Below are 68,366 nucleotides of genomic sequence, written 5' to 3' on the forward strand. Positions count from 1 at the left end.
GTGTGTATTGGGGCGTACACTTAGAATCAGTGGACTGTAACAGTTTTCTGGGTGTAGATGTGGACAAATGTCTCATGTGGAAACCACACTGACAGGATCTGTTCCAAAATAAGTACAAATATATTTGTAATGAAAAAAAAATTGCTGTACAGTGGACACAGAAACCTTGCTTAATATGTACTATGGACTTTCCTTCCCACACGTATTTTACTGTACCCCAACACGAGGTGATGCAGCAGATGTCCATGAATAAAAAAATCCTAAAGCTTCAAAAGAAAGCCATTACATGCACAGCTAAACTAATGCCTCGAGAATCCTGCAAAAACAAATTCGAGGACTTTAAAATATTAACTGTACCAAGTCTGTACATATATGAGAGAATACTTCTCCTAATGGTAAAGTGTACAGCACCTCTAAACAGAGAGACTACCACCTAGTATCAAGAGCATCAAGCAACTAAGCATGTTCAAAAGAAAACTCAAGGGACACCTCATCTCTGAATGCTGGTATAAGGTTAAACAGTATTTGTTGACAAATCAATAGGACAAATGTTATTTGGAATTAGTCTCGTGTAGTTCGTGAACGAACTAGTTCGGGAGAGCACTCCCACAGGCGAACTACACGAAACAGTTCACGGATAACCTCGCTCCTTAGTTCGTTTGCTCTTTTCCAAAGACCGACGGACAATAGCGAGAGAGCGAGAGCCCGCAGTAGGCTTTAAAAAAAGTCATGTGCTTAGAAATCAAAAAGCTTGTGAAGTTGCAATACAATGCCTCAAAAATAAAGGTGGCAGAGTGCAGTTACTTCAGAGGGTGAATCGGCATATTCTAGTGGCTGATCCTACTGCTAGCGACCCTTCGGCGTCTTTTTCTAGTAGCAGCAGTAATGAAAACAAAAAGACTATATGGGACGAGTATGACCAAGAAGTAAGAAAAAAATCACTAGAACAGATAACCAATTTGCTGCTGGTATTCGCAAACTCTATAAATACCTCAATGAAAAGTATTTAGATCGAAAAAAAGATTCGCTCGAGTGGTGCCACGAGCGTCTTCAGTTACATCCTCATGTATATGCATGTGTGTTAAAGAGATTTTGCATAATAGCAACATCAGTGCCCTACGAACGTGTTTTTTCTGTTACGGAAAAAATCCTTAATGAACAAAGAACATTTAACAAACAAAGTTTCCAAATTAATGTTTTTACATAATAATATGTAAAATTTTGTAATATTTCAGTTGAAAATTAGAAGACTGATTATTTAAAGAATGATAATGCAAAGCACAAAATGTATGCTTTAGAATACGATCTCATTCAGGGGTTATAGTTATTTTTTCTATGTCTAATTGTTTGGTAACAAATTCTGAGTGTTAGTGTTTCTTCTGTTAATGATAAAAGTATTATTGCTTGTGCCATATAGTACTTAACCTGTACCTAGAGCAGAAATATTTTTTGTTGGTTATTTCCAAAACTTTAAAAAAGTCGATTATTTATGACAGTGTATTTTTATTTTAAAAAAGCATTTAGCATATTCTGTAAGTAATATTCCTACACTAAACTAATAAATAAATAAATTTATTTTAAAATTAAAATACTACAAGTGCACTGTATGTAAAGTAAAGTAGTTTACTACCCCATTTTACCCATTTGTATAAATAACTGGTTTATTTGCCCTTTCAATGTCTAATTACTCGACATAAAACTGTAATAATACAGGCGTTGGCAACACCGGTCATTATTTAAAAGACTAGCATAACGAATAAAAGAGCGTGTGCAGTAGCGGTAGCAAAGCGAGCTAACTTTTTCCAGAAATCGAGATGGGAGCTAACGAACTAAAAGAGCGACCTAGTTCGCAACAGAACCGTGAACTAAACTGAACATTCCCAGTCGCGAACTGTTATGCGCAAAAATGTCTAATTTTCCTAAAAGAAGGGAAAAGAAAACTAAGTGTAGTGCTGAAAAAACAGAAGAAAACATGCAGACTAAGACGCAGAATTGCAATAATGTATAAATGTCCTAATTTTTCTATGCAGCGAGTTTAACATAGATGAACTAAAAGAGTCTTCAGTTCTTCTACACGTATTATTATTATTATTATTATTATTATTATTAGCAGTATGTCAGAAAACAACAACAATTAGATTGTAGACTTTCCCTATGTGTGCTAGACTGCTATGTAAATGAACACAGGCTATCATATATCACTAAACAAAAATATCATCAGTAAACATTACTACAGAATTATTTCATGTAACAAATGACAAATTTCCAAGAAATTTGTTTCTTTCTGTATAAATTTGCAACATAACACACCTAAAATCATTGTAAAACTGATCATCAGAAAAAATATAAAAAATGGGAGACCTAATCATTTCTGAGCGTGAAGTGATTATCATCATCATAGTTTTAGCAGTGGTGATGGCTTGCCTTTGTCTTCTCTTGCCACTAATACATGGAGTAAAATTTATTGTGGTAGTACAAAGTGTCCCAACTTCAATGTTTATGTTGGTGTAATGGGCAAATTGGAAGATGAAGGTAGCAACATGGCACAGCATAATTTGCTTTCTGTTTTTCGGTTATGATTTGATTGAACGTGTAACACTTCAAACTAACTTGCATGCCATCTAAAAAGCCACATGTGTAACCAAAAACAGTGTTTTTCTAGCAAATAATATTGTCGTGGGAATAAAATGCCCCCTTAGTTACTGTGACACTTGGTCTTGCTGTAAAGAGTTGAGGGACAACTGTACAAGTTCACTCATGCCCCTAAAAAGTTTTGGAGGGCTACTAACACACATCCATTTCAACAACAACAACAGCATGACGCCACGAAGAGAGTCTCCAAATTATGGTATACTTTTATAAAGTAAGAGCTACGTTTGACCACATCAAGGAGTTGACGAATGCAAGGCGACATTCAAAGGTAGTATTATTTATAAATAATACGTGCCCAAAAAACCCACCAGAAACGCATTTACAGTAAGGCTTCAGGCCGATGAATAGTTTTAGTGATTTTTAAGTGTACACTGCAAAAATAGATACAGTTGAGGATAATTTAGGGCAAAAAGCTGTACCTGACTTGTGCTAGGGTCTGGAAGGGGAAGGTTACCATACGATTTCTGACAACTGCCTTAAAAGTTTGCCACTAGTAGAAAACTAAAACAACATGGGATACACTGTTATGGTAGCTTCATGTGTGGCCACAGAGGTTTGGCACAAATGAACAACGATAAAGAACTCAGTAGAACGAAATCTAATCGGCCAGTAAGGAATGATGGAATATCCTGTATAACAATGGAAGGATAATTTTTTAACTACGATCAATTCTCCAGATGACGTTCCTGTCGTGAACAGAAACGAGACTGACGGCAGCATGAAGCAAATTTCTTATCCTGACACAGCTAACACATATCGTGCAAATACAGGATGCACTGAAAGCTGACACCGTTCTATACAACTGACAGAAAATCGTGAAGGCCGCGATTAAGATTTGTTTCTGTATTTTGTCCATTTATCAGTTGCGATATATACCGGTAGGAGATTACGACTAGGAATTTAGAGTTAATGTTTTAACTGGTTAAATACGTACTAGAAATGTGACAGGTTTACCACGTAATACACCACACCCCGACAGATTCAAACGACAGGAGCCGACAGAAAAGAAAATGTCAGAAGCGAGACACACACACACACACACACACACACACACACACACACACACACACACACACACACACACACACACACACACACACACACACTTAAAACACGATGTATACTTATGCTTGTCACCTGACAAGACCGGTTTCATTCTTTTCCATAATTAGTTATTTTGAGTCCATCCAGGCTGTGATGTATGTTTTTCTATTCACTGTGTATATCTCTAAGATTTGCCACAGTGGTTTCACACGAAGCCAACCTCCAATATTCATTCGAATGTGTAAGAATGTAATAAATTCAAATGTTTATTTCCTTACTCTGTATCTGATTTAATTTAATAAAATTCCACCTGAAATTCAGAAGTTTTATGTTACGTTCCATAAAATGATTACCAGATACGGCAAGGTAAGAGCACCGCTTGTCATTAACAGCCGCGTCTTCGCACTCGTGCGGCTGCAGACCGGTGCATCACAATTTGCCAGAGACTGTGACCACATACTGGACACTGAGGTTGCCGTCAGGCACCATCTCCTCCCTGAAGAGGTGCCGCAGGGGAAGGGGAAGGGGAGTGGGCGAAACTACTGCCAGCTGCAGACAACTGTGACCTCCCCCTCCTCAAGGAGGCTCGTCAAGACTAATCGGTCCTGGGTTCGACACCGGAGGACGTGGCAGACCGTGCGGTGCCGGCCTTACGGCACGCGTACTCTCGCCTGCCGGACACCGCCGTCGAGCCGATCTCCCGGGGCCTCCCCGGACGTCTGGAGAACGGAAGACTGACGAGACGGGGCGGCTAGCTGCCCACAGCCGACGGCACAAGTTTCGCAGTCGGTCGAAGAAAAGGAATCGAGTTTGCATAAAATTCACACTTTCGAAGTAACGGTTTGAGCCGACCCTCAAGTTTCCTTCCATCCGTAACGCAGTAATGATAAATCTCACACGGTCCACAATCGGCACCGTCAATACACGTGTATTTTCTCGACAGACACACTCCGTAAAGGATTTCTTCTTTGAAGGTATTTTGAAATTTTCATATCCTCGTGCAATATTTTTGAAGTCAGTCTCGTGATTTACAACCCATTGTGGCAGTGACTTAATGCCGAAAATGGATAGACACGTAGAGAGAGAGACTATCAGTTACACCGACAAAATCCGAACGTGAAGCATTGTGCTTCCTTCTAGAGACACATATTTCTAAACTGACTAACGTCGCCACTAGGTACATCTCTCGCATGCACTGTTTTTATGTTTGTACAGGGTGGCGCTGGGGAACGGGAAATTTTGAACGTTACAGTTGGCAGCACTGTAGCGCCGGCAGATGTTCGAAACTTTGCACAATTGATGTGAACGCATTGCCATTTAGTAATCGTGGAGAATTGGACTGGTGCGGAACGTGCAGTAGCTGTGAGGGCGTTTTACAAAAATGGTGATAGTGCGACTGCCACGCAGAGAACATTCGGACAGCATTACCAGTTCGGACGTCACGGACGCGTCCCATCTGCGCATGCGATTACAACGTGGGTGCACAATTTTGAAGAAACAGGATCTGCCTTGAAAAGAAACCTCCAGGTGGCATTCCGACGGTACATGCCCCAGAGAACATTGCAGCTGCTAGAGCTGCAATCGAGAGAAGTCCTCGCCGCTCCGTTCGACGGCACGCATCTTCGCTAGGGATTAAGCAATGAAGCTTACGGAGAATACTGCACGAATTAGACTTCCGTCCCTATAAGTTGCAGATTGCGCAACACTTACACGAACGAGACCCAGTGTCATATACGGAGTTTAGTAGCCAGATATTGGCTAAAATCGACGAGGATGCGAATTTCCTTGGTAACTTATGGATATCAGACGAAGCCCATTTCCACCTCAACGAATTCGTGAACAAACAGAATTTTCGTTATCGGGCACAGGACAATCTTTGTGAGTTTCAGCAGCGACCACTACATAGCGCCAAGGTCACAATACGGTGTGCTGTATCATGTCACGGGGGGGTGCGCTCGACAGTGAGCGAGAGTCGGAAAGGGAGCGAGCCTCCCCGGCAGCCGCAGTGGTGAGTTCGTTTCCTCCAATCCCTACGTCCGGGAAACGGGCAGGAAATGGTCCCCTCGTCTCGCCTTTAAGGAGAAGGGGAGCATCCTGTACTTCTTGCAGGGTATAACACACTACCAAAATTTCGAAGACTAGCCATTCCGTACCGGTGGTGGCCACGTCGGGGACTAGGCATCGAGTCGTGGCAGAGCACGCAATGCCTCCGAATTGGGTCACGGTCGATTCCACGTGGGACCTGTCAGTTCGAGTCGGGACGTAGACTGCGGCACCTCAGAGTTTTGACCAAGTGCCGTCCACAGAGGGACCGCACCTCAGCAGAGGACAGCACGGAACACCACAGTTGCAAATGTGGCGAGCATTTTAAGCGGCACTGTGGAATTACACGCTACTGCCCGTCTCGAGATCGACAGTCACGTGTCGAATGCAAATTTCTGAGGTTACACACCGAGCTTTCGGTCACTACTTTGTCAGTAATTGCGAGTTTACTAGGGGGCACAGTAACTGGAATTTTTATTTTGCATTTTATTGAACCCTACATTTACAGTATTTTAGTCCCCTTCAAAGTATCATCCGTGTGCAACGGTACACTTAGCCCGATGCTTTCGCCACTGCCGGAAATAGTTCTGGAACTCTCGTGGCTGGATACTGTTTGAAGCCGTCAGTGCGTTTTCTTTGACGTCGTCTACATCACCAATTCAGTTTCCTTTTGGACTTCGCTTCGTCCGTGAAAATAAAAAAAAAAAGTCAGACAGACAGATTGGGTGAGAGGGTGGACGAGGGACAAGCACCGTGTCACGTTTTGCCACAGACTGTCGGCCTGTCGGAGCTGTGACGGCTGGAGCATTGTCTCGCTGGAGCAACCAGTCCCCATTTTTCCCCAGTTCTGGCCATATTCACTGCACACACCTTCGTATCTTCCTAACACATCCTCATAAAAATATCGGCTCACAAACTGTCTGGAACAACACACTCCTTGTAAACAATTCCATTCATATCAAAAACACAGATAAACACTGTTTTCAAGTCGGACGGCACTCGACGTGCTATCTCGGGTCGTGGCGATGTTCGAGTTTTCCACTGGCTCCGCACTCGCTTTTACTCCTCGACTCCAGATTGTACCCGTAGTACCGACTCTCATCCGGCAGTTGGACAGTTTTGCATTTCACTCTTCAAGCCGTGGCAAACATTAACGTGGTTTTCTCGTCGGTCACCTGCGAGTGAGCGAGGAACAAATTTTGCAGACTCCGTCTCGTGTGCAAATCTTCAGTTAAGATTTACTGGACTGTGCTCCGTGACACGTTTCTTTCCTGAGAAATTTGGTCAATGGTCCTCTGAGAATTGCTCGTTTGATTGATTGTGGCAATTGTTTTTATCATTTCTTGATGTCTAAGTACAACCACAGTGTGGCACGTTTTCAGTTGATGTTTTGCGAGATCTGAAATAAGAGAACCACTCTTAGCCCTGCGATTTCTCCAAAGCATCGTCACTAAAGGCTTGCCGAAGCATCCCAATAGTCTCTGCTGCAGTTTTCCCCGACAGGAAACAAAATTTCATGCAGACTCTCTGCTCGTTGTAAACCGTGTCATTAAATGCCAAGGGAAGCGAACAGAAACACTAACAACAGAGCACAACAAACAAACCACTGAACTCCAATTGATGCCAGCTTACTGAGCCACGTGGAATACCCATAACCAACACCAGCTAGTACCACAACACGTAACAACAAAGCGTGCACATCCAACTGCAGCATTCCAGGTATTTTTTGATCCCACCTCAAAGTTTCAGTTTTCACTGTGGTTTATCAGTGTGTAAATTCACAGGTGAGCCAGTAACACTGCTATACACTCAGTCATTAAACAGAATTTCAACACCAACAGACTTGTTAACAGTTTTGACAGTCAATTTTTGTACGTGAAGTTAATAGATGGTTTTAGTGAATAAATTTACATGTTGAAATGAAAATTTGTTTTACTCAGATATCTTCAATCACATTAAATAATATGCAAATCCCCGCTTAAGGAGATCCACAGTTAAATTTTAAATTCCGCACATTAAAATTACAGGATATGCCTCAAATATGTGGCCTGCTAAAAATTAGTTTCCTGGGTTAGCAAAGGTAACCCTGAACAGGGGATTTTGCAGGGTGATTCCCAAATCAGATGTAATGTGGAACACCACCCTCTGGCATTACACTTTCAATTCTGAAAATGTTGTCAAGTAATTCTGTGTAGCCTCAAAATCTCCTTCCCCATACTGGACCAAGTTGTCAAGTCTTACACGCTGCTCACGCAACTGGGTTTTTAGCACGTAATTGGCACGGTTATAAAGATTTTCAGATTTTACACTGCGGCAACACATTTCCGTGGAAAATAATACCGCAAAGGAGCAAGGCGTCGAGAAGCAGATTCAAAATGCACAGAGAACGGAGACGCGGCCAAAGTCCTCGAGGTCTCTGCCAGGGGAACAGACTCGAACAACCGGCGCGATCGCGGCTACACTCCACCGCACTGTACTGCGGAATTCTGCCGCAGTCGGGGGCCGACGTCAACATGCAGAACAAGTGGCAGCAGGGCGGCCTCCACATAGCGGCGGGATACAGCAGACAGGGTGCCGCGAAGCTCCTGCCGGTCCCCAGAGATGTGAGGGACAGCGAGAGGCAGGCAGTTCTGCAGACCGCTGCGGTGCGTGGTGAAGCGGCCGCGGTGGGATTGACACTGCGGGTGGGTGTGGTCGAGTCCGCGGCTGCCGGTGACTGCTGCTGCTGCTGCTGCTGCTGCTGCTGAAGACCTCTCAAGCTCGCCATAGCCTACAACAGGAAGGTAGTAATCGACACTCAGAGGTGGATTCGTGCCATGTAAAGCAGGCCTGTGATACGATGCTGTAAGTAAAACAAATAGAAGACTGGTATGGCACACATCAAGTGCCACCAAATTACTGAAATATGTATCCACTCCTCTTCCCCCCCCTTCCACAACCACCCTTTCTCCTCCTCATACTGTCTTCCTTCCACACGCGAGACTTCCTAAACTACTGCCTTTGACTTTGTTCAAAAATCTCTCGGACTTTCCGAACAGAAGTTTGTGTTCACACCTCTCGAATATCAGCCATGAACAGTTTAACCTTTAGGTGTTTTCGGTGGTGTGCACAGACTGATCTGTTGCATAGCACGAGGTCTGGGTTAGGTAGTAGAGTGATAATCTGACTGTAAAGTTAACGAAGCCAACGAACGTGAATGGGGGAAATAGTGGGTGGTAACAGGAGTGATCTGTAGCATAACCTAACTTTACTTTTACACACACACACACACACACACACACACACACACACACACACCATATTAAATGCACGTTCATCATAAAAACTGAAACTGCAAAGTAAATTCAGGAGAGCTGTATCTTAACAGACACGTCCGACACGTATTCCAATACGTACTAGGTGTACAACTTTGCTTCTGCCATTTACCGATAGGTGGCGACAGTGGAAATTAGCGGTTGAAAGAAACAGATCGCAGATGTCAGACAGTTGGCTCGGACCTCTGTCAACATAACCTCGTACAAACATTAGCCCATTTGCGTCTGCATCATAAAGTTGTTCTCGATTGAAAATGTCAGTTTACGAGCCTAATTCTAGTCATTTGCGGGAGGTGTTACTGTTTAATTTCAATATGAAGAAAACTGCAGGTTAGTCTCATCGAACGCTCTCTATTACGTACGGTATTAGTGAAAGAACGTGTCATAAGTGATTTTACCTTCGCAGACCGGCATAGCGGTGGAAGAGAGAATGTTTTCGAAGATGCAGAATTGGAGACATTGCCGAGTGAACACTCCCATCAAACTCGGGAAGAATTCGCACAATTAGTGGGAGTGACAAAGCGAGCCATTTCAAAACATCTCAAGGCTATGGGCACGATTCAGAAAGAAGAAACTTGGGGTCCCGTGGCAGCTGAAACCGAAAGACACTGAATGGCGTTTGTGAACAGTTGCTTCAGAGAGAAAAAACAAAAGGGATTTCTGCATCGCATTGTGACCGGGGACAAACCGAATACTCACAGCTCCACGATCGTGCTCTGCATTTGGTGGGACCAGCTCGGTGTCATCTACTATGAGGTTTTAAAACCATGTTGAACAATCACAAGTGCTCGTTATCGAACACAATATGTTCGAGCAGAGCGTTCAAAGACAAACGGCCACAATACAGTGGGAGGTACGATAAAGTGATTTTGCAGTATGACAACACTCGAACCCACATTGCAAAAGGGTCAAAACGTACTTTGAAACGTTCAAATGGTTACGTCCTACCCCACCCGCTGTATTCTCCAGACATTGCTCCCTCTGACTATCACCTGTTTAGATCAATGGCGCACGGCCTGCCTGACCGACACTTCCGATCTCACGAAGAAGTCACAAATTGGATCAATTCGTGGATCACTTCAAAAGATGAACCATTTTTCCGACGCAGGATTCGTACACTGCCCGAAAGATGGGAGAAAGTAGTGGCCAGCGATGGAAAATACTTTGAATGATACGTGTGTAACCAATTTGTTTCATTAAAGCCTCAAATGTCGGGGGGAAAAAAAACGGCAGAAGCAAAGTTGTACACCTTTTATTACTCACATATGTTGCACATAAATTACAAAAAATCCATCAGGGTACCAATTGAGTTTGTTGCTGTATACAGCGACCTGGAATTTGGCCTCGAGGAAATCTACAGATCACAATGGACAAATGAATGAAATAACGAACGAAAAGAAAAGGGATCCATTCTCACCGTGTCGACCGGCAAGGAAGCGTCCAGCGATTCTTCCATTGCGGCAACAAATAGGCTGACGATTAATGTTCACAGGCGTCAACTTCTCCCATTTGGTTTGTGCTGCAGGGAACTGTTCATAAACAGATATTTGAATCATTAACCCCTTAACAGCAAATTGAACATTTTAACACAGATTCATTTCACATTAATTATCATTCACACACAGATTCATACTAATTTACATAGCTGTCTTAACTATGAACTGTCAGTAAACATGTAATTATCACATTTTTTTGTTTTCTGTTTTTATTTAGCACAAACTGGACATGCTTCTAAGATATAAAATATCGTCAAGCAAAGTACACGGACAGCATTTTCTACACATCTACATCCACTGTGTCGCACTAACGGCAGTTCTACAACACTGAATACATTCTAGTAATATGTATTTAAATCCACACACAGTCCAATCGCATACATATGATAATGAGGCAGCTACACAAGGGATAAGCAAAAGTCAATAATTTACAGTGCCACACTACATTCAACCATTCTCTGCTCAGCAGTCTGGACCAAAGCAGGCATCGCCAAAATCTGAAATGACAAAAATGTTCAATAATATCTAGAAAGATCACTGGATCTGTTAATTTTGACAATGTGAGGCTGATGTGGTTTTCCATCAACACTTGGTATGAAAACTGCCACTAGTTCGAGGTTTTTTTGAGGTGCAGTGGCAAGTTAAACTACTGCAGGCCTAGGGCAGCAAAACTAAACGAGGTCCCCAGTCGGACTTACAAATTTATGTGATTGTGCTTGTAGTGGTGGAATGTCACATCCCTTAATCGGGAAGATAGGTTAGAAAATTTAAAAAGGGAAATGGATAGGTTAAAGTTAGATATAGTGTGAACTAGTGAAGTTCGGTGGCAGGGGGAACAAGACTTTTGCTCAGGTGTATACAGGGTTATAAATACAAAATCAAATAGGGGTAATGCAGGAGTAGGTTTAACAATGAATAAGAAAATAGGAGTGCGGGTAAGCTACTACAAACAGCATAGTGAACGCATTATTGTGGCCAAGATAGACACGAAGCCCATGCCTACTACAGTAGTACAAGTTTATATGCCAACTAGCTCTGCAGATGAAGAAATTGATGAAATGTATGATGAAATAAAAGAAATTATTCATGTAGTGAGGGGAGATGAAAATTTAATAGTCATGGGTGACTGGAATTCGAGAGTAGGAAAAGGGAGAGAAGGAAACATTGTGGGTGAATATGGATTGGGGGAGAGAAAAGAGGAAGCCGTCTGGTAGAATTTTGCACAGAGCATAACTTAATCATACCTAACACTTGGTTTAAGAATCATAAAAGAAGGTTGTATACATGGAAGAATCCTGGAGATACTAGAAGGTATCAGATAGATTATATAATGATAAGACAGAGATTTAGGAACCAGGTTTTAAATTGTAAGACATTTCCAGGGGCAGATGTGGACTCTGACCACAATCTATTGGTTATGAGCAGTCGATTAAAACTGAAGAAATTGCAAAAAGGTGGGAATTTAAGGAGATGGGACCTGGATAAACTGAATAAACCAGAGGTTGTACAGAGTTTCAGGGAGAGCATAAGGAAACAATTGACAGGAATGGGGGAAAGAAATACAGTAGAAGAAGAGTGGGTAGCTCTGAGGGATGAAATAGTGAAGGCAGCAGAGGATCAAGTAGGTAAAAAGACGAGGGCTGGTAGAAATCCTTGGGTAACAGAAGAAACATTGAATTTAATTGATGAAAGGAGAAAATATAAAAACGCAGTAAATGAAGAAGGCAAAAAGGAAGAGCCAGTCCTGACAAAACTACCATCTGGTAAGCAAGATGTATGAGACAGGCGAAATACCCTCAGACTTCAAGAAGAATATAATAATCCCATTCCCAAAGTAAGCAGGTGTTGACAGATGTGAAAATTACCGAACTATCAGTTTGGTAAGTCACAGCTGCAAAACACTAACGTGAATTCTTTACAGACGAATGGAAAAACCGGTAGAAGCCGAACTAGGGGAAGATCAGTTTGGATTCCGTAGAAATATTGGAACACGTGAGGCAATACTGACCCTACGACTTATCGTAGAATCTAAATTAAGAAAAGGCAAACCTACGTTTCTAGCATTTGTAGACTTAGAGAAAGCTTTTGACAATGGTGACTGGAATACTCTCTTTCAAATTCCGAAGGTGGCAGGGCTAAAATACAGGGTGCAAAAGGCTATTTACAGTTTGCACAGAAACCAGATGGCAGTTATAAGAGTCGAGGGGCATTAAAGGGAAGCAGCGGTTGGGAAGGGTGTGAGACAGGGTTGTCGTCTCTCTCTGATGTTATTCAACCTGTATATTGAGTACGCTGTGAAGGAAACTAAAGAAAAATTTGGAGTAGGTATTAAAATCCAGGGAGGAGAAATAAAAACTTTGAGGTTCGCTGATGACATTGTAATTCTGTCAGAGACAGCAAAAGACCTGAAAGAGCAGTTGAATGGAATGGACAGTGACTTGAAAGGAGGATATAAGATGAAATTCAACAAAAGCAAAACGAGGATAATGGAATGTAGCCGAATTAAGTCGGGTGATGCTGAGGGAATTAGGTTAGGAAGTGAGACAAAGTAGTAAAGGAGTTTTGCTATTTGGGGAGCAAAATAACTAATGATGGTCAAAGTAGAGAGGATATGAAATGTAGACTGGTAATGGCAAGGAAAGCATTTCTGAAGAAGAGAAACTTGTTAACATATAGTATAGATTTAGGTGTCAGGAAGTCGTTTCTGAAAGTATTTGTATGGAGCGTAGCCATGTATGGAAATGAAATGTGAACGATAAATAGTTTGGACAAGAGAATAGAAGCTTTCGAAATGTGGTGCTACAGAAGAATGCTGAAGATTAGATGGGTAGATCACATAACTAATGATGCAGTATTGAATAGAATTGGGGAGAAGAGGAGTATGTGGCACAACTTGACAAAAAGGAGGGATCGGTTGGTAGGACATGTTTTGAGGCATCAAGGCATCACAGATTTAGCATTGGAGGGCAGCACGGAGGGTAAAAATCGTAGAGGGAGACCAAGAGATTAATACACTAAGCAGATTCAGAAGGACATAGGTTGCAGTAGGTACTGAGAGATCAAGAAGCTTGCACAGGATAGAGTAGCATGGAGAGCTGCATCAAACCAGTCTCAGGACTGAAGACCACAAAAACTAAAAATTGAAGTATTGATATCGTGTGCAGTCTATGCTCTAATGAAGGTCAGTTTTCACTGCCCATCACGTCACCTAATGTCATGTGTCGTGTCTGAACATTCCACAATGCATTTCAAATGGCGGCGTCCAAACTGGCCATCACATCACCGTCAAGGTTTCTCAGGAAGAAAGTTTTGATTGCTGACATCATCCATTTACCACATGATCCCGAAACGCATTTCCTTCCGATATACAGCCACATATGGATCTCCTAACTTTGTTTTGTCGCACTTTTTATGTTATTGATATTAGTTATTTTTGTCATTTGCTATAATTTGTTCCATTTTGTTATTTTGTTAAAATGTTCAATTCTATAATCAATATAATAGAGGGAAACATTAAACGTGGGAAAAATATATCTAAAAACAAAGATGATGTAACTTACCAAATGAAAGCGTTGGTATGTTGATAGAGACACAAACAAAAAGAAACACAAACACACACAAACACAAAATTCAAGCTTTTGCAACCCACGGTTGCTTCATCAGGAAAGAGGGAAGGAGAGAGAAGGATGAAAGGATGTCGGTTTTAAGGGAAAGGGTAAGGAGTCATTCCAATCCCGAGAGCGCAAAGACTTACCTAAGGGGGAAAAAGGGAGAGGTATACATTCTAGCGCCCCCCCCCCCCTCCCCCCCCCCCACACACACACACCTGTAAAGGCAAATAGTTTGGGCAGAGATGTCAGTTGAGGCGGAAGTAAAGAGGCAAAGATGTAGTCGAGTGAGAAGTGATGTACGAGGGGCGGCAAATTGAAATTAGCGGAGGTTGAGGCCTGGCGGGTAACGAGAAGAGAGGATATACTGAAGGACAAGTTCCCATCTCCTGAGTTCTGACAGGTTGGTGTCGGTGGGAAGTATCCAGATAACCCGGACGGTGTAACACTGTGCTGAGATGTGCTGGCCGTGCACCGAGGCATGTTTAGCCACAGGGTGATCCTCATTACCAACAAACACTGTCTGCCTGTGTCCGTTCGTGCGAATGGACAGTTTGTTGCTGGTCATTCCCACATAGAATGCGTCACAGCGTAGGCAGGTCAGTTGGTAAATCATGTGGGTGCTTTCACACGTGGCTCTGCCTTTGATCGGATACGACTTCCTCAAATGCTGCCCTGAAATGAGATCCATCCTTCATGAAATCCTCCCCACTCCACCAACGGCCATCTAACCTTTGTAACCTCTCCGTTCATCCCTATGAAATCTCCAAACCACCTTCCCTACCCTATGGCTCCTACCCTTGTAACCGCCCCCGGTGTAAAACCTGTCCCGTGCACCCTCCCACCACCACCTACTCCAGTCCTCTAACCCGGAAGGTGTACTCTTTACTTCCGCCTCGACTGACATCTCTGCCCAAACTCTTTGCCTTTACAGATGTCTGCGTGTGTGTGTGTGTGTGTGTGTGTGTGTGTGTGTGTGTGTGTGTGTCTATCAACATACCAACACTTTCATTTGGTAAGTTACATAATCTTTGTTTTTAGATAAAATTCTATAATGAATGACAAAAGATTAATTGAAGCAGTGAGGCAGCTTATGAATTGTAGAACACGAGTGTACTTAATTACTTGCTCTATACTACATTTCTAAAGTGGACTTCTATACATACCGCTATGTGATTTAATATTTTACAATGAAATGTATGCCAGTATGTCTGCAACTTGAAGTGGAAGAGATACTACAGTTAGAATCAGAGTACCGGTATTAAGTGGAATATATCTGGAAGTGGCCAGGCATTTATAATGTTCGATAAAGAAATGGACTGAAACCTTCAGGCATTGCATCTGCAAACCACTGTGAGGTGCATGGCAGAGTGTACATCCCACTGTACCAGTATTAGGGTTTCTTCCCATTTCATTCGTGTACAAAGTGCAAGATTTTTTGAATGCCTCTGTACCTACAGTAATTATTTTAATCTTATCCTCACGATCCCTATTTGAGCGATACGTAGGGGGGGGGGGGGGGGGGGGGGGGGGGGTTGTCGTATATTCCTAGGGTCAGCATTTAAAGCAAGTTCTCGAAACTTGGTTCGTAGACTTTCTCGGCATACTTCGCATCGGTCTTCCAGAGTCTCCCAGTTCGGTTCCTTCAGTCTCTGCGACACACTACCACGAATCAGACAAACTTGAAACCATTCGTGCTGGCCTGTACATGTTCGACATACCCTGCTAGTCCTATTTGGTATGGGTCCCACAGTCCTGAGCAATATTGTAGAACCAGTCGGATGAGTGGTTTGTAAGCAGTCTCGCCTGTAGACCGACTGCACTTCCCCAGTACTCTACCAATAAACTGAAGTCTACCACCTGCTTTGCCTACAACTGATCCTATGTGATCTTTCCATTTCATATCCATACAAAGTGTTAAACCTAGATATCTGTATGAGTAGGCCGATTCCAGCAGTGATACTCTGATATTATAGTCATAGGGTACTACATTTTTTTCGTTATGTGAACTGCAAAATTATACATTTCTGAGCATTTAAAGCAAGTTTACAATTTTTGCACCACTTTGAAATCTTCTCAGGATCTGACTGAATAAATATATGAATATGCAGCTTCTCTTAGATAGTACTTAATTGCAGATAACTGCATCAGCTGCAGAAAGTCTGATTTTAGTATTAACATTGTCTGTACGGTTATTAATACACAACATGAACAGCAGTGGTGCCAACACATTTCCCTGGGGCACACCTAAAGTTACATCTACATCAGATGACAACTCTGCACCCAAGATAACACGCTGTGACCTCCACACGAAAAGGTCCCCAATTCGGTCACAAATTTCACTTGACACCCCTTTAGCTGTGGTACTGAGTCAAATGCTTTTCAGAAATGGAGAAATACTGCAACTACCCGATCACCTCGATCAAAAGTTTTCAGTACGTCTGCGAGAGAAGTGCGAGTTGGGTTACTCGTGACTGACATTTTCAGGATCCGTGCTGCCTGGCATTGAGGTGGTCACACTGTTCACAATACCTCATAATGTTTGAACTCATAAAACATTCTAAGATTCCACAACGAACCTACGTCAAGGGTATTGGACTGTTGTTTTGTGGATCACTTCTACCCTTCTTGTACACGGGTGTGGCCTGCGCTTTTTTCCTAGAACTGGGCACAGTTCTTTTGTTCAAGGGATCTACAATAGATTATAGTAAGAAGAGGGCTAACTCAGCGGCAAATTCAGTATACAATCAGAGGGATTCCATAGGGCGCTAGAGCTCTGTTCAATTTTAAGGACTTCAGCTTTTTCTCAACACCATTAATACTTGCTTCATTCATCTTCTCTGTGTTATAAGTATTAAATTGGGGTAATTCTCCTGGATTTCCCTTTGTAAAAGAACATTTGAAAATGAAGTTAAGCATTTCAGTTTGTGCTTTGCTACCCTCAATTACAGTCCCTGGCTCATTTGCTAGGGGCTGGACAACTTTGGTGTCAGCCTTTACATATGACCAGAATTTCTTTGGGTTTTGTGAAATATCACCTGACAACATTCTGCTGTCGTAGTCACTGAAGGCATCACACATTGCTCTTAACAGCTGACATTTCATTCGGCACCTCTCCATCTGTAGCCCGACGCTTTGTTTTATGCGTATTACACAGTAAACTCCATTTCTTTAGAAGTTTCTTCACAGTAGCTGTCTACTGTGGAGGTTCTCTCTCATTATTAGCTGTTCTACTGGGTACGTATCTATCCAGCACATGGTCATTTGTTCTTTTAAACTTTACCCGTAGTTCCTGTACACACTCCTGCACTGTGCTGGAAGTTTCAAGTTCTTCATTGAGATGACACTAACGATTTTTTTAACTAGTTTCTGCTTGTTTTAGTTGTCCTTTTTTCTTTGGTAATCACTGTCACCACAACTGCATCACGCTCACTGATACGAGTTTTGATGTAGACATCCTCAAAGAAGTCAGATCTGCTTGTTGCCAATAGATCCAACACATTTCCATCACAAATGGTGCCCCTAACTATTTGTTCTAGTAGTTTTCAGTTAAGGCATTTAGTAAATTTTCACAGCTTGTCTTATCGTGCCCACCAGAAACAGAACTAATTTTCCCAATTAACTGTCGGACGATTAAAGTCTCCACCGACGATTACAGTACGATCGGGGAACTCGTACGTGCAAGTGAACCAAAGCTCTCTCTGGAGGCTTCGGTTACATCAGGAGACGAGTCTGGTGGGCGACAGAAGGATAAAAGTATTTTACACCCGCCATCGATACTGCGCCTCTCTCCAACAACGTGAAGTTTCAATTTCTATCTCAGTGGATACGACTCTTCTACAGCAACAAATACACCACCTCCATTCCCCATCTGCCTATCCTGTCAATACACACTCAAATTTTTCCCAAAAATCTCACTGCCATCAATTTCAGTTTGCAACCAACTTTCTGTACCTAGTGTTACGCGAGCTTCACCACTTTTCACGAGCACTTCCAACTCTGGCACTCTGTTGCGAATGCTTCGAGAGTTAACCATTAAGATTTTAATACTCTCACCTGCGGGCGACATTTCTTTCTATCTTACACTGATACTTCCCTGTATCGTACAAGTATCACTGTCTGGACTGGACGGAGAGCCGTCTAACCTAAAAATCGCACCCCACACACAGTCTGCTACCTGCTGCCCTCTGCCATGTAGGGCACACCCGACTCATTTAAGGGGACCATGCAGTTCTCAGCCCTATAGCACAGGTCCAGGAAGTGACAGCCTAGCTTGTCACACAATCTTCAGAGTCTCCGGTTCAGTCCTCCACTCGACTCTGAAACGAGCGGCCACGATCAGTGCCGCAAATTGTGAGCTTCGTTAAAACTTATCACGGACCCTCACTACTACGATGCAAAGTTATTCCCGTAAAGACACCGTCACGGTGTGGCTGACAGATGTAAAGTAATCTGTAGAGATAATCACGATGTCACTTATCTCGATGCTGCCGAATAGCCACCGTGCACGTGGCTTCGTCGTCTAGGCGACGATCGATTCCTTTGCTGCTCCAGATGAAAAAGGTGTGGGTTTTGACTGTTACCAGACCGACCAAAATCACGAAGCAGGAGTCCACGATTTTTGTTTAGAAAATCTCTGATCACAAAAATAAAGTACCACGTGCGCTGTGGATACCACATATTTATCGAGAAACACACAAAAACAACAACTCTCGACCGCAGCCAAAACGCGAGTGGCCAAAATCACGTTGCTGACCAATGACCTCAGAGTTGTATCGACAAAGAACTTACAATTTCTGTATCGATTATTGATACTACATTTTGAAGTTGCGTGAAATATCAAATAGCATAAAGGATAATTCAGTGACAATAATAATAAGAGTGAGAAAATTGTACATATAAATAATGCAAGTCAAACTTTTAGAAATAATAAAAGTTTTAATTTAAATATACTTCCAAATTTGAATTGATCGCAAGACCTACCTTATGATCATACTAAGTGATCAGTTTTCGAAAACTACTTTAATTATCGTATAATGTCTCACAAAAAAAAGGGCTCTATTGGTGAGCTCCATTACAAACTAAGCACAAGTCGGGTCTTCTCAGCTGTCTATTCCAGTCACTGGAATGACCCAAGAATGACCTCAGAGCCCGGACAGGCATTTGTTCTAAAGTGTGGGATAACGTGCAGTCGGTTGGATGCTGTCCCTTCAATGGCTGCTGGAATAGGCTCTTCAGCATACTGAATAACACCTTCGGGCAGACACACTGAGGGCTCCCGGTGTCCTTTCCCGATTCTTGCAGCCATTTCTCCAAGTGGTACCATCATTCGCCGTATGTTCGAACTGCCTACAATTAGTAGACCCCTACACTATTGCGTTTGCCTCCTCCTGACTCTGATAAAACAGGTTTCCCCACAAACAGGTGAAGTGAGTCCCACAGAGTCAGTTCCAGTTTCAGTGAAAAACTTCAACTCCAACTCGTCGGTTACGGGGATCGGTACGACACTCCGAGTCCTCCCCGGTCCCCTTCCACGTTGTACGGCAGGCCCGGATCTACCACTGACGTGCCACTCACATTTGAGTGCACAAGTAATGGCGGCTCCTGTACTTTCTGCAGAGGACACTCGACTCACAGGAGAGGACGGTACTCAAGGTACCTCCGGTACCAGTATAGGAGGTACACAGCTCTCGGCAGCTCTCCCGACGCACCGCTTCGCAGCAACTGCCTATCTTTTGACAATACTCGGGACGATTTCCAGCTGCGTATGAATGTCAGCCAATTAATTCCATGTTGGAGAACAACATTCACAGTGAGGCAGCATTTTGGCTGCAACAATGGCAAAGTATTTTGTGTGTAGTATACCTCAGACTTCTAGAAGAATATAATAATTCCAATCCCAAAGAAAGCAGGTGTCGACAGATGTGCAAATTACCGAACTATCAGTTTAATAAGTCACAGCTGCAAAATACTGAAGTGAATTCTTTACAGACGAATGGAAAAACTGGTAGAAGCCGACCTCGGGGAAGATCAGTTTGGATTCCGTAGAAATATTGGAACACCTGAGGCAATACTGACCTTACGACTTATCTTAGAAGAAAGATTAAGAAAAGGCAAACCTACCTTTCTATCATTTGTAGACTTAGAGAAAGCTTTTGACAGTGTTGACTGGAATACTCTCTTTCAACTTCTGAAGGTGGCAAGGGTAAAATACAGGGAGCGAAAGGCTATTTACAATTTGTACAGAAACCAGATGGCAGTTACAAGAGTCGAGGGACATGAAAGGTAAGCAGTGGTTGGGAAAGGAGTGAGACAGGGTTGTAGCCTATCCCTGATGTTATTCAATCTGTATATTGAGCAAGCAGTAAAGGAAACAAAAGAAAAATTCGGAGTAGGTATTAAAATCCATGGAGAAGAAATAAAAACTTTGAGGTTCGCCGATGACTTTGTAATTCTGTCAGAGACAGCAAAGGACCTGGAAGAGCAGCTGAACGGAATGGGCAGTTTCTTGAAAGGAGGATACAAGATGAACATCAACAAAAGCAAAACGAGGATAATGGAATGTAGTCAAATTAAGTCGGGTGATGCTGAGGGAATTAGATTAGGAAATGAGACACTTGAAGTAGTAAAGGAGTTTTGCTGTTTGGGCAGCAAAATAACTGATGATGGTCGAAGCAAAGAGGATATAAAATGTAGACTGGCAATGGCAAGGAAAGAGATTCTGAAGAAGAGAAATTTGTTAACATCGAGTATAGATTTAAATGTCAGGAAGCTGTTTCTGAGAGCATTTGTATGGAGTGTAGCCATGTATGGAAGTGAAACATGGACGATAACTAGTTTGGACAAGAAGAGAATAGAAGCTTTCGAAATGTGGTGCTACAGAAGAATGCCGAGGATTAGATGGGTAGATCACGTAACTAATGATGAAGTATTGAATAGAATTGGGGAGGAGGAGTTTGTGGCACAACTTGACTAGAAGAAGGGACCGGTTGGTAGGACATGTTCTGAGGCATCGAGGGATCACCAATTTAGTACCGGAGGGCAGTGTGGAGGGTAAAAATCGTAGAGGGAGACCAAGAGATGAATACACTAAGCAGATTCAGAAGGATGTAGGTTGCAGTAGGTACTGGGAGATGAAGAAGCTTGCACAGGATAGAGTAGCATGGAGAGCTGCATCAAACCAGTCTCAGGACTGAAGACAATAACAACAACATACGTGAAGTATCAGAGTCTTTTGTTTACATACATATTTGTGGCAGTCTTATTCACTGTAAAATAGCTCTCTGGACTGTGTGTGAAACAGTTTTGGAAGCATCAGTGGTCAACATTTACGTGGTTTCACTAGTTCACTGCAATGCAGTTTAACTATTAAAAGCGAAAGACACAATGTAAAGAAAACTTTTAAATCTTGAAGGGAAAGGTATTGAGGACAATATCACTATTGCAAAAAAATTTGCACCGAACCAGTAACTAAACTTAACCTTGAACAAATTGTCTCTCACAGGGTGTGATGGCAGGTCATAACACTTTCTTTTAGCAATTATGGGTGCAGCCTGTTTTAACAAAAAATTGTGTTTCAGGTTTCTAAAATATTTATAAAATGCAAATTCCTCTTCCTCGGGCTCTTTGTAGAGTGAGAAATCCCCCTCTGTACCACGTAACAACATTTTTTGGACCCACTGCACAGTTTCACACTTCTCTCTTCCTTCTCTAATATACAAGCTATCCCTGCAAGCTGAAAACCATTTGAGTCCAACAAATGTCATTTCCATACAAATGTGGTATCCAGCATCCACATATTTATGTTACCGTAATTGAACTGAACTGGCCTGAACAGTGATACACACACTCAAAGATATCGGTCGAAACTCGCAGTGTATATCAACATTTAGCACAGCAATTATCAGGTAGAGAGCAACAAAATAAGAAAATTATCTTTTATTTTGATGCCTGAAAACAAAGCCTGCAAAATTATAATATCAGTTTGGTAACCACAGTACAGGACACTAGTTTTTATAAATATTGCTATTGTACGTATGTTTTTGCCTTCATTTTAACAACATTCCCAATTATGTCATTTAAACTGATCTCCTTTCAATTGATAAAATGGCTCGACTGGCTAGTCATTCTTGATTTATCATTAGTTTCAGAGAAACTGCTCTTGGATGATGCGACAGAGATAAATGGTCCAGAAGTATTGCACTGTAAGTGACACAAACAGTAATGATTCGTGGAAGTCCCATCTAATTATAAATTTGAAGGTTTCCTAGGCCATCAATCTAAGAGCAACGTCCACACACTTATCGATTTGTACGGAGATGCCTAAAATATCTATTTCTTTCAGCACATGCTCCTTATCAAGCTCTTACATTTCTACCAAATACTCCAGTGCTACAGCCAGAACATCAGCAGCTTCAAGCATAAGTTAAGTTTCAACCATTTGGAACAGTTTGGCCATTTTTTTTCATGGTTAAATAGCATTGCAACATTTTCTTTATAGTTCTGTCAATGCATTTAATCGATGATTGACGAACTTCTTCCTGAATTGATAATCCAGCATTTATTTATTTTATTTACACGTCACGTTCCATAGGACCAAATTGAGGAGCAAATCTCCAAGGTCATGGAACATATCAGCACATGAAATTACAACATAAAAGTAATAATACATAAAAATAAAATGTCTCTGAAACCGAAAAAAGTCAATCCATAAGTTTACGTAAATGCAATCAACAATACAACAAGAATCAGCTTAAGATTTCAAGGAAAATCTCAACAGAATAGAAGGAGTGACGCATGAGGAAACTTCACGTTTCGACTTTAACACACGTGGATTACTGCTAAGATTTTTTAATTCTTGTGGTAGCTTACTGAAAATGGGTGCAGCAGTATACTGCACACATTTCCGCACAAGAGTTAAGGAAGTCCAATCCAAATGCAGGTTTTATTTTTGCCGAGTATTAACAGAGTGAAAGCTGCTTATTGTTGGGAATAAGGTAATATTGTTAACAAGAAGAATGGGAAGAGTTACTCCGAAATATAATACCGTACGACATAAGCGAATGAAAATATGCAAAGTAGACTAATTTTAGTGTTGAATGCTCACTTATTTTGGATACCATTTCAATAGTAAAAATGGAAGCATTAAGTCTTTGAACAAGATCCTGAACGTGGGCTTTCAACAAAAGTTTATTATCTATCTGAACACTCAGAAATTTGAACTGTTCAGTTTCACTAATCGTATGTCCATACTGTGAAATTAAAACGTCAGAATTAGTTGAATTTTGTGTTAGAAACTGTACAAACTGAGTCTTACTGTGATTTAGCATTAGTTTATTTTCTACAAGCCATGAACTTATGTCATGAACTGCACTATTTGAAACAGAGTGTTGCACACAACATCCCTTACTACCAAGCCAGTGTCCTCAGCAAACAACTATTTTAGAGTTACCCTTAATACTAAAGGGCACATGATTTATATAAATAAGTAACAGGAGTGGCCCCAACACTGACCCCGGGGGAACCCCACATTTGACCCTACCCACCTCAGACCCCGCATCACAGGCATTCCCAACATTGTCAATAATGACCTTTTGCTGCCTGTTCTTAAAGTAAAAAGTGAACCAATTGTGAGTTACTCCCCGTATTCCGTAATGGTCCAACTTCTGGAGCAATATTTTGTGATCAACACAATCAAATGCTTTAGTTAAATCAGAAATATGCCTAGCGTCTGAAACCTTTTGTTTACCCCATCCAGCACCTCAGAGAAAAGAGAATATAGCATTTTCAGTTGTTAAAGGACTTCTGAAGCCGAACCATACATTTGATGGCAAACTGTGTGATAAAAAATGATCTATTATCCTTACATACACAGCCTTTTCAATAACTTTAGCAAACACTGATGGCATAGAAATGGGTCCAAAATTTTCTACATTATTCCTTTCTCCTTTTCATAAAGCGGCTTTACTACGAATACCTTAATCGTTCAGGAAACTGACGATTCCTAAAGGAAAAATTACAAATATGGCTAAGTACAGGGCTAACATGTGCAGCACAGTACTTTAATATTCTGCTAGGCACTCCATGATAACCATGAGAGTCCTTAGTCTTCAGTGATTTAATTATTGACTCAATCTCCCCCTTGTCTGTATCAGTGAGTATTTCAAACAACAATCTCAGAAAGTCATTTGCCAAGAGTATTATATGACTCCCTGCAAAAAATATATTTTTATTTAAATCACCAGCAGTGCTCAGAAAATGGTTGTCACATACTGTGCATATATCCGATTTATCAGTAACAGACATATTTTCACTACGAACTGACTATATCGTCGACCTGCGTGTAGCATCATGATGCTAGTTCACATGGTATTGTTTTATTTACCCTCCCCCTTCCTTGTTTGTCAATGTTAATGCCCATATCATTGCATTTTTTTGAAGCAAAAAGTGACAGAACTGTCACAATTTTAAACATGGCTGACAGCACCAAGTGTGTATAAACTTGCAACAAATGATGTTTACAGCAAATTGGTTACATAAAGTTTATTGTAATAAGCAATGACTGGGTTTCAGTGTCACTACAGGTGTCTTCTTCAGTAGAAATAACATCACCTAACTTTCATTACATTAACATTATAAGCACATTCTCAAGTAATTTTTTGAAAGTTAACAGCATTGTGTGTAACAGTTCCTTCCATCACTAAAAACTCAACTGGGGTTTTAAATTTGCCAAGTCTTTAATCCAAAGTCATTTTTGGCTACTGCACATATTGTCGGACTAAATTTACTTCCTCCAGTGCTGTACAGCTAAAGTTGATGTAGGTCATAAAGATAAAAATCACATGCAGCTGGAAAGAGCAAGCTTGTTGCACGTCTATTAAGGTTTGCCATAGATGGATCTTTCATACCTTCCAAACAGCTTACAATTATTTTCCCCTTTCCCTATTATGACTGGGAATAGTATTGAGCACTCCAGCAAATACCAGGCAATTATTTCAAACTGTCCATTTTTTTTTCTACAAGTAATTACAATCTATAAGTAGATGACAAAAAAATGACAAATTCTCTACAGTTCCAAAACAGGAATAGATATGAGTGCAGAAACTCCACAGATATTTAAGAAACGATTGACACAGAGACTGAACACAGCTTGTGGATTGACTTTTCTGAATTGTTTGTTTTACTTCTCCATGTACATCAGACAGACATGGCATCATGTTAACCTTCATCCGTTCACTGCAATATCCAGCCCATCTTTTCCCAGGTGCTGTTGAATATATTTTCATATATCCTCTGCAGTTTTTCCCAACATAGATAAAAAGCTAAGATGGGTTCCACAACTTCCACAATCGTGTCTTCTATACTGACTTAACTGTAATTACAGTAAACCTGTGTAGATGGTACAGTCATCAGCATATGTTTCCTGCAGAATAACTGCATCCAGCTCATTATCTATGTTGACATACATACGCCACAAGACACGGTATGACGTATGACAGAGCTTACCTTGTACCACTACTAATCATTTCCTTTCCTGTTCCACTCATACAAGGGGTGTTCAATAAGTAATGCAACACTTGCTCAGTCAATATCAGTTGGAAAGAATTCAGAATTTGTTGAAGGACATCACAGAATTTCAGTCCCTATATTTTCACGAAGTTCCAATAGCTGGCAGCACTACATGTAGCCGTCAAAATGGCATCTGTAACGGACATGCATTCCGAGCAGAGAGCTGCCATCGAGTTTCTTTTGGTGCAAAACAGGAGCAGCACGCACACACTCATCGGTGATTGCAGAATGTCTGCAGAGACCTGGCAGTGAACAAAACCACGTGAGCCACTGAGCTAGGTATCTGTCCTCATAGCACTGAGGTCGCACAAACCTGTCCGACCTACTGTGTGCTGACCTGGCTGCACACTTTAAAGAAATTAATTTAGCATGTTCACTGCCACAATAATGCAAATCAACTTTTCCTTCTCCACGATAACACGAGGCCTCACACAAGCCCACACACCTGAGAGAAACCCTTGAAACTTCGTTCGACTGTTCTTCCTCACCCGCCCTACAGTCCGTATCTCGCACCTTCCGAATTCCGTCTGTTTGGTCCGATTGGGGACGCACTTCACGGGACCGGTACACGTATGTAGCGAGGCAATGGCTCCGATGTCGACAAGTAGAGTTGTACCGTGCGGGCTTATAGCCCCTTCCAGTAAGGTGACATGAGGTTGTCACACTGAATGGAGATCGTGTTGAATAATAGTGTTTTGCAGCCGAGCAAGTGGGGAATAATATGGTGTACTAGAATTCTGAATAAAATCAACCTGCTTTCAGAAAAAAGTGTTGTATTACTTATTGAACCCCTCCCCTCCTCGTAAACAGAGGGAGGGAAAATCAACTATACAGGCCACCACACAAGCCCTAATTTCCCTTATCTTCATCATTCTTACGCAGAAATATGTTGGCAGCAGTATAATCACTTCTCGTGCTGCAGCTTTTAGGTTCCGAGCCGTGTTTCCTAAATATTCTAAAAATTGTTAACAGACCTGCTGAGAATTGTCACGGACTAACTCAACGCTGTCTCTTATATACTCAACATATTTGGACTTGTTTGGGACTTTATTAAAAATATCTGGATACCCCCTCCCCTCCATCCACAAACAGAGACAACCCGGCCCCCTCCACTTGCAGCCCCCTCCCCTTGTCTGCCACTGATGTAATGTACCAGATAAGGCACAATCCTCAATGACTCGTCTTCTAAGATGGTGTCAACACATCTTGTTGTTTGTACTGTCATGGCAGGGAAAATATGACGGCTGGTTTTGACAGTACCTAACTTCTTTTACTCCTTTTACCAAAACACAGCAGAGCTTACAACAGTCCATCATAGAACCATTCAAATGTAGTTGCAATTGTGACAGTACTGAAATAGTGCTGAGAGCAAGAAAAGTCAACATTTTATTAAAAGGCCATTTTCTGTAGAAAAACAAACACTTAATTTCTTTATTTACGTTGTTGCAAAACCCCACAACAATCCACTTGTCCCCACATACCAATGTCCCTTAAAAATTTATATTATTTTATTGAAAAATCTGTAGTTATTTAAATATTATGAAGATAAGGAAGTTTTGCATTTTAAGTATATGGAAAAATACTCTTCTCTTTACATGCTATCCTTTGCCAAAATTTTGTTTCTATATCCCAAACCATCCGTAAGATACAGATGAGATGTTCTGGCACGATCTGAACCAAGTCCATTTCATACAATCCATTTTGTCGAGATCTCCTCCCAAGTTTAAAGACTAGTTCAATACATTTAGCTGCATTTTCTATGCAGAAAGTATGATGCAACACAAACAAAATGCAAATTCATAGCAATCCTTGTTTTTCCATCCCAACTATTCAATTTTTTGCAATAGTTTACTTAATATGAAAACATCACAATAATTCTGGTTTTTAACAAAATGATAGACGGTACTTCATTACGAACCTGCCGAATGAGGCTATTAGATGAGAGAGAATCAATCGGTTTTACTCAATAGTTTGAGAAAGACTCCAAACCTCGACATTCTGTTTCGTGTCTCATGTTAACTGGCGTTCTCTGTGGCTTCCCGTCTTGCAGGCCGTGGTGTCAGATGCCGTACAGGATACATTACTGGACAGTGCAGGTAGCATTCATGTACCCTTATTGCTCCAGAACCTTCAGGGAGAATATACGAAACTTCTGCAAGCGAGCCAGGTAGAAGATGGGAAGCAGTCACAAACTGCCAAGTAAGTTTGCTGTGAATCTTCCTCACGTTTCACAATGGGGGGCCGGGCGGTCAGAACACTGTAGGAGGCGGCCGGGATTCTGCATCTGACCAGATCTACACGGCACGCAAAAGTAACACAAGGTGGTGAAAGCTGCCAGCAGAGGTCGGTATGGACTGCCACCGATACAGTCTTGTCTCTCTGGGATGTCAGAGAACTGGTTCATTATATCATCAGAGTAGCCAAAAGTGTCACAGAACTGCCCGGTGACTCGGCCCACAAAGAGATCTGTGGACACAAATGAGGTCACTCACCTGTTGACCAAGGCCTTCAAATACAGTCCTGCCCACAGCTGTCGAGACAATACAGATTGCAGGAGAGAGCTTCGGTTACGAGAATTTAATGTAGAAATCAGGCTCGAACATGAACAATCTCAATCCTGGGCACAGGTTAATCCTTAACGTAGTCACAGACTAGAGTGTTGGGTAACTGATCGAAGCCAATGAAGCAGCTCTGAATTATTAACAGAATGGCAGAGTGATTTACAGCACAGAACACAATTTATGCTATCATTACAATGTGTGTCAATTTTTCCAACATCTAAAGTGCTGCTTACTAATGTAACTACACTCTGACATTTGTAGCACTTGACTACAAATTTGCCTTTACGTTCACTGCACCGTAGCACTGCAGAAAAATGAGATGGTGGTATGGTCCTTGCAATTTTGTTGCAGTTTATGTATGATATGTATGAACAATGGAGAATCCAGGATGGAAAATTGGCATTATGGAAAGGATAGTTGCTACTCGCCATGTACAAGGTTTGTCCGAAAAATACGTATAAGCTCGTGCACAACGAGCGACGTGTGAGCGGGTGCATTGTCGTGATGAAGGATCCACCTGCCCCCTTTTGCCAACTCCGGTCAAACTCGGGCCGCACGAGCTCCGAGACGTGTCAGAACGTCGACTTTAAAATTTCTGTTCACTCTCTGGCCGGGAGGAACACATTCCTTGTGAACAATGCCCCTAGAATCAAAGGAAACAATCAACATTGTTTTCACATTGGACCTCGATTTTTGCGACTTTTTTGTTCTCGGTTCTCCAGCTAGTTTCCATTCCTCGCTTTGAGATTTGAGCTCCATATCGAATTCGTAAACCAGGACTCGTCTCCAGTGATGACTCGGTCGAGAAAGTCCCCTCGTTCCTCTGCTTCCAACCAATCCTCACAGCACTCGACCCTCTTCGCTTTCTGTTCTGGCATCGAGAGCTTCGGTACGATTTTCGCACACAATTTGTTCATTTCAAGTTTTTGTGTCAGGATTTCGTGAACGATTGTTTTGGGGCTTGACAGCTCGTCAGCAATCATTCTGACTGTCAATCTACGGTCTTTAAGAACACGAGCCCGAATTCGTTCGACATTTGCATCGGAACTCGATGTCGACGGGCGTCCCGGGCGAGGGCCGCCGTTCACTTCTTCTCGGCCATCTCGGAACCTTTTTAACCACTTGTTCACGGTTGGTTCCTTCAGAGAATTGTCTCCGTAAACTTTTTCCAGACACTCAAAAACCTCAGCCATTCTTGCCTAGCTTCTTTGCAAAAAACTTGATGTTGACGCGCTGTTTCTCTGAGAGCTCGATGCCGACGGCAGGTGAAAAAGGGTGACTGTCAACAAGCTGCCGCACTCGCAGACTGCTCCGACTCGGACTGAGCAGTAGTCCCACCTGGTGGAGAATGCAACTTGTAACAAAGACATTATACGTATTTTCCGGCCAAACCTCGTAATGGAGTTGAATCACAGATAGGCCCAGCAAAAATGCTGTCAAACAAGTAAGCTTTCAGCCAAAATGGCAATCATAGGAACACACACACACACACACACACACACACACACACACACACACACACACACACACACACACACACCACTGTATGGCTGCCAAAGCCACATTGTGGGAGGGACGAGGTGGGGGGAGTGTGGGGCAGCTAGGTGCCGTCGGGAGGTTAGACAGAGGATGGAAGAGAGGGAGGTAAAGCAAAAGGAGAGAAGTGAAAGCACTGTGTGTTTTGATGCAATAGAGTGCTGTGTAGTGCCGGAATGGACACCAGGAAGGGGACAGATGGGAAAAAGAATGATGACTGAGGTCAAGATGAGGAGGGTTACGGGAACATAGGATATATTACAGGGAGATTGCAATACAGAAAAACTTGTGTCAGTGGGGAGGGTCCACACAGCACAGCCTGTGAAGCTGTCACCGAAGTGAAGAACGTCCTGTGGGGCTTCTCCCACCGTGTACTGGCCCTGCCGGCCGGAGACCGTGGTCACGTACACCGTGTGAGCAAAAGCGTCTGGGCACACGGCTGAAAATGACTTACAAGTTCGTAGCGCCCTCAATCGGTAAAGCTGGAATTCCATACGGTGTTAACCCAGTCTCAGCCTTGACGACACTTTCCACTGTCACAGGTATAAATTCAATCAGGTGTGGGCAAGTTTCTTGGGGAATGGCAGCCCGTTCTTCAGAGTGCTGCACTGAGGAGAGGTACCTATGTCGATCGGTGAGGTCTGGCACGAATTTAGCGTTCCAAACCATCCCGAGGGTTTCCTACAGCACTCAGGTCGGGACTCTGTGCAGGCCAGTCTATTACAGGGATGTTATTGTCATGTTCCTTCTCTAGATTCTCGCACAGATGACAAAATGGTAGATATCGAAATAGATGACAGAGGGATAGAGAAACAATTAGAATCGTTCAAAAGAGGAAAGGCCGCTGGACCTGATGGGATACCAGTTCGATTTTACACAGCGTACGCGAAGGAACTTGCCCCCCTTCTTGCAGCGGTGTACCGTAGGTCTCTAGAAGAGCGTAGCGTTCCAAAGGATTGAAAGGGCACAGGTCATCCCCGTTTTCAAGAAGGGACGCCGAACAGATGTGCAGAATTATAGACCTTTATCTCTAACTTCGATCAGTTGCGGAATTTTGGAACACGTATTATGTTCGAGTATAATGACTTTTGTGGAGACTAGAAATCTACTGTGTAGGGATCAGAACGGGTTTCGAAAAAGACGATTGTGTGAAACCCAGCTCTCGCTATTCATCCACGAGACTCAGAGGGCCACAGACACGAGTTCACAGGTAGATGCCGTGTTTCTTGACTTCCGCAAGGTGTTTGATACAGTTCCCCACAGTCGTTTTAATGAACAAAGTAAGAGCATATGGACTATCAGACCAATTGTATGATTGGACTGAAGAGTTTCTAGATAACAGAACGCAGCACGTCATTCTCGATGGAGACAAGTCTTCCGAAGTAAGAGTGATTTCAGGTGTGCCGCAGGGGAGTGTCTCAGGACCACTGCTATTCACAATATACATAAATGACCTTGTGGATGACATCAGAAGTTCACTGAGGCTTTTTGCGGATGACGCTGTGGTATATTGAGAGGTTGTAACATTGGAAAATTGAACTGAAATGCAGGAGGATCTGCAGCAAATTGACCCATGGTGCAGGGAATGGCAATTGAATCTCAATGTAGACAAGTGTAATGTGCTGCGAATACATAGAAAGAAAGATCCCTTATCATTTACCTACAATATAGCAGGTCAGCAACTGCAAGCAGTTAATTCCATAAATTATCTGGGAGTACGCGTTAGGAGTGATTTAAAATGGAATGACCATATAAAATTAATCGTCGGTAAAGCAGATGCCAGACTAAGATTTATTGGAAGAATCCTAAGGAAATGCAATCCGAAAACAAAGGAAGTAGGTTACAGTACGCTTGTTCACCCACTGCTCGAATACTGCTCACCGGTGTGGGATCCGTGCCAGACAGGGTCGATAGAAGAGAGAGAGAAGATCCGACAGAGAGCAGCGCGCATCATTACAGGAACATTTAGTAATCGCGAAAGCACAGATGATAGATAAACTACAGTGGAAGACTCTGCAAGGGAGACGCTCAGTAGCTCGGTATGGGCTTTTTCTGAAGTTTCGAGAACATACCTTCACTGAGGAGTCAAGCAGTATATTGCTCCCTCCTACATATATCTCACGAAGAGACCGTGAGGATAAAATCAGAGAGATTAGAGCCCACACAGAGGCATACCGACAATCTTTCCTTCCACGAACAATACGAGACTGGAATAGAAGGGAGAACCAATAGAGGTACTCAAGGTACCCTCCGCCAAACACTGTCAGGTGGCTTGCGGAGTATGGATGTAGATGTAGAAGTAACTACTATGTCACAGGCCGTGCCTTACGAACAGGTGCTCAATCGTGCTGAAAGATGCAACCGCCATCGCCGAATTGCTCTTCGACAGTGGGAAGTAAGAAGGTGCTTAAGGGGAGACGGAAGGCAAGTGGGCTTCAAAAATTTGGTTTTTAGATTTTAGCATATTTGAAATGCCTGGTCTTCCCTGCATGAAACAGTTTTTATTTCATATATATACGACAATTTTTTGTGAGACGTGACTGTTTTCCTGACGCTCTGTGCAATCCGGCACTGAAATGCCACACCTTCCTTTTTGTGCCATGCAGAGATAATGCACAGCATTTAATTAAATGAAATTAAATTAAACCCATATTTATTTTGTAAAGATGCCTTGTTGAAGAAATGTCTTCACAGGAAATCCCAAAATTTAAATGAATGTGTGAATTCTGTCATTTGGAACCGGTTACTGAAAACTGTATTCGTTCAGCTTACAACCCTCAAAATTGGTGTTTATGATGGTTTAATTAGAAACTGAATGTTTTGGAATTATTGGTCATAAAATCTAGTGGAAATACTGCAAAATCCATGGTGCAAATAGATAAAGAGAATCCGCAAAACATATGGCTACCGTAAAATGCACAAAAGAAGCCAGACTGAAAAGAACAGGGATCAAGAGAAGAAAAGAAGACCAGTATGATACAGATGATGCTCAGTTTGGTGCAAGAAAATATTTATTAGTGGTAAGTAATTCTCATCAATAACTATACTAGAATTGCAATATTAAACTTTAAATGGATTTTTCCCAAAACTACATTTTTTACTTTCAGGTACCATTATTTGATAAACTAATGGGGTTAGAAACATGAAATTTGGTCAATTTGCACTGCAGATGGTAATAAGTTATTACAAGTAAATTGAGAACCACCAAACAATCAGAAACTGTTTTATAATAATTAATGTACAAAAAAGTTAAATTTTGCTAGTAAAAGAATAATTTTTTTTCCTTCGAAACCATACAAGGTATTATGTTCATTTTACTTGTAAATTGAAATATATAAACACACACACAGTAAAAATTTCATTGTTTTATCACTTATCGTTCTTTTGAAAACTCTACCTATTCAAAGGGTAAAATAGCATTGGCAGAATAGGGATAAAAACTGCCTTCCATCTCCCCTTAGAGCATTAATGTAGGTTTGTGCTGTGATATTGCCATGACAAACAACAAGGAGTGCAAGACCCCTCCATGAAAAAAAAACAACCACACCATACCATACCACACCACCTCCAAATTTTACTGTTGGCACTACACATGCTGCCAGATGATGTTCAATGGGCATTTGCTGTACCCGCACCCTGCCATCAGATTGCCTTCCGTGATTCGTTGCTCCACAAAACGTTCTTCCACTTTTTGGGGGTCCGGATATTTTTGATCACACACACACAGAGAGAGAGAGAGAGAGAGAGAGAGAGAGAGAGAGAGAGAGAGAGAGAGTGAGTGTGTGTACTTCTATGGGTCAGTTTGCAGAAAGCTTACTTGTTTGACAGTCTTTTTGCTGTGCCTATCCGCGAATCGGCATCTCTTCAATATGGTGAGTAGCAACTATTATTTTGATAATATACATATGTGTATAAAGGCATCAAAACAAGAAAACTGCATTAAATATGGCAAAATGCATTTAATTATGGCACAAATGTAAATATTAGGCTATGCCACACGTCAGTGTTACCGCAATCTATTTTGCATTCACCGAGTTCCGCAACTGACAACAAAATCATCACTTTTTAAACTAATGTAGACTGACTGCTACAGTTAAACCTGTCCTACTAACCAACTTTTTGGAGGATGTGGGGTCCACTATCATACTCTAGCCCAAATTTTTTATGCCGACCCTTTTCTATTCTATTCAATACTTCATCATTAGTTATATGATCTACCCATCTAATCTTCAGCATTCTTCTGTAGCACCACATTTCGAAAGCTTCTATTCTCTTCTTGTCCAAACTGGTTATCGTCCATGTTTCACTTCCATACAAATACTTTCAGAAACGACTTCCTGACAAACCTATACTCGATATTAGCAAATTTCTCTACTTCAGAAACACTTTCCTTGCCATTGCCAGTCTACATTTTATATCCTCCCTACTTCGACCATCATCAGTTATTTTGCTCCCCAAATAGCGAAACTCCTTTACTACTTTAAGTGTCTCATTTCCTAATCTAATTCCCTCAGCATCACCCGACTTAGTTCGACTACATTCCATTATCCTCGTTTTGCTTTTGTTGATGTTCATCTTATACCCTCCTTTCAAGACCCTGCCTATTCAATTCAACTGCTCTTCCAGGTCCTTTGCTGTCTCTGACAGAATTACAATGTCATCGGCGACCCTCAAAGATTTTATTTCTTCTCCATGGATTTTAATACCTACTCCAAATTTTTCTTTTGTTTCCTTTACTGCTTGCTCAATATACAGATTGAATAACATCGGCGATAGCTTACAACCCTGTCTCATTCCCTTCTCAACCACTGCTTCCCTTTCATGTCCCTCGACAAGTAACTGCCATCTGGTTTCTGTACAAATTGTAAATAGCCTTTCGCTCCCTGTATTTTACCCCTGCCACCTTCAGAATTTGAAAGAGAGTATTCCAGTCAACATTGTCAAAAGCTTTCTCTAAGTCTACAAATGCTAGAAATGTAGGTTTGCCTTTCCTTAATATTTCTTCTAAGATCAGTCGTAGGGTCAGTATTGCCTCATGTGTTCCAACATTTCTATGGAATCCAAACTGATCTTCCCCGAGGTTGGCTTCTACCCGTTTTTTCCTTCGTCTGTAAAGAAATCGCTTTAGTATTTTGCAGCTGTGACTTATTAAACTGATTGTTCAGTAATTTTCACATCTGTCAACACCTGCTTTCTTTGGGATTGCATCCATATCAAATACATAACTTTCATAGTCATGGGACTTATTGGTGTCAGTGAAGATGTTTCACTCAGAGTTGGCTTCATGGGAGTGGGAGGAGGCAGGGATCCAAAGACAGCGATGTATCAGCATATGGCAATGGCAATACGCAATGAAAACCTTTTAACTCCCATCTGTCTACGAAAACCTTGATTCCAGTAACCAGCAATCCATAATCAAAGAGAAATTTGAAACTACACAGATTTCTCTAACTGCTCAATAACTAAGCTTCTGCTACGTAGTTAAACATGTATCAACTTTATCTGTATCACTTTATACTATCAATGTAGGAAAAGATATATTGCTACCTACTATAATGTTATCACACTAAATTGTAGACAGGCACAATTAAAAGACACTTACACATGTGCTTTTGGGCATGACCTTAGTGGAAAAAAAAGAAACAGACACGCATCATTTCAACTTGGTGCAGAGATTAGCAACTTGCTCTAAATGTTGAGAAACTTAAAATTTTGCACTTCAGAAAATGAAAAAAATTTGACTATAATACCAATGAGTCATTGTTGGAATTGGCTAACTCATACAAATACCTGGGTGTACCACTCTGTAGGGACATGAAATGGAAGAACACATAGGTCCAGTTGTGGGTAAAGCAGGTGGGAGACTTCAGTTTATTGGTTGAATACTGGGGAAATGCAATCAGTCAACAAAAAGAGATTGCTTACAGACCACTCTTGCAGCCCATCCTAGAATAGTGCTTAAGTGTGTGGGACCCCATACCAGATAGGACTAACAGGGGATGAAATTTCATGGCAGATTAAAACTGTGTGCCGGACCAACACTCGAACTCGGGACCTTTGCCTTTCGCAGGCAAGTGCTCTACAAAAATTTTCATTCTGGAAACATCCCACAAGCTGTGTCAAAGCCCTGCCTCCAAAATATCCTTCCTTTCAGGAGTGCTAGTTCTGCAAGGTTCGCAGGAGAGCTTCTGTTAAGTTTGGAAGGCAGGAGATGAGGTACTGGCAGAAGTAAAGCTGTGAGGACGGGGCGTGAGACGTGCTTGGGTAGCTCAGTTGGTAGAGCACTTGCCCGCGAAAGGCAAAGGTCCCGAGTTCGAGTCTCGGTCGGGCACACAGTTTTAATCTGCCAGTAAGTTTCATATCAGCGCACACTCCGCTGCAGAGTGAAAATCTCATTCTGGCTAACAGGGGACACTGAACAGTTAAGGGAAAGGACAGCACAAATGGTCACAGGTTTATTTAATCTGTGAGAGTGAGTCACAGAGATACTGAAGGAACTGAAATGGCAGACTCTTTAAGAAAAACTATCCCAAGAAAGCCCCTTAAATAAGTTTCAAGAACCGGCATTACAGCTGCATCTACCTGGGTACTCTGCGGATCACATTTAAGTGCCTGGCAGAGGGCTCATCGAACCACCTTCACAACTCTCTACGATTCCAATCTCGTATAGTGTGCAGAAAGAACAAATAGCTATATATTTCCATATGAGCTCTGTTTTCCCTTATTTTATCGTGGTGATCTTTTCTCCCTATGTAAGTCGGGGTCAACAGAATTTTGCACATTCGGAGGAGAAAGCTGGTAACTGGAATTTCGTGAGAAGATTCCGTCACAACGAAAAACGCCTTTCTTTTAATGATGTCCAGCCCAAATCCTGTATCATTTCCATGACACACACTCCCATATTTCGCAATAATACAAAATGTGGCGCCCTTGTTTGAACTTTTTTGATGTACTCCGTCAGTCCTATCTGGTAAGAATCCCACAGCGCGCAGCAGTATTCTAAGAGGATGGAGAAGCGACGTGTAGGCAGTCTCCTTAGTAGATCTGTAGGCGTCCTGCCAATAATACGCAGTCTCTGGTTAGCCTTCCCCACAAAATTTCCTGTACGTTCCTTCCAAATTAAGTTGTTCGCAATTGTCACTCCTAGGTATTTAGTTGAATTTATGGCCTTTAGATTACACTGATTTATTGTGTAACCAAAGCTTAAATTCCTTGTGGATAACCTCACATTTTTCATTATTTAGGGTCAAACTGCCAATTTTCGCACTGTTCAGATCTCTCTTGTATATCTTTTTGCTATTTGTTTTGATCTTCTGAGGATTTTATTAGTCAATAAACGACAACGTCATCTGCAAACAACCTAAGACGGCTGCTCAGATTGCCTCCCAAACTGTTTATGTAGGTAAGGATTAAATGATTAATCTAAGGATGTACTACAACGTGCAACAATTGCTCACACAGGGATACTGAGGATAAGATTAGAACAACACTGCACGCACAGAGGCATTCGAACAATCATTCTTCCCACACTCGATATGGGAACGGAACAGGAAGAAAACCTAATAACTAATACAATGGTACGTACCCTCTGCCATGCACCTCATGACGGTTTGCACTGTTGAGCATAGATGCAGAGGCATTCTCACAAACAAGGATACCTCATGCATACATGAATAGCAACCCCAGTAGCTCTGAGCACTACGCAGCTATCACAGGGGAAGGTAACAGCATGTCATCTGGACTCAGGGCTGAGACACCCTAGCTTTATTTCTTCACATCAACTCCTCTCCCATATGCTTCACCTGGTCCTCCTCAATGCAGCACGCCACCATCTTTGACATTGACCACCTCCTCTGATGGCTCCTCCTGCACTGCACATTAGACCCACCAACCACCATCACCACCTGCGTTTCGACAGCTGCATTCCCTTTCACGCAAAAAAATCCCTCCCGTACAGCACGTCTACCCGGGGACAGCATACATGCAGTGACACGAATTGCCTTTGCCCAGTACGCTGAGGTCTCACCGATGCCTTCACAGATGGGCACTATCTCCCAGACCTAGTCTGCAAATACATCGCCCATGCTCCCTCACACCCCTAATCCTCCCACCACCCCTGAGAACCAGCCACAAAGGAGTGTCCTCCTCCTCACCCAATAACACCCCAGACTGGAACAACCGGACTGCATCCTCTGCCGGGACTCATTACCTACAGTCGTGCCCTGAAACGAGTGACATCTGACCCGAGATCCTTCCTAGCCTTCGTATAGTGGTGATCTGTCGCCCATCCGAACAATGTTGATAATGGCTGTGATGTGGGATCTGAGTGGGGTACTGACAAGTGGGGAGATGGGGGGGGGGGGGGGGGGGGGGGGGAGGTGCCCCAGGGTTCTGTGCAGGGGCTGCTCCTGTTCCTTATTTATATAAATGATATGCCCTCTAGTATTATGGGTAACTCTAAAATATTTCTGTTTGCTGATGACACTAGCTTGGGCGTAAAAGATGTTGTGTGCAACATTGACTGTTTCAAGTAGTGCAGTACATGACCTCAGTTCATGGCTTGTAGAAAATAAATTAACGTTAAATCACAGTAAGACTCAGTTTTTACAGTTTCTAACACACACAATTCAACAAAACCTGACGTTTTAATTTCACGGAAAGGCAAATGACTAGTGAAACTGAACAGTTCATATTTCTAAGCTGTCGTGGAAAGCCCACATTCAGGATCTTGTTCAAAGACTTAATACTGCCATTTTTACTATTCGAACGATATAAGAAGTGAGTGATACTTCGACACGTAAATTAGTCTACTTCGCTTATTTTCATTCACCTATGTAGTACGGTATTGTATTTTGGGGTAACTCTTGCCATTCTACAAGGATATTTTTGGCTCAGAAACGGGCAATTCGGCAATAAGTGGTCCGATATCACGAACCTCTTGTTGACCTCTGTTCACGAGTATGGGTATTTTGACACTGGCCTCTCAATATGTATATTCCTTATTGTTGCTTCTTGTTACCAATATTACTTTATTCCCAAGAAAAAGCAGCTTTCATTCGGTTAATACTCGGCAGAAATCAAACCTCCATTTGGATCGGACTTCCTTAACTCCTGTGCGAAAAGGTGTGCAGTATACTGCTGCATCCATTTGCAATAAGCTGACACTCGAATTAAAAAATCTTAGCAGTAATCCACGCACTTTCAAATCGAAACTGAAGAGTTTCCTCATGGGTCACTCCTATCCTGTCGAGGAGTTTCTTGAAAAATTAAGCTGATTCCTATTGTATTGCTGATAGCATTTACTTAAACTTATGGATTGACTTTTTCGGTTTCAGAAACATTTTATTTTTATCTGTTATTACTTTTATGTTGTAATTTCATGTACTGATATGTTCCAAGACCTTGGAGGTTTGCTCCTCAATTAAATAAATAAATAAATAAATAAATAAATAAATATCCACCTGCAAGACCCAGGTATGAGAGCTGCCCAATCGACCGACCCTGACTCCCTATTCGTGTCCTGCCACACATTTATCCTGCCCCACCAGGGACCGGGCCACCTGTGAAAGGAGCTGTGCCATTTACCAGCTCTGCTGCAACCACTGCACAGTGTTTTATATTGCTACGACTACCGACAAGCTGTCCACCGGGACGAACGGCCACCGCCAAACTGTGGCCGAGAGCAGAGTAGACCTCCCTGTGGCACACCATGCAGCTGAACTTAACACACTTTATTTCATTGGCTGCTTCACTACCCGAGCCATCTGGCCCCTCCCCCCCATCACGAGCTTTTCTCAACTGCTTATTTATCCATTTCTCCAGCCCTAAACAATCATGATCGTATCGATGTTGTCAATGTAAGTATATTCAATAGCTAGGCAAATTTATAATTATCACAATCTGAATTCATGAACAATGTAACATAAAGATACATCGTTAAACCACTTAACACAGTTGATAATCTTTACAAATAACTATATATTTACATCATTCCAAGTAATCCTTGAAAGTATAAAAACACTTTTACAAGAAATATTTTTTAGCGAATCCCTATTTTGCTCATGTCTTTGATCCCTTGTAGGCAACAGCCTTGCCACAGCGGATACACCCGCCAGATCACCGAAGTTAAGCGCTGTTGGGCGTGGCCGGCACTCTGACGGGTGACCACCCGGGCCGCCATGCGCTGTTGCCATTTTTCGGGGTGCACTCAGCCTCGTGATGCCGCTCGAGGAGCTACTCGACCGAATAGTAGCGGCTCCGGTCAAAGAAAAGTATCATAACAGCTGGGAGAGCGGTGTGCTGACCACACGCCCCTCCTACCTGCATCCTCAGCTGAGGACGACACGGCGGTCGGACGGTCCCGGTGGGCCACTTGTGGCCTACAGACGGAGTGCTTTGATCCCTTGTGGAAGTTTGTTGTACAATTTAATTCCATTATATAATATGCTATTTTGAGTTTTTGATTTGTTTTTCCTGTAGAGGTGTAACTGTTGTCTGTGTCTGGTTTCATGTGCACGTATGGAACTGTTTATTGGGAACTGGTCAAGGTGTTTATGTATATTACTGATTTCAAAATGTATTCACACAGAATTTTCAATATACCCAAATATTTGAATAACTCTGTGGAAATGCCGTGTGGCTAGGGCCTCCCATCGGGTAGACCGTTCGCCTGGTGCGAGTCTTTCGAGTTGACGCCACTTCGGCGACTTGCGAGTCGGTGGGGATGAAATGATTACGAAAGACACACGACATCCAGTCATCACGAGGCAGAGAAAATCCCTGGCCCCACCGGGAATCGAACTCGGGACCCCGTGCGCGGGAAGCGAGAATGCTACTGCAAGACCACGAGCTGCGGACTGAATAACTCTGGGCAATGGGATCTACTGCTACTTTTCGTTATGATTCGTTCAGACCATTCTTGCAACTTAAATATTGTTAGTCTTTCTGCTCTGTTGATCCCCAGAAGAATATGCCATAACTAATTACAGAGTTGACATATGCAAAATATGCAGTTATAGTACACGAGTTACTACAAACCGAGTTTATTATCGTAAGTGCAGAGCATGCTGAAGCTATTCACTTTCCAAGTTCCGCAGTGTGCTGGGTCCAATTTAGTCGAGAGTCGACATGCGTGCCAAAAAATTTTGTTGACGGTACACATTCTAAGTGCTCCTCATTAACTTTTAGCTCGGTACTGTTTGGTTTTCTGTTTAGGTGGAAACTAATACTGTTGTTTTCACATTTAGGGTTAATTTATTAGCCTCTATCCACTGGAATAGATGGTTAAGTGTTTCCTCAGCTTTTCCACTGAGTACACTTGGCAACTCAGCTTCAATTAAGATGGTATTGTCATCAGGAAACAGTACCGATTTACCACATTTGACACTTTGTAGAAAATCGTTATTGTATATTAGAAAGAGGATTGGGCCCAGCACACTTCCTTGGGGGACTCATTATTGTATTTTGGGTTTGAAAGGTATGATTGGAGTGAGTGGTGATCACCTGTTGGACCCTGTTTCGTAGGTATGAACGAAACCACAAGTTAGTTACTCCTCTTACTTCCAGTGCATTTAGTTTGTTTAGGAAAATTGTGTGGTCTACTGTGTCAAATGCTTTGGTCAAATCAAGGAAGATCACTGTTTTGAGGACTCCTTTGTCTAGTGCTTTGAGGACAACATTTGAGAAATGAGCTACAGCTGAATTTGTGCTTTCACCAGCCCGGAAACCAAATTGCTCTTTACTCAGGAGATTGAACCCCACGAGCCTGTTATTCATTATTGTCTATGACGTTTGAAAAGGACGACAGTAACAAGATTGGTCTATAATTTTCAATGATTTCTGGGTCACCTCTCTCATACTGAGCAGGCAGGAGTTACCCTCACAACACATTCTCTGCTCCTGTAAGTATCCCGGCCTCAACCTACGGTAACGTACTGTCCCCACCCCCTCTGTCCTATCATCTCCTCCCCATTCTCGTTTGCTGCCCACTGCCAACGAACCCACCTAGCTTTCCCCTCTCTCCTCCTTTTCCGCTCTGTTTTCCTCACCACCTCGCCTCACGGCCTCCGGACGTGGTCCCTGCGTACTCCACCAGACAGCGTTTCTCTCTCTCCCCCACCTGTACACTGCTATCCCCCTCCCCCTTTCCCACCTCCTCCAGGTTGCTGCTACCATACCACTTTATAGTCGCACTGTGGCCTGAGCTGCCAGAGTCGGTGGCCACGTGAGGGTAAGGTGTGCTCGCTTTTAAGAATGACCTGTGCGTATCTCCGTTTATCTCTTCCGATGGAGGCCACGGCCGAAAGCTCGAGTTCGAGTTTCTTAAGGGGAGTCTGAACACCCTATCCCGACAGTGTTAAATTTAGTGACTTGGCTTCCCTATATTTCAGGAACCACTGTAGCCATTGGCATGAAACTTTTACAGGACATTAAAACGTGTGCTCTGGCTCTACTGAACTACAACAATCGCATTCCAGCCAGTGCTTTCAGAAATACAATTTTTTAATTACGCAGTTAAAAATTTGTGTACTGTTTTTGTATGTTACCCCAAATAATTTTAATTATACGTAACATTATGTCCTTTTAGTTCAGTAGATTCAGGATGCATATGCTACTACTCCCTGAAAATTTGGATCCTCTACTCGACGTGCTTTCTGAGATTTATGGAAAAATGCGACAGAAAACGTAAAGTTTCAGGAATGGTCTACAAGGTTTCAAAAGGCTGTAACTCAATATATGCTTAACTTTTTATTTTTAATCACTCCGAAGCACCCTGCACCGTACTGAAAATCATCCTTTTGATCTTTTTCCAAGTTTTTTTCTTCTTTTCTTCCTTCTGGACTCATTAGTGGCCAACTGTGCTGCATCTCTGCTTTATCAATGTGAACCTTGTCCATCCATTCAAGTTCTCTGATGCAGTCTGCTCCAGGATTAATTCTCATATGCTGTAGCACTTTCACCCCACAAATGCTGCCATCATTAAAAGCAACAACAGCGTCACTGACCCCCCACTTTCTTCATTTCAATAAAAACATTTTTTGGTTGGCAAGCCCATATAAGATTATTGAACGACTCGTTGGGATTTTGAGTCTGACCAGTAACTCAGGATTTACCAGGTCTCTGTAAAAAGGTTTTATGATATCCATGACTGCTGCTGGGATGGAATATTTATGGTTGTATGAATTTGTGTACTGGGCATTGTGGAAATTGCACCATGAATGGGGTCCACGAGGGCAAAAGTGGCATACTGCCGGCTTCATTTTCAACAAATCCTCAGTATTAATTGTAATGGCCATCCCATAATACTGCTGTAGTTCATCAATCATTTTGTCTGTCAGCCTGCCTGTTATGGTTTTACCATCTGAAAATTTCTTGTCTCGCAAACTTTGTTTCAACTTTCTCCACTTGGTGCCCATCCTCTTCTGGACATGACCTTTGTAACAGCAATCCATAGCCTTCCATATAAAAAAAATTACCGATTTTGTTACATCTTGAAAAATACACGTAAACATTTTAACTAGTGTACATTATATTCAGAAAATAAAATACTTCCCACGTGAATTTATAAGTGATACATAAATCATTTTATTCAGAAAATTGCAAATTTTATAAAGAGATAAAAATCTGAAAATGGGGGAACAATTTTTTTTTTCATTATACCTCCCGTTAAATGTGCCTGTCTGCAACTTAGTGTGTTATCTTTATGGTAAGGAGCAATCCATCTCTTCCGAGACTGTTTATATTCCTACCTGGAGTTTCCTCCATTGTTTGATTTCACTTAATATTCACATCATCTGTAAAATTTAAAGAAACAGAATTATGAGGTTCTTGTTGCCTACCACTGATGTATCTATAGCACCTGAAGGACCATCTATCAAGATTGGTAATTTTATCGCTTGCTGCCTGGAAAAATTGTGGCAGTAACACAATACCCCTAGCAAACCTTCACCGAGGGTTTTGGAGAGAGAAGAAATGACAGTTGTGTAGTGGAACCAGGCTTATTGTCAAAATACCAATCCCAAACGTCATCAAAGCCATTTGATTTCAAAAGACTGGAGCTCCCTATTCATCTTGCAGTGGTAATGACCATCGAATCCCAAGTCAGTCGTTTTAGGTACGTGTAGGCTTTTCGAACAGTGAATTATATGTCGCACGCTCAAAAGTGTCTGTCAAAAAAAAATTGTTATTGCGAAAGACAAAGACAAAAATGCTCTGTGTTCAAAAGTATACGAATAAGCTTCAAATTTAATTACTGCACAAAGAATCCTCGTCTTTCATTATTTTGCACACGCAAATGTGTGTGTGCTTCACATGTGCGTACATACTTCAAAAGAAAAAGAGCCATCGCAACGCATGCTGGGCACAGCTCATGTTGAATAAAATCTGCTGCCAGCCACATTCAAAGGTGGGTTATTTAGATCACAGCCATTTTCAGTCTTACGCCTATCTTTAAGTAATCATACCTTATATGTTATAAATTCTGTTTTCAAATGTAGTACACATTTTGAATGTGTGAGTTCATGTCTCATCTGCAGGTAACAACATTTTAAGTGGCATTAATGTGTGGAAATCGGAATATGACGGTGCAAGTGAATACTTTGGTGAGAAATGCTCAATTGTGATACAGATATTCTATCTAACAGTGAACAGTCAACTCTAATCGAACGTCAAAACATGAAACTGAATGTACAGTCATTTGAAGATCAGCATACGTACAAAACTGGTCCTGATTTAAATAAACCACCTCAAACAGTGATGACAGATTGTGTGTGTTCCCTTTACTTATTTGCTGAAACTGCCCAAAGAACATTTATTTTCTTACCAGGTAGCGCACTATTGCTGTTTACAGAAGCCACTTGACACCAATATTCTCCTGATCCCCAGTCAGTAGAACATAAGGACTGATGCTTCGTGATTTGCTACTTTTGCCACGGGGTTCATTAGCGTGGTAGCATTGCATACATGTGGTATCGGTTGTGACTGTGCTTTCAGCAGAATATTTTTCAGTGAGTTAACGATTTTGGTTTTGTTATGTCGACGTTATTGTAGTTTTGTTCTGTTCATCATGTGTGAATTTTTGTAAAACACTTTGTTTATGTCTTTGGTAGGTGTGGAAATGACTGACAAGGTGAACAGTTTTCGGTTGTCGTCGATGATGGGAGACAGTGAGTTGCCTCTAATAAAACTTCTTCAGCTATTCGGCCTGTTGGCTGAAGTCGTGAAGTGTTCAGTGTCTCGTGAAGAGATCAGGCTTACTAAAGTTCTGTTGTCTCGGATAAGGGACAGCTGTATGTGGAGACGTCTTAAGGATAACAGGACAAGAGAATTGGTCGATTCTAATTTTGATTTTCTAGTTTTTTAGGATTAAGTGTGGTGGTGGTGGTGAAAGTTTTGAGACTTATGTGGTATCAGTAGTTGCTGTTGACCTATATTGGTCAAGGGAAGTGTTCGATTCCAGTGTTTTTGGTTGATTTTGGAAGGTTGTGGTTGTTTTATTTTATTGTTTTTGTCATCCGGTTTAGCGGCGTGTGTTTATTTTTAGTTTGCCCCCACCCAAAAACCCCGAAGTTCCCTCACTTGTCCTGTTAGTTTCATTATATTTTTGGAGGAATATGTATTCGATGGTTTTTTTATCTATTTTTGTGTTTGTTGTCATGTTTATGTAATGACGTCATGATCGCGATATGGGAGTTGTCGTGAATGGTCATTTCTGCCATATTGGTGACGTCATTGGTGAAAGCAGATGGGTGGAATCTGCCATTTCCGTTAACCAACCCTTGGCACACAAAGTTGTTTGGCTGTGGCAGCCATAAAGTTGCCTGCCTGGACAGGTTCTATAGCCTTTGCCCTTTATTTGGGCCTGTAATGTCTATTGGTTCTCATTCCCGGAAGAAGGTGCTCCGGTTACTGACCACACCAGACACTGGAACCCAAATCCACATGCATAATATTCCAATAGGAATTCTTAATGTAATTAATTTTGGTCACCTATGTTTTGAACTCAAACCATAAATAAGACCCTGGAGCCAGTCACTGTTAGGTGGTATGAAAGACTGGACCATGACAATTACCAGTCTTCTATACCTTACCTTAAAATTAACAGATGGGAATGATGATATTTTTAAAGAGTTTCTTTACTTCCAAAAATATCAAGGGTCAGTCCAGTATAGCACTATTGTGTAACAAATTTAGCTTATCATGTTACACATTGTCAATTCAAGGGCAGCCTTAGCTTAACATTCGTGGATTACTGAAGAACAGGATACACCTTGTCAGCTTCGACCAATGACATAGGTCAGCACCAGATGATAGGTGACAAACATTTGAAAGTATGAATGAATGTTCAGAAAAAAGTAATGTAGCACAGAACACATCATACATGCACATCATGTGGACCCATAAATGTGAAAAAAATCTTGTGTAAAGAAACAAAATTAGAAAGCATGACTCATCAAAATCTATAGAATAGATGAAATTAACAGGACTGACATGAGAATTAGAGGGTTCTGGGTGGGCACAACCTAAAAGCAGAACCACAAAAATTACCACAAAAGAAAATAGAAACCAAGTTATCAGGAAACATACTATGCCACATGAAAAATATGACATTATGGAATACTTATAGATAAGCTCAAGTACTGTTGGTATGAATGGTACAGTGCTCAAATGGTTTAAATCATACCTAACTAAGAGTGCAGAAAGTTGAAATAAGCAGTTCACATAATATGCAAAAAAACTGGTGATTTCTCAAACAGGGGAACAATCAAGAATGAGGTGCTGCAAGGTTCAGTCTTGGGTACTCTTCTGTTCTTAATATACATTAATGACTTGCCACTCTATATTCACGAAGATGCAAAGCTGGAACTTTTTGCCGATGATAAACTATAGTTATCATACCCTACAGACAAGAATTAACTGGTGAAATTGTAAATGATGTTTCTCAGAAAATCATTAAGTGGTTCTCTGCAAATGGGCTCTCATTAAACTTTGAGAAAACACAATACATACAGTTCCACACAGTAAATGGAATGACACCATTAATAACTACAGACTTCGATCAGAAATCGGTAGCTAAGGCAGAATATTCAAAATTTCTAGGTGTATGCATTGATGAGGGGTTGAACTGGAAAAAACACACGGGAGATCTGCTGAAACGTTTGAATTCAACTACTTATGCTATTAGAGTATTGAAAATTTTGGCGATATACATCTTAGTAAATTAGCTTACCACACCTATTTTCATTCTCTGCTTTCGTATGGCGTCATATTCTGGGGTAACTCATCATTGAGTAAAAGAATGTTCATTGCACAAAAGCGTGTAATCAGAATAATTGCTGGAGCTCATCCAAGATCATCCTGCAGACACTTATTTAAAAAGCTAGGGATCTTCACTGTAGCCTCATAATATATATATTCACTTATGAAATTTGTTATTAACAATCCGAACGAATTCAAAAGTAACAGCAGTGTACATGGCTACAACACTAGGAGAAAGCATGATCTTCACTACTCAAGGTTAAATCTAACTTTGGCTCAGAAGGGGGTAAATTATGCTGCTACAAAAGTCTGGTCACTTACCTAATAGCATCAGAAGTCTGACAGCTAGCCATATAGCATGTAAAAGGAAATAAGAATTTCTTAATGGTAACTCCTACTCATTAGATGAATTTTGGATATAGTAAGTGGGTTATTTCCCCAACAGCCACAAAAAATAAATAAATAAAAAGATTAAGTGTCATGTAATATTTTGTGAAATGTAATATCTTGTATAGACACCTTTTATTAACCTGATACGTTCCACGCCATTACAAAGTGTCGTATTCATGATCTATGCAACAAGTACCAATCTAATCTAATCCAAGCTGAACACTGATATCCTGCTGTTCAACTGAGGAAGAAAATACCAGTGTTAGCCATGAAGGAAACAGCAAGCAAGCAACCAAACACTGGTGTTACCAACAGCCAAAAGAAGAACATACCCAACACTGGTATCGTGTACTTCAGTTCATCTACAAATTAAGTATGGTGTAGAAAACTATAACTCTTCCATTGGTATCCTGTAGGTCAGCTGACATTACCTATTGTGGAGGAAACCACAAACACAGTATCTCATTTCCGGTCACATGTATATTAACTGATGGGCAGAAAATGACACCTAACGCTGGTATCCTATACAGGTCAACTGAAAAATATGATATTAGTGTTACCCCCAGCAAAAAGAATGACAAACCTGATATAAGTGTCTTATTCATTACGACACTGCGGTAAAGTAAATGGTACACAAATTCCTTAAAACAACAAACGAAACACACACATTCTTTCTTCCTTTCTTTAAAGGGTACATTCATTCAAATTCAGAACTTGACACTTCGTTTCCCAAGCTACCCTATTTACTATTGAATTGAACTGAATTTTATCTGATCCTGTAAAATTACACTGTGTACAGTAAATGTACATGTAATACAGGACATGTCAAAGTAGTAACATTCATTATCACTTATTTTTCTACCCCTTTAGCTTTTTTTACATGATTGATAATGAATAACAAACTGTTTTGCAATGAGAGAGTCTACGTTTCTTTGGAAAGTTGTCAAGTACACTACGTTGCACGTTTTCAGGCAGACTTCTTAGTAGTCTGATACCAGAGTACTGGGGTCCTTTTTCTAGCATTGCCAGTCGGTGGGGTATGCTCCGTACTTCATTCTTCATTCTTGTATTGTGGGTGTGTACACTAGTTTTTGTAATCCAGTGATGTGCATTATTGTTTTGTATATATACAACAATGAAAAAGTTGAGATACCTAAATTCTTGAAACAGTTCCTGCACGTTTCAGAGGTCTTTCTTCTTAAAATGGTCCTAATTGCTTTTTTGTTTTTGTAATGTGAACACTTGTTTTGTCTCTTGTTAGTTTTCCCACACAGTCACTCCATACGGTAAGTATGGTTTGGAAAGTCCATGATACACTGTACAGAAGAATCTTGTCTTAATACTGGGATGGCTGCAGCATTAAGAATATGACAGAGCTCAGTTTCTTACAGACATTATTAATATGTTTTTTTCCCATTTCAGTTCATTATCCACAAGAATACCTAAGAATGTAATAGATTCTAGTTCTTCCAGCCTTGTTCCATCAACCTCTAAATCCACGTCTACAGCCTGCTTGTTTTTAAACACTGCATACATAGTCTTTAGATTTATAAGAAGTTCACTTTCCAACAGCCATTGAGCTGTGACATTTGCAGATATGTATGCTCTTCTCTATGACTCAAAAATAAAATATCATCTATGAGTTAAATATGACATCACTGGTCAAAGCTAATAAGTTTTGCACCATTCTTCAGTTGACATAACATTTGGCTTTGCAAAAATATTGAAAACTGTTCTCAGAACACAAACAATCACTTCATAGAACAAAGCTGTGTTGAGGACCTGCTAACCTACAATTTTTCCACATAGTAAGGCATTAGACTTTCACATCCATGCCACAGAGAATGGTCCTACTTTCTGTACTACTAACCAAAACTGAGGAATGTAAATGGCTGTTTCTTCTACCTTAACACTTTACCATATCTAAGCCCAACATATCCCTCATTAAAGACGGATGGTGAGCCACCTCCCCCCCCCCCCCCCTTCTTCTTCTTCTTCTTCAGGGTAGCAAATGGAAAGCTGTAGTTCACAAAATGGAAACCAAGTGTCGCTACAGTTGAGATGTCAGTTGATAATGTGTAGTGTGACTACATTATGAAGTCTTGTGTGTAATGTGAACGTGGACTGGTAGTGAGATATGACTCAACAGTGAAGCACGAGCCTTTTACTTCTTTGCAAACAAACCCCTGCACGCTAGGGGTGAACCAAATGAGGTCTTGCTGTTTTAAGTGGACTGACCCTGTATTTGAGTGGGTGGAGGTTCCCATCCCCATCTGACCATCCAGGTTTAGGTTTGTGTCATTTCCCTAAATTACCTCCAAGTCAATTTCAGGATGTTTCCTACTATGAGGCTAAGGCCAGTCACCTGCCCCATCCTTGTGAAACTAGACCAGTAAGAATGTAACTGCCTCTCTAATCTACATGGTGTTGTTATTAAATTGTGCTGCTGTACGTGTACAACACCCTTGCAACAATAATACACCAATAAATAAAACAAAGAATGTTCACCATAATCTACATCTACATTGATACTCCGCAAGCCACCCAACGGTGTGTGGCGGAGGGCACTTTACGTGCCACTGTCATTACCTCCCTTTCCTGTTCCAGTCGCGTATGGTTCGCGGGAAGAACGACTGTCTGAAAGCCTCCGTGCGCGCTCTAATCTCTCTAATTTTACATTCGTGATCTCCTCGGGAGGTATAAGTAGGGGGAAGCAATATATTCGATACCTCATCCAGAAACGCACCCTCTCGAAACCTGGCGAGCAAGCTACACCGCGATGCAGAGCGCCTCTCTTGCAGAGTCTGCCACTTGAGTTTATTAAACATCTCCGTAACGCTATCACGGTTACCAAATAACCCAGTGACGAATCGCGCCGCTCTTCTTTGGATCTTCTCTATCTCCTCCGTCAACCCGACCTGGTACGGATCCCACACTGATGAGCAATACTCAAGTATAGGTCGAACGAGTGTTTTGTAAGCCACCTCCTTTGTTGATGGACTACATTTTCTAAGCACTCTCCCAATGAATCTCAACCTGGTACCCGCCTTACCAACAATTAGTTTTATATGATCATTCCACTTCAAATCGTTCCGTACGCATACTCCCAGATATTTTACAGAAGTAACTGCTACCAGTGTTTGTTCCGCTATCATATAATCATACAATAAAGGATCCTTCTTTCTATGTATTCGCAATACATTACATTTGTCTATGTTAAGGGTCAGTTGCCACTCCCTGCACCAAGTGCCTATCCGCTGCAGATCTTCCTGTATTTCGCTACAATTTTCTAATGCAGCAACTTCTCTGTATACTACAGCATCATCCGCGAAAAGCCGCATGGAACTTCCTACACTATCTACTAAGTCATTTATATATATTGTGAAAAGCAATGGTCCCATAACACTCCCCTGTGGCACGCCAGAGGTTACTTTAACGTCTGTAGACGTCTCTCCATTGATAACAACATGCTGTGTTCTGTTTGCTAAAAACTCTTCAATCCAGCCACACAGCTGGTCTGATATTCCGTAGGCTCTTACTTTGTTTATCAGGCGACAGTGCGGAACTGTATCGAACGCCTTCCGGAAGTCAAGAAAAATAGCATCTACCTGGGAGCCTGTATCTAATATTTTCTGGGTCTCATGAACAAATAAAGCGAGTTGGGTCTCACACGATCGCTGTTTCCGGAATCCATGTTGATTGCCACATAGTAGATTCTGGGTTTCCAGAAATGACATGATACGCGAGCAAAAAACATGTTCTAAAATTCTACAAGAGATCGACGTAAGAGATATAGGTCTATAGTTTTGCGCATCTGCCCGACGACCCTTCTTGAAGACTGGGACTATCTGTGCTCTTTTCCAATCATTTGGAACCCTCCGTTCCTCTAGAGACTTGCGGTACACGGCTGTTAGAAGGGGGGCAAGTTCTTTCGCGTACTCTGTGTAGAATCGAATTGGTATCCCGTCAGGTCCAGTGGACTTTCCTCTATTGAGTGATTCCAGTTGCTTTTCTATTCCTTGGACACTTATTTCGATGTCAGCCATTTTTTCGATTGTGCGAGGATTTAGAGAAGGAACTGCAGTGCGGTCTTCCTCTGTGAAACAGCTTTGGAAAAAGGTGTTTAGTATTTCAGCTTTACGCGTGTCATCCTCTGTTTCAATGCCATCATCATCCCGTAGTGTCTGGATATGCTGTTTCGAGCCACTTACTGATTTAACGTAAGACCAGAACTTCCTAGGATTTTCTGTCAAGTCGGTACATAGAATTTTACTTTCGAATTCAATGAACGCTTCACGCATAGCCCTCCTTACGCTAACTTTGACATCGTTTAGCTTCTGTTTGTCTGAGAGGTTTTGGCTGCGTTTAAACTTGGAGTGGAGCTCTCTTTGCTTTCGCAGTAGTTTCCTAACTTTGTTGTTGTACCACGGTGGGTTTTTCCCGTCCCTCACAGTTTTACTCGGCACGTACCTGTCCAAAACGCATTTTACGATTGCCTTGAACTTTTTCCATAAACACTCAACATTGTCAGTGTCGGAACAGAAATTTTCGTTTTGATCTGTTAGGTAGTCTGAAATCTGCCTTCTATTACTCTTGCTAAACAGATAAACCTTCCTCCCTTTTTTTATATTCCTATTAACTTCCATATTCAGGGATGCTGCAACGGCCTTATGATCACTGATTCCCTGTTCTGTACATACAGATTCGAAAAGTTCGGGTCTGTTTGTTATCAGTAGGTCCAATATGTTATCTCCACGAGTCGGTTCTCTGTTTAATTGCTCGAGGTAATTTTCGGATAGTGCACTCAGTATAATATCACTCGATGCTCTGTCCCTACCACCCGTCCTAAACATCTGAGTGTCCCAGTATATATCTGGTAAATTGAAATCTCCACCTAAGACTATAACATGCTGAGAAAATTTATGTGAAATGTATTCCAAATTTTCTCTCAGTTGTTCTGCCACTAATGCTGCTGAGTCGGGAGGTCGGTAAAAGGAGCCAATTATTAACCTAGTTCGGTTGTTTAGTGTAACCTCCACCCATAATAATTCACAGGAACTATCCACTTCTACTTCACTACAGGATAAACTACTACTAACAGCGATGAACACTCCACCACCGGTTGCATGCAATCTATCCTTTCTAAACACCGTCTGTACCTTTGTAAAAATTTCGGCAGAATTTATCTCTGGCTTAAGCCAGCTTTCTGTACCTATAACGATTTCAGCTTCGGTGCTTTCTATCAGCGCTTGAAGTTCCGGTACTTTACCAACGCAGCTTCGACAGTTGACAATTACAATACCGATTGCTGCTTGGTCCCCGCATGTCCTGACTTTGCCCCGCACCCGTTGAGGCTGTTGCCCTTTCTGTACTTGCCCAAGGCCATCTAACCTAAAAAACCGCCCAGCCCACGCCACACAACCCCTGCTACCCGTGTAGCCGCTTGTTGCGTGTAGTGGACTCCTGACCTATCCAGCGGAACCCGAAACCCCACCACCCTATGGCGCAAGTCGAGGAATCTGCAGCCCACATGGTCGCAGAACCGTCTCAGCCTCTGATTCAGACCCTCCACTCGGCTCTGTACCAAAGGTCCGCAGTCAGTCCTGTCGACGATGCTGCAGATGGTGAGCTCTGCTTTCATCCCGCTAGCGAGACTGGCAGTCTTCACCAAATCAGATAGCCGCCGGAAGCCAGAGAGGATTTCCTCCGATCCATAGCGACACACATCATTGGTGCCGACATGAGCGACCACCTGCAGATGGGTGCACCCTGTACCCTTCATGGCATCCGGAAGGACCCTTTCCACATCTGGAATGACTCCCCCCGGTATGCACACGGAGTGCACATTGGTTTTCTTCCCCTCTCTTGCTGCCATTTCCCTAAGGGGCCCCATTACGCGCCTGACGTTGGAGCTCCCAACTACCAGTAAGCCCACCCTCTGCGACTGCCCGGATCTTGCAGACTGAGGGGCAACCTCTGGAACAGGACAAGCAGCCATGTCAGGCCGAAGATCAGTATCAGCCTGAGACAGAGCCTGAAACCGGTTCGTCAGACAAACTGGAGAGGCTTTCCGTTCAGCCCTCCGGAATGTCTTTCGCCCCCTGCCACACCTTGAAACGACCTCCCACTCTACCACAGGTGAGGGATCAGCCTCAATGCGGGCAGTATCCCGGGCAACCACAGTCGTAGTCCGATCAGGGGATGCGTGGGACGAGCTGGCCGTCCCCGACAAACCCCCATCCCGACCCCCACAGTGATGCCCATTGGCAACAGCCTCAAGCTGTGTGACCGAAGCCAACACTGCCTGAAGCTGGGAGCTACTTTTTCCACAGTGGACCATTTCACATTACACTCGAGGCAGGTGGATTTGTAGAGGAAATAAGAGAGAATTAGGCACACGCAAGCTTAGTTAACAACCACTTATCAGAATGAGAAATGTACTAGAGCACAAACTGCATCAGCTTTTTTAGGGACAGCAAAGAGAGAAGCCCATCAATTACAGTGCATACAGAGGTGTTGAAACAGGCATTCTTCCCACAATCACAACTGGAATAGGAAGAAGGCCTGAGAACCGATAAGGTAGGAGGTACCCTCTGCCATGCACCTGTGTATACTAGTGACAGAAAGAGCTCCACCTTACCGGCAAGTGTCAATGCTGAGACAATACACCGTTTCAAAGAATGTCTTCTAGCAACGACAATTAGCCATGGCATTGAAATATTTCCAAATGACCAGAAACCTGAGGTTTTCATGACAGTTGTCACTTTTCTCTAGCAACTGAAAGTGACTGGAAACAGGAAAATGTGTATGAACTTTGCATAAATAAGAAACATCCTTGTTAATTTCTCATCTAATTTTAAGAAACTTTCAGATTTGCTCATAGTACCGGTACATAGGCACTAGTCACTTTCTAATTTACTCGACTAAGTTTTGATGTCATACGTGTCAATAGCATTCAAATATTACGTCAGCTTACTGTTAATACTGTATACAGACAATTTCTATGTTTCTCATGCTTTTGTTCCATATATCTCGTCCATTCTGCATTCCTGATGGAAGTCATTTTCGATGGGACGTAGGTAACACGATGAAAAAAATAATGAATGAAAAGGGCCGCGTTCTCACCTTATAAACAGGTGCGAAATCAACCAGTGGGTCTTCCTTCCCGGCAACACGAGTAAGCGACAAACGGGCTAATAATTAACGTTCATCAATGTTCACTTCCTGGTATCAAGTCGTGTTCACAGGGCCTGTTGACATAAGAAGAGGCACTAGAATCTTCATTGCCACATACAGCAAGTAAACTGAACATTTTAACACAAATTGGTGTGTGTTATGACAAATCATTCACGATTCTCACCAATTCATGTAACTGCCGTAACTATAAATAGCCAGTAGACATGTATCACAATTTTGTTTTGAATTTTATCGAGCACAACCGACCACACACGTTTGCAAGACGTAATTTATCGTCAAGCCGGTCACAACAGTAGACAGGCGTCTAAAGCTAGCGAAATGAGGGATGCTCAACTACCGGACCAACCGATAGATGGCTCTACCAGCTGATTACTATCGTCTGTATTGCCCGCCATATTTGAATTTGCCAAGAAGTTTCTCTCGGTCTGTACGGTGTATAAGGAATTAAGGATTATCGAAATGGTGATTTCTTGTTCCGCTTTCAATTGTGCGAAGCGATGGAGTAAGGAAAGTGACTTATCATTTCACAGGTGATAAGACTGCCGAAACAATACGACAACAATACAGACTTAGTGCGTTTGCTAATTCGATGTTTTTGAACAGGTTTCCTCTAAAGCACCCAGAGCTGCTAAAGAAGTGGATTACTTCCGTGAAGCGGGAAGATTTTAAACCTACGTCTTGCAGTTTTCTTTGCGGAAACCTTTTCCCACAAGATGATTACGTAGTGAGCCCTGGAACGTGGAAGAAACGTCTCAGATCCGAAGCAGTGCCATCAATTTTTGACTTTCCGACATATTTGATGCCACCAAATAAGCAGCCACGACGATATTTTAGGATTTTGAGTGACAACGATGCTTCTCCATTTGATGGTGGTGGTTAGTGTTTAACGTCCCGTCGACAACGAGGTCATTAGAGACGGAGCGCAAGCTCGGGGTAGGGAAGGATTGGGAAGGAAATCGGCCGTGCCCTTTCAAAGGAACCATCCCGGCATTTGCCTGAAACGATTTAGGGAAATCACGGAAAACCTAAATCAGGATGGCCGGAGACGGGATTGAACCGTCGACCTCCCGAATGCGAGTCCAGTGTGCTAACCACTGCGCCACCTCGCTCGGTGCTTCTCCATTTGAGGTAGCTAATTAATTTCCTTGCTATGTGTGTGGTTTTGACTTTTGTGAATTTATTTCGTACGGACACAAATAGGCTACATAGGTCTAAGCAATGTTGTAATACAGTTCCATATTTTTGTTTTTAGCGTTCTGTCCTGGAATCCGTGCTTGATTTGCCCTCTGCAGAAGCAACTGATTGCGTGGAGAATGTTGTCAATGAGAATTCTTCCGTGGAAAGCATGTCCCATTTATCCAATGCAGAAGCTACGAATTGTGTCGAAATCGTTAGTATAAGGATGTTTTCACACCCCCAAAGTTTTCTTATAATATTTTTTCATCAAGCCTTGAGTTATTTCAATCATATATAACGAAATTATTTCTTTATTTCAGAGTGCAGTTGGTACTCAAGTAATTGATTGTGGTATACAGCCGAAAGTAGAAATGGAAGACAAGCGACCGAAACTTGCAATTTTTTCTCAGACATTGTGCACGAATTAAAACGTAAACTGAAGTGTGTCCGTGAAAAACTTCGAAGAAGAGAGAAGAAAGTGTTTTCCATGGATGACATCATAAGTTCATTGAAGGAGAAGGGGCATCTTCCTGAATAGTTACATAACTTCCTCAATCATCAGAAAGGAACACAAGTGGAATTAGTGTGCAATTTAGTGGACAACTCTCTCTCGTCAAAGGGTAATAGATACACAACAAATGTGAAAATGTTTGCGATGACTGTGTACTTTTATTCACCAGCAGCATATGAATACCTGCAAAAATTAATGCCTCTGACCCATAAATCATTGATTCCCAAAAGGGGGGCAAGTGTCGACTGTGAAACTGGCTTCTTAAAAGATGTTTTTAAGTACATTGATTCGAACCCAATTGTAAGGGACCAGTTCAGCGATTCATGTCTAATTGTAGACAGTGTGGCACTTAGGAAGCAAGTAGTTTGGGACCAAGGAACTAAGCAATACACAGGTTTTTTAGAGTTTGGTGGGGAAGTGCCTCAGTCAAAAGAAGTAATAGAGGCATCTGAGGCTCTGGTTTTCATGCTTGTCTCTATTAAAGGCAAATTTATATGCCCGATTGCATATTTCTTTATCAACGGTGTACAGGCAAATAATCAGGCCACACTGATAAAATCCGCTTTAGACAGGCTGCATAGTTCTGGCATTAGGGTTTGGTGTGTTACATGTGATGGCTGCAAGGTAAATATAAGCACTTTACATACACTTGGCTGTACTTTAAATTTTTCCAAGGGTGATTTTAAGAGCTACAATGTTTATTGTATCTTGGGCATGTCATATGATTAAGTTTGCCAGAAATGCTCTAGCAGAAGTATCTGCTATTGAGTCTCCAACTGGCTTTATTAGATGGCATTTCGTTGAGCAATTGAACAAGGTACATCATCTCCAACTGGCGCTATTAGATGGCATTTCGTTGAGCGATTGAACAAGGTACAACAAGAAGAAGGTATGACATTTGCCAACAAACTATCAGGACAACATATAAGTTATGTAAATAGAAAAATGAATGTTTCATTAGCTCCACAGACTTTTTAGTGTGGCAGATAGTATAGAGTGTTTGTGGAGGGTTGGTGATCCAAATATTAAAGGAAGTGAAGCGACAGTAGAATTTTTGTATAATATTGATAGGATTATTGATATTCTGAACTCCAGAAATCCATTAGGTAAAGGGTATAAGAGCCCCCTGAGACTTGACAACAAATCTTATTGGCTTGGCATTAAAAAAAAAATTAAATTAAAAAAAAAAAAAAATGGTTCAAATGGCTCTGAGCACTATGGAACTTAACAATTATGGTCATCAGTCCCCTAGAACTTAGAACTACTTAAACTTAACTAACCTAAGGACATCACACAACACCCAGTCAACACGTTGGTATTTTCAGACACACTGAAAATTATATCAAAAGCTTAAAAATCATTGGTGTTCCATTGCTGCTCCATGCAAGAAATATTTTTGCTTTTGGGATAATTTTCAATGTGCAATCAGTAAGGCACATAGCTCTGACAAGTATGCTTCGTGTTGAATCTCCTTTGAAGTATTAGCTAACATATAAACTGTCACAAGACCACATAGAGCTTTTTTTCCCCTGCATTCGGTCCAGATGTGGTTGGAACAACAATCCAAATGCATACCAGCTCAAATGTGCCATGAGAAAGTTGCTCTTGGGTAACAGTGTCACTGCAAGGAATGGGAATTGCTCAAATTTTAATGTGTGTTGTTTGCCACCTGTTTATGATTTTCATGCAAGAAAGCATGTAGTAGAAAGTGATGAAAGTGCTGCAGAAAATGAAGTAGAGGAGTGGTGTGCACTTCTTGATGATAAGATTAAGTTCTCATTTCACAAGTAAAACATACTCAATTATATTGCAGGGTATGTGTCATTGCGGCTTTCATGGCAGATCACATGCAAAGACTGTCTTCACGTACTGAAGCCACCAGTAGTTAAATCTGCATTAGAATGTGATTCTCTCTATGCTTTTCCCAATATGGCCAATAAAAATGCATTTGTAAATTTTGTTAAACGGGGAAAACTGGTTAAAACAAGTGACTGCGTGTACTCTGTTGTAGAATACTCAGAAACTGTTTCAGATGTTTGTGACTGCTGGGGATATGTGACAAACATATACAGGCCAAGATTTTGCATTGTGTTAAAAATAAATTTGTAGATTACCCATTTCCTGCCCTTGGTCATTATTACCGTTATGAAATTAGAATTGAGGACTTATATCAGACTCAACTTGTTTGTAAGATTGCATCCCTATACTCCTGCATACGCTTAAAAACATGTGGAAAAAAAGCCTGCTGAGAAAATTTTAAACAACAAATCAAGTATAAGGCAGAAGTTAAATAAACTCATATTGTTTAATCATGTATAGTGTTCAAATTGGAAAAATTATGTAATAGGACATTCCATGCAGATGGGTGCAACATTTTGACAGATTTTTTAAAACTATTTTGTCCATAGATTTGTTGTTGTGTAATGATGAACTTCAAAAGATGAATCACATTGAAGTAAAATTAAGTCTTTACATCCTGTGTAGATATTGTAACAAAATTATAATTGTTTATTATACAAGCTTATTTTAAGATGTTTGGTGTTACAAAATATGTACTTGCATTAAAAACGGGTGATTTTTGTGAAATTAATGAAAAAAAATGGGCTGAGACTTATTTGACAGATGGCTTTCAGTGTGAGAAAATATGCCCCTCAATAACTATGTTAACTTGAATTTTTCACTTTAAGAAAACAGTTTAATCACAGGATGGGTGTGATCTAATGAAGTATGCAGTGGCCCTATGTTTCAAACAGTAATGTTTGTGGATACTCTGCAACATAAGAGCAATAAAATTGTTACTCTGTTAATTCTTGTTTTAATACTTCCTATAATGAACACAATGTTCCAGTTGATCATAAGCATTCTTATTACTTTATAACCATTCTAGAATAAGGGGACCTGAGTCAGGCAAAACCTAATTTTCTGAATTTTGTCCTTATTTTGTTAGGATGTCTTTCTATTATATTTTCCTGTGTAAAGGGGGGGGGGGGGGGGAAGAGAATGCAAATAATCATATAGAATTATCTTTCTAGCATTATAAAGTACAGAATACAGTGATTACAGGTACACGTGGAAATCTAGGAAATTTCAGTATTCATGTTACATGCCTAATTTTCATCAACATTTACCTTAATTATACGGTTACACTTTTTGCTGATTTGAACTGTGTACTACATGTTAAAAAGATTTTGTTTGGTCATAGTAATAAAAGCATTTCATTTTGTTAGTTCTTATGTCCCATACGGAACTGAAATTATCGAGTTATGATGACAAAGGAAGGAAATAACATTAAGGAATCTTACTTCACAGAAATTATGTAACAATGGTTACACTTTTTGCTAGTTAACTTTAACATAAACCATTTAGTTTTCCATTAAGAGTGAAAGCAGTTGCACGAGTCACATAAAGAACAAAGTTTCCCATAGGGAACTAAAGTATTTTACGTTTGAGTTATTGCAGACCCAAAGTATTGTGATCTTCATATTTCTATTTAAAAAAGTTTGTAACTCAAATTCACAGACATTTTGGAATCTGTACATACATGTGTGTAGCAAGGTACTTTTCATGTGCCATGTGGAACCTTTAATTTTCTGGCTTAAATATAATTTATTTCATGAATTACCTTTAATACCAGCACTGTCTGAATGCATTATTTACCATTTAGAAGAAGAAATATTAGTGTACAGAATAACAAACCTCATGAAAAATGCGAGAGATTGTTTTGTACAGAACTTGGAATGGCTCTTAATCAATAGCAGGTAAAAAAGAAGGCTTCTATTAAATGTTCAAAGAAACCAGTCAGTACCTCTTAATTCGCCATAGAGGTGATACAGTAATAAAACAATTTACTTTTTTCAGAATTTCTGCTAAGTATTAAAAGTGTGAAGACGTATTCAATTAGTATTTGCTTTACCAATAACCTGTAGTACAAGCACACGTATAAGCAGATAATTATGGGAGTAAAGAGTTATGTTAAAATTAAAGATACTGACTATTATTACTCGCTCACAAAGCATTGTAGTTGCTGTACAATTTATGCTGTATGTGGTGTACCCAATGTGATTCCTGAAGGACATAATATTCTGTTATCCTATGGGAGTGCACTGGTACCACACCTACTGAAAGTACGTTTTGTTGTGGAATAGTTGTATCAGGTGTCTGTACCAGAAAACAAATCTCCACTGTGACACCCTCATGTTCTTGGTATGCTATTAGCTATTATTACAGGAATACTCTTCACATGGAGGAGGAAGCATAGTGAGATTTTCTTTTTCATCATTTCCAACATTGTACACAACTTTCTTGCACTTTTATGTTATCACATTTTTCCCTTGATAATCGAAAAGAGAGAGGGGGGAAAAAATTTAAGCGAGCTTTCATAACTGAGAACTCTACTTGCGTCATTTGTTATTTTCAAAATGTTACTCTCTTTTCCAATACTGTCCTATTTCTTCAAGCCAATTTTGAATTTCTCAGATTATTACATATTATTTACTGTACATTGTCCACCAATACTTCTGTTGTTACCAGATAGTTTGTAATGTGGCACTACCTTTGTGCCACTGGTATTGTCTAGTGTACTTTTGCAGATAAGAAAATCGACTGGACTAGATTGTCCTGTCAGTATAGGACAAATTCAGACAATATGGAACTTTTTACACTAAATTTGCAATATAATGTCACCCTTGTCTCACACAGATTGTAGCAGCCATTGGGGTGCCTGTCCGGCCAGCTTCTGCAGCTTTCATTTCCAGGTTTGTTTTTTGCTTGGGCCGTATACTGACAACCACTCATTCCAGTGATTGACACCGTGTCAAAGACTGGAACCAACATTCACAGAAATAGAATTCTGTGGTTGTAAGTCAAAGTGTAATTAATTCTGCTCACCGACATGTTTTGAATTCAATTTTAAAATTGTCTGGGTGTCAGACTGGAAAATTACAGTTTTAAGACACGCCAACCTTAAAATTAACAGCTGTGATCAAGGTTATTTTCAACAACTTCCTTCACTTCCTACATCATCATGGATCAGTCCAATACAAGTCATGCATTTAAGAGGAGCCTTAATGTTGGGCTTTGTGTTTATCTCATTTAAATGTATTTCTTGTCTCGTATCAAAGACTGAAGCACTGTTAAATACTGGTGCTTCTACCAAATCACTCAGTTTAAATACACCGTGTCATGTACAGGCGTTAATAAAATCATGGCATTTAAATTACTGATCAAAGGGAGAGCCAAATTCGTAAGTGCATGTTGCAATTACAGTGTCAGCATATATGCAGATCGGCAATGCATCACTTCAGATAAAGAAAAATAACAATTTTTTCTGTTTATACGTAAGTAATACTTTAATAGTTCAGTCGTAATTTCTGTTGTCAGTAAAGATACCCCTCAGCAAACGATGTCAACTTGTCCGCACTTGATTTTCCGAATTATACCAGTAGTTAAAAGTTTCGGCAAGTAAGGTAATTTGTTGACCTCCATTCAATCTTAAATAGTGTTTTAAAACGGGCAAATAAGTAAAGCACTCATAAAATAGTAAACAATTTATAGGTCAGCTTGTCAAACTTTCAAAACACACTCGAATTTAGGAATTTCATAGCAGAACTGTCACTGTTTTTTCTCGCTAGATTAGAAACACTTCATTATGTTGATGTGTAGATATCTAGAACATCCAATATAAAATACTTATGAGGGCGCAGAACGAAAAACATTTTCATCCGTGTTTTGACACTTCGTTTGTTTGCCAAATTCAGATATGGCGGACATTTTTTTTTTTCCTTTATTGTTATTTTCAAACCCGTACAAACAGGCAGGCTGTCAGCAGCATGGTACGCCGCTCTTCAGCCGTAGAGGAGATAAAGAAAGAACAGAAAGAATACACAAATGTGACATAACGGTGGGTAATAAAACAGTAGACACATAAAGACAAACACGGAACCGTTCACTTGACGAGAATTCACCACAAACTGTTGTCACGACGCACTAACACTGAAGATGGCGATGGCACAGGTGAACGATGGAGTATGACGGGAACACTGAACACGAAACACGACGGCACTCACGAGACACTGATGGCGATGATCTCCGGCGCGCGAATGTCCACTCAGCGTGTACGAGTCCGGGGACCTGCCAAGAGAGGAGGTGGAGGAGGAGGAAGGGGAAATGGGAGAGGGGAGAGCAGAGATGCCATGGGCAAAGGAGAGAGGGGGAGAGAGGAAGGGGGAGTGAAGCCCGGAGGAGAGGGTAGGAGGGAGGGGGGGAAAGGAAAGAGAAGGGAAGGGAAAGGGGGGGGGGGAGGGAGGGTGCCTGATGGAAAGGACACAGGAGGGGGGGGGGAGGATCAAAGTTGATAGGAGGGGTAGATGCAGGGGAGGAGGACATCATCAGGGAGGGGGAGCTGGCGGAAGCCACCTTGGGAGAGGGTAAGGAGGGTGGAGAGATGGAGACCGGGTGGGACATGGGAGTACAGGCGCGGCAGCGGGCGGGGGTGGGAGAGGATCGGGGAGACGAGCGGGTGAGGTGGATCGAGTTTACGGGAGGTGTATAGGATTCGTATCCTTTCGAGGAAGAGGAGGAGGTGGGGGAAGGGGATAAGGTCATACAGGATCCGCGTGGGGGAAGGGAGACGGATGCGATAGGCAAGGCGGAGAGCATGGCGTTCAAGGATTTGGAGGGATTTATAAAAGGAAGGGGGGGCGGAGATCCAGGCTGGATGGGCGTAACAGAGGATAGGGCGGATAAGGGACTTATAGGTGTGGAGGATGGTGGAGGGGTCCAGACCCCACGTTCGGCCGGAAAGGAGCTTGAGGAGACGGAGTCGGGAACGTGCCTTGGCTTGGATTGTCTGGAGATGGGGATGGCGGACACTCAATTAGTCAATTATGTAACGTCTTGCCGGCACGCGCTAGAGCCATCTATCGGTAGGTCCGGTAGTTGAGCATCCCTCATTTCACTAGCTTTAGACGCCTGTCAACAGTAGGACCAAGGAACATACAATAAAAGAGTAGGACTTCTGGTCTTGACCAATAACGTCATACATTAGTCAGAGATAGTAATGTCTTCACTTTGAGGCATAGATATTAAAACAGTTCTGTGTTCCGGATAAGCGCTGTCATTGTACATTAAAATAATTATTCGTAATGATATTGAGGTAATTTGGAGTATTAGTTTGTTATTGTAGAACAATTTTTAGTGTCTTATTTTCATTTATAGGAATGGATTTGTTTGTTTGTGGGTATGGGACTTTCGTTACTGTCCGTCTAGGCGAGCTTCGGTTATTCCTCGACATTTCCGTGTGGTAAGTTCACTTTTTCATTTGCTTCTTTCCCTGTATTTCACTATTTTGACATATTTCACTGTTTTATTCCACCAATATCCGTGTTGTAAAGTACGTAATAGAAATTTCTCAGCTGTCGATCTTCTTTCGTTTCCCAGCACTAGTATCAGTACGACACTTTCGAATGTGTACTTGCTATATTACAGGCTAAACACCCGGCACAACTAAAATTTCTATCACGTCCTTCAATTCGCCTTTACACTGACGACACAACGAAAATTTGTATCCCATCCTTCACTTCGCCTTTAACTGACACCATATATGTCAATTGGCGAGCAAGATACAAATGTTGCGTATAGCTATATAGCTCAAGTAACGAATGGAATACCATTAGCTTCCAAGGCAACAAGGAAACTGTACCCCATAATGAAGTACGGGATACAAATTGTACCTGTGTCGTCTTCTTGTCTCCGTGTAGTACAATTGAGGTACAGTTGCGAATGTAGCGTACGTCTATTTCCACTTTTTCGTTACCAGTGTACATATATAGAGGTCAACGGAAGTCTGGTGTAGAAATATTACATACGTAGGTCCTTCTGTCATCAGTGGTACTGATACGCACATAATAAAAGACTGTTAGTAATAGCGGAGACTAAATAAACAACACATCTACAATTTGTATCCTGTATTCCACTTGGGGGTTTACTGAAGCGGAGGATACATCGTTCAAGTGAAGAACAGGACAGTAATGCTAGTGAAACCGAAGAAATCGACTTACGACAAACTCGTATTCCGTACTGTACTTAAGCAACACACTTCGGATGAGCTTTTAATTTGTATCGGGTATTTCATTTATGGTTAGTGAAGCAGGGGATACATAGTTCAAGTGAACAACAGGACAGCAATGCTAGTTGAAACTAAGAAATCGACATATGCTGAACTTGTATCCCGTACTGCACTTAAACAATACAGTTCGAAAGAGTTTCGAGATACAACCGACATACATGTAACGTGATGTATTCTTTGCTAGTAATATTTTTCATTCATTTCTATCCATTGTATTTTGCGGAGATATACTAAAATACAAACGCGCGATATCATTAACGTGAAAATACTACTGGCCCTTATATATGTGAAGTACAATTTTTCTGTCTTGCATTCCTTTCTTTCTGAACATTCTTCTCGACTCTTTCATCTTTATAATACATGATTTCTGGCCAATTCCGACGCTATTTGTCAAAGCAGACGGGTTGTATCCCCTGCTAAACTAGAACTGGACTTTTGTGGGCAAGTTTAAAGAGTTCTGCATTAAATACATTCTACAAGCATGCATTTAAATGCACATTTGGTCCTGTCGCAAACATACGTGTACAAAGATACCGCGGCACAAGAAAAAGAATAATCAAATTTCCACTCTTCTGTTGCCTTGATAACATTTAATTCGTTTCTTTCCACCCCACAGGGACTTGCGACCAAAGATGAATTACCTATGTCTGCGACAATCCTATCCGTTCGTTTCGACAACAAGCTAACGAGTAACGAATACCTTCATAATATCCTGGTGGGAATGATCTAAACATTCGACAGTGTTACTTACATCTTCAGACTATTGATTAATCTATAGTATATGCGCTATCGGTAGTCTGGTTTAACTATCGTTAGTCCTATCTTTTATAATGTAATTCTTTTTTAATTGGCGCCTGAAAAATTGTTGGTTCCTATTACCTCCATGGCGTTTGGAGTGCAGAGGAAAAGTAGACTGTATGGTGGCATTTAATCAACAACAAATACGGTGGCGCCTTAGCCAGTCTAAGTTGTTTATAAGCTATGTTGTTAATGGATTCAGAATGAGATTTTCACTCTGCAGCGGAGTGTGCGCTGATATGAAACTTCCTGGCAGATTAAAACTGTGTAGCCAACCGAGACTCGAACTCGGGACCTTTGCCTTTCGCGGGCAAATGCTCTACCATCTGAGCTACCGAAGCACGACTCACGCCCGGTACTCACAGCTTTACTTCTGCCAGTACCTCATCTCCTACCTTCCAAACTTTACAGAAGCTCTCCTGCGAATGTTAATGGATTGTTCTCTGTGGGAGAGGGGTTCGTGAAAAAGGGAATTTTAATTTTCTTGTTTGTCTTCCAGTGATGACAACTCATGGTCGTGTGTCTCGTACCGATCAGATGCTTATGGTGGAAACTAGACAGCTAAATAACACGTATTCGTGAATGTGCGTTATACTGATTTTTATCTTCAAATGTGTGGGTTTACTTACTTGTAAAGTGGAATACAAATGTAAATAATGTTGTTGTAATACAACGCAGCTAGTAGAGGAAAATATGAAATTTTAAAGGTTTTTTAAGTGTTTCTGATTGTACCGTGTAATGCATTTTAAAATAAATACAATTATTGTCGTTATCAAGTAAACACACCTGCTACTGCCCTCTTCTGTTTCTGAGTCCTCATTGCACTTACAAGTGTTTTCAGTTGTACATGTTAATACGTAAAGTGATTCGAAAACACAAAACACTGACGCAATCCTAATGCCTCTGCGTCACTTCTGCTTTTGCTGAAGCACAAAGCACCATATGTTGGTTGCCCATGTTGTGATCGATTAGCAAAGCTTATTCCTTCAAGGATACACCAGCTCCCGAAAAAATTAATATAGGTAAAGCACAACTGGTCGAGTGTCAAGTTTTTAAATTTGTATGGTGGCTGGACATAAACATTAAAATATACAGCTGTATTTACATGCTATATGCTTTCACAGCATTGCAGGGCATATTCATAAGTAATTCGGGCGAAATGTGTATGTTTTAGTGGATGTGAGACAAAACTAATCACTTCTTGCCAAGAGTTGACTGTGAATGTCCACGGCTGTTTTTGCAAAGCTCTAAATCCTGTATATATTTCTTAAGCTCTTGCTCGTTAATGCTGAAACCCCTTGTTTGAAATTTGTGCAGCAAGTGAATAAGCTCACCATTTTTTTCATTTTTCGTGTTTACATCCTTCTACAACCTGGTGAATAATTTTTCGAACGTCACGAGAAAGAATTCTGTCACTAAAGCTTCTCGCTCTACGAGGTACCATAGGAGGCGACCACAATACGCCAACAATCGCTTCTTCGTCACTCACTTCGTTATTTAAACGCCACGCAACAACAAGATTATTATTGATCATGCAACTATAGTGCCACAACTGTTCAACCTCTGTCATTGGCAACAGTGAGACAAAGAGCACAGTAGCGAAGAAGTGTTCCGAACGGTGCCGACATGAAGCGATCAGTACTTTTTGCGTGCCACCAATAGTCTCTGTTGGCTGAGTAAATTCCGCGCTTTTGTTTATGTAAGAGCTCCGTCTTATTGTTCTGAAAAGGAACCGTAAAAATCAATAATCCATGTGGAATTTTTTCAAGAAAGCGGGGGATAATAGTCAGTTTGTAAAGTGCATTTGAGATAATAAACATGATCAGCGAATAGGACTAATTTAAGAGACCACTAAAAACAAATCATGGTGAAAACTAGGAACCATGAATTAGCAATAGAAGCGAAAGGGGAGGGACCAAGTTGTGAGCTAGATCAAGTGCAAGAGGTGCAACCAAAAACAAATCGAGAACCTCTACAACCAGTTATTTTAACACAAGGCGGTTGTACACTGTCAGTTCAAAAGTACAAAAAGAACTTGGTTCTCTTTATGCACAAATGACTGCTATCTACATGCTGCCATACACAACTTCCGACCATCAATGTTTGAAAAAATTTGTTTGTGCCTTAGACAGCAGATATAAGTTGCCAGATAAAACCACGCTTAAATGTTTACCGATCTCAAAACTATAAGAAGCGATAAAAAATAAGTCGGAGAAAGCCCTTACCAAATGTAATTTTTTAGTGTTATAACAGACATGTGGAAAAGCAACACAAATAACTCATACTGCCATTGACTTGCCACTCTATAATAAACGAAAAATTAGTTTCACCCATATTAAAAGTGACAAAAACTGCAGGCCACACAATGCATAATCTATGCACATGCACCTAACATTTTTTAACATTATTTCCTCCTTTAACCTGACAATGCCATGCTGAGTTTCGTTTCACTCTTGTGATCGGTATATGTCGGTATAAGTCAAGTCGGCGTAACTTGTAAGGCATTTCTTGGCAGTTTCACCCCTCCCCTTCACGCCACCACTACACTCACCAATCTTGTCGATAGAAATCTGAAGCCATCGTGTATTTGTGTTCTGTTTAGGCACTGCCAGCTCTAACAGATCACTGAATAATTGTGTTACAACAGGCTTAGTATATTTTCTTATTCATTACTACAAATAAGCAACATATTTTATCTGAACCAAAGTTAATATAGCATAGAAAAAACAGCTGCAGTGGCATTACAATTACTGTGTTGCTGTCTTCTGAGTATATAAACAACTTGCTTTTGTGGCGATTTATGTGGAAGTGTTTCCCTTATGTCAGTGAATTGGAAAGAATTAAAACTTTCGTTGCTTATAAAATGGCATCAAATATTAACGCATATATTTGCCAAAAAAGACTAACTATAGCAAGTTGTAAATATATGCCTTACTAACGAATCGAAACTTTCCAGTGGTAATGGAAAACTCTCAGCTATTGAGTAATGGAAGCTGTCGTATCGCCACTACAGTGAAGCTGACGAAACGCTATCTCTCAGGTTCTGCCAAGGGCATAATTCGAGCAACGTGGGTATATTATAGGAATACAT

The 68,366-nt window shown here is 41.4% G+C and overlaps 1 long non-coding RNA gene across 1 annotated transcript; it reads right to left on the reverse strand.

The window, feature by feature from the left end:
- Positions 1-7,653: 7,653 nt before the first annotated feature.
- On the reverse strand, positions 7,654-54,984 carry LOC124720236. Its single transcript, XR_007006092.1, has 4 exons — positions 54,829-54,984; positions 54,594-54,718; positions 10,471-10,582; positions 7,654-8,509 (listed from the first exon to the last, which is right to left on the reverse strand). It is a non-coding gene; the product is annotated as an uncharacterized LOC124720236 (long non-coding RNA).
- Between the last annotated feature and the right edge of the window lie 13,382 nt (positions 54,985-68,366).

The sequence above is a fragment of the Schistocerca piceifrons genome, chromosome 11 (assembly GCF_021461385.2).
Source record: "Schistocerca piceifrons isolate TAMUIC-IGC-003096 chromosome 11, iqSchPice1.1, whole genome shotgun sequence".
NCBI lineage: Eukaryota > Metazoa > Arthropoda > Insecta > Orthoptera > Acrididae > Schistocerca > Schistocerca piceifrons.